Source organism: Triticum aestivum, chromosome 5A (assembly GCF_018294505.1).
Source record: "Triticum aestivum cultivar Chinese Spring chromosome 5A, IWGSC CS RefSeq v2.1, whole genome shotgun sequence".
NCBI classification, from domain to species: domain Eukaryota; kingdom Viridiplantae; phylum Streptophyta; class Magnoliopsida; order Poales; family Poaceae; genus Triticum; species Triticum aestivum.
In genome coordinates, this window is record NC_057806.1 from 656,702,598 (window position 1) to 656,774,686 (window position 72,089).

General features: G+C 45.8%; 1 protein-coding gene and 1 long non-coding RNA gene across 3 annotated transcripts; both read right to left on the reverse strand.

Moving 5' to 3' along the window:
* Positions 1-3,550: 3,550 nt before the first annotated feature.
* LOC123108243 (uncharacterized) lies at positions 3,551-5,684 on the reverse strand. 2 transcript variants are annotated; one of them, XR_006451862.1, is made up of 4 exons: positions 5,364-5,684; positions 5,101-5,249; positions 4,761-4,888; positions 3,551-3,968 (listed from the first exon to the last, which is right to left on the reverse strand). It is a non-coding gene; the product is annotated as an uncharacterized lncRNA (long non-coding RNA). The 2 variants fall into 2 exon arrangements; XR_006451863.1 differs by having other exon boundaries at positions 4,393-4,888.
* Positions 5,685-26,636: 20,952 nt separating this feature from the next.
* Positions 26,637-30,583, reverse strand: LOC123108244 (protein TPR1-like). The gene is made up of 12 exons (XM_044530070.1): positions 30,403-30,583; positions 30,144-30,253; positions 29,939-30,008; positions 29,759-29,832; positions 29,564-29,659; positions 29,389-29,481; positions 29,016-29,143; positions 28,673-28,919; positions 28,428-28,595; positions 28,243-28,335; positions 27,982-28,125; positions 26,637-27,851 (listed from the first exon to the last, which is right to left on the reverse strand). Exons 1-12 carry the CDS (start codon positions 30,545-30,547, stop codon positions 26,637-26,639), a joined length of 2,583 nt encoding a protein of 860 aa, XP_044386005.1. The 5' UTR covers positions 30,548-30,583.
* Positions 30,584-72,089: the final 41,506 nt, after the last annotated feature.

Here is a 72,089-nt window from a genome sequence, read left to right on the forward strand (position 1 = left end):
CCTATCACACCCGATCATAACATGGTGTCTCAGCACGAAGAACTTTCGCAACGGTGCATACTCAGGGAGAACACTTTATACTTTGATAATTTAGTGAGGGATCATTTTATAATGCTACCGTCAATCAAAGCAAGATAAGATGCATAAAAGATAAACATCACATGCAATCAATATAAGTGATATGATATGGCCATCATCATCTTGTGCTTGTGATCTCCATCTCCGAAGCACCGTCATGATCACCATCGTCACCGGCGCGACACCTTGATCTCCATCATAGTATCATTGTCGTCTCGCCAATCTTATGCTTCTATGACTATCGCTACCGCTTAGTGATAAATTAAAGCATTACAGGGCGATTGCATTGCATACAATAAAGCGACAACCATATGGCTCCTGCCAGTTGCCAATAACTCGGTTACAAAACATGATCATCTCATACAATAAATTTTAGCATCATGTCTTGACCATATCACATCACAACATGCCCTGAAAAAACAAGTTAGACGTCCTCTACTTTGTTGTTGCAAATTTTACATGGCTGCTATGGGCTTAGCAAGAACCGTTCTTACCTACGCATCAAAACCACAACGATAGTTTGTCAAGTTGGTGATGTTTTAACCTTTGCAAGGACCAGGCGTAGCCACACTCGGTTCAACTAAAGTTGGAGAAACTGACACCCACCAGCCACCTGTGTGCAAAGCACGTCGGTAGAACCAGTCTCGCGTAAGTGTACGCGGAATGTGGGTCCGGGCCGCTTCATCCAACAATACCGTCGAACCAAAGTATGACATGTTGGTAAGCAGTATGACTTATATCGCCCACAACTCACTTGTGTTCTACTCGTGCATATGACATCTACGCATAAAACCAGGCTCGGATGCCACTGTTGGGGAACGTAGTAATTTCAAAAAAAATCCTACGCACACGCAAGATCATGGTGATGCATAGCAATGAGAGGGGAGAGTGTTGTCCACGTACCCTCGTAGACCGAAAGCGGAAGCGTTAGCACAACGCGGTTGATGTAGTCGTACGTCTTCACGATCCGACCGATCAAGTACCGAACGTACGGCACCTCCGAGTTCAGCACACGTTCAGCCCGATGACGTCCCTCGAATTCCGATCTAGCCGAGGTGTTGAGGGAGAGTTTCGTCAGCACGACGGTGTGGTGATGATGATGATGTTCTACCGACGCAGGGCTTCGCCTAAGCACCGCTACAGTGTTATCGAGGTGGACTATGATGGAGGGGGCACCACACACGGCTAAAAGATCAAACTGATCAATTGTTGTGTCTCTAGGGTGCCCCTGCCCCTGTATATAAAGGAGCAAGGGGGGTGCGGCCGGCCAGGATAGAGGGCGCGCCAGGAGGAGTCCTACTCCTACCTGGAGTAGGACTCCCCCCCTTTCCTAGTCGGATTAGGACTTGGGAGGGGTAAAGAGGAGGGAGAGAGGAAGGAATGGGGGCGCCACCCCCTTCTCCTTGTCCTATTCGGACTAGGGGGTAGGGGCGCGTGGCCCAGCCTTGGCCGCCTCTCCTCTTCTCTGTAAAGGCCCACTAAGGCCCATTAACCTCCCAGGGGGTTCTGGTAACCTCCCGGTACTCCGGTAAAATCCCGATTTCACCCGGAACACTTCCGATATCCAAACATAGGCTTCCAATATATCAATCTTCATGTCTCGACCATTTCGAGACTCTTCTTCATGTCCGTGATCACATCCGGGACTCCGAACAATCTTCGGTACATCAAAACATATAAACTCATAATATAACTATCATCGAGACGTTAAGCTTGCGGACCCTGCGGGTTCAAGAACTATGTAGACATGACCGAAACACATGTCCGGTCAATAACCAATAGCGGAACCTGGATGCTCATATTGGTTCCCACATATTCTACGAAGATCTTTATCGGTCAGACCGCATAACAACATACGTTGTTCCCTTTGTCATCGGTATGTTACTTGCCCGAGATTCGATCGTCGGTATCTCAATACCTAGTTTCAATCTCGTTACCGGCAAGTCTCTTTACTCGTTCCGTAATACATCATCCCGCAACTAACTCATTAGTTGCAATGCTTGCAAGGCTTAAGTGATGTGCATTACCGAGAGGGCCCAGAGATACCTCTCCGACAATCGGAGTGACAAATCCTAATCTCGAAATACGCCAACCCAACAAGTACCTTCGGGGACACTTGTAGAGCACCTTTATAATCACTCAGTTACGTTGTGACGTTTGGTAACACACAAAGTGTTCCTCCGGTAAACGGGAGTTGCATAATCTCATAGTCATAGGAACATGTATAAGTCATGAAGAAAGCAATAGCAACATACTAAACGATCGTGTGCTAAGCTAACGGAATGGGTCAAGTCAATCACATCATTCTCCTAATGATGTGATCTCATTAATCAAATGACAACTCTTTGTCTATGGTTAGGAAACTTAACCATCTCTGATCAATGAGCTAGTCAAGTAGAGGCATACTAGTGACATACTGTTTGTCTATATATTCACACATGTATTATGTTTCCGGTTAATACAATTCTAGCATGAATAATAAGCATTTATCATGATATAAGGAAATAAATAATAACTTTATTATTGCCTCTAGGGCATATTTCCTTCATCCTCTCCCTCTAGGCTGGTGCAAGGGGGAAATTCTTTCCCCCTTCGTGTGGCACCCCTCCTTCCCCCCTCCAACCTATATATACTACCTTTTTAACACACAAGTTTTGGAGCATCCTCTAGTTCTAGTTCTGTCCTAGTTGATCAATTAGAGCTTGACCTAGATCCTCTAATCCTCATAATTAGAAGCCCAATGTGGTTCTAATCTCCTCCGTCTAATTCTCCGACAGAGATTAGCTCTGGACGGCGAAGCGCTATCGGACTGTGAAGACCGTATGCTTGCAACTCGTAGAGATGCCGTGCTTTCAGTCTTTCGCTCGACGGACTGTTCGTAGGTGGTTCACTGGATCGTTCATCTACGGTTTGGGGGACTCCAAGTACGATCTACACCGATTCGTCTTCTTTCGCTGCAACTCGGAGTCGGTAACGATCGAATCCAAACCATTGATGCATCTTCATGTTATTCCTGGGTGATCGTAGGGTGCCTTTTTTTGTTTTCTACTATGCTTCCCAATAGTTACCGCTACCATATGGAAACAGGGCGGCGGCGGCACAGAAGTCAAGGACAAGGGGGAGTGCGGCGCGGCGCACGGAGGAAGATGGACATCAAAGACATCAATGCACGCAGTCTAGAACTTTCTTTTGACACATTAGTAGTCACGCACGTGCAACGCATGTATAACAATGTGATTTTTTTTAGTTTATCCTAAGAAGCAATTATTTAAATATAGAAGGAACAAAATTTAACAATGTAATAACATAATGAAGGCAACAAAATTGTGCATTGTATTGGTTTCTATTTTCAGGCTAGAAGATGGCAATTTTGTGTAGTGCTGCTATTTTGCATACATACTGGTGAGTTGTACAAGGAAAACTATTCTTTACGAAGTGATGCTAAGGAAAGAAAAGCTTCAAAGTTGGCTCAGAGAATCACAAACTTCTTTCTTTATGTAAACGGACAGTTAATCGATATGCAGAAAAAACATTGTCGGCATATAAAAAATAACTGAATACCAACCACCAATTCTTGTTCGAGGAAAAAATACAAATGAAAAATTACAAACTGTTGTACATTACTCGCACTCAAACGTAGGTAATTTATTCTTGGACATAAGGCTTCACTGAGGGAACTTGCAGAACCTCTCCGCACTGTATAATTTTACAGGTTTATTTACTAGATAAGAGGTCCATATTTTTGTGCAGGTTGAATTAAAAAGCACACTGATGGAATTTTATACCTCTCAGGCCCCCTCCCCCGGGGAAAAAAAGTTTAGAGCGTCTAAAGCATTCACCATCTCTGATAGTGCACCCATGATACAGCAAGAATTCTGAATCTCTGACGACTGAAATAATGAACATATTAGTAATATTCAATTCAATCCATACGTAAAAATAGCAGTAGATTGCAATACAAAATGGAGTTAAGAAATAATATAAACTAAACTAACATAGATGTGTCGTTCAAATATTCTCACTGAAGACACAACAAAAGAAAATACACCTGTCCGATTACAGTAAAGAGGCTAAAACAGAGAATATGGAGAAGTGGAGATAAATCAGAATAGCACTATTCATCTTGAATTTACCAGTTATCACTGTACTACATGATCATTCATGTAATGTCAGTCCAATGCATGAAATAGTAATTCAGGTTACCCACAAAACTATATGTATCCATCATATATTTGTCATGCTTATGATCAGAAATTTCTTACACACAAGGATACTTCAAGAGAAAAAGTATCATCTGTTAATTCATGGAAGTACCTCAACAGAATCTCTACTGATGAGCCACTTCCAGTTTTGCAAATGGTTATAACCAAAGTCCTTGAATTTACCAGTTCTCATTGTACTACATGATCATTCATGTAATGTCAGTCCAGGGCATGAAATAGTAATTCAGGTTACCCATAAAACTGTATGTATCCATCATATATTTGTCATGCTTATGATCAGAAATTTCTTACACACAAGGATACTTCAAGAGAAAAAAAATCATCTGTTAATTCATGGAAGTACCTCAACGAAATCTCTACTGATGAGCCACTTCCAGTTTTGCAAATGGTTATAACCAAAGTTTATATGAAACATTGAAATATCAGTAGGCGTGCTTAGTAAAGGTTATGCTGACATACCTGGTTTCCGTAGGGGTACACGAAATCAGCAGTCAGCTCGACGTAGTTGCCCTTCATGACACCAGCGGGCCTCCCTTAATCCATACATGGTGCTGCCTTTGGCACCCTCCTGCAGGTAATCTGTTACACTACACCAAACATGACAAGCAACGATAGGAATTATTCAGGAAACACCTCCAAACAACAAAATCTAATAAGATTTATCCTCAGATTTTCCATCAGAAAAGAGATTGACAGTGCACTAAGAGCTCTCCGATTCAATTATAAACGCCGATTTTCAATTTCAGTTGGCCTCAACTATTGCTAAATGAACGTACAGCTAGAGATCAGTCGCACTTACCAAAGAAGTCGATTCATTGTCCCCCTGGAACCTGGCCACCAGGAAGCACGATGCCGATCTTGAGCGGCTTCGTCGCGACGGGCTCGGCCGACGGCAGCACGGCCGTGGACAGCGGCCGTGCAGGCTGGAGAACAGCTTGGCTATCTCGTCTGCGAGATCGAATGACGACCATCAAATCCCAAATTCAAACCCACCCAGCCCACGATCCGTCAGGCAAGATCCGGGAAGGACGCAACCCAGGAAAGAGGGCGTTCATTACTCACCGGGGCTTCTAGCGGCGGTGCTGGCCGGCTCGTCGGCGAGCGTGAAGTGGGAGCGGAGGACGGAGGGGAGGGGCAGCGTGTGCGCGATGCGGCTCGTCTGCACCTCGCTGTAGATGGATGCAAGGCGCCTGGGCACCGGCGCGTTGTTAGCCCGGAACTACTGAGACCAGAGGGTCCTGACTATCTAACGGTAGTACTTGCACTCAACTCACTAGTAACACACGCACTCACTAGTGCAACACAAGACACATACACACACACCAAGAGGAGTACTGCTTCAGGCTGATTGCCTTGCTTTGATTGGAATGGAATGATCTTACAGCGACGGGCATCGGTCCTTTATATAGCCTACTGAACCGACTATAGTACGTACGTGCTGATGTCAATTACCTAAGTGACATCATGGCTGACCTACAATAGTAGAAAACCAAAATGGTCTTGCCAAACTTACTGCTACTCCCTTCGTAGTTAAGTAATACTACCCTGGTGCATGCATGTTGCCGACATGCAGCCTTCGGAGACAAGTTTGACACAACATTCTCCCTCTCAAACTTGTCGAAGGAGCTTGGTGTCGATGATCCCAACCTTGTCGCACAACTCCTGAAACCGGACACGACCAAGTGACTTGGTCAGGATGTCCGCTTCTGCTCACCAGTCCGGATGAACTCCACGATAACCGTGCCTTTCTCGACGCAGTCACGTATGAAGTGATAGCGGAGATCGATGTGTTTGCTGCGGCCGTGAAGCACTGGATTCTTGCAAAGGGAAATCGCCGACTTGTTGTCGACGAAGATGAGCGCAGGGGCGGTGTCCTGATTCAGCATCTCGCCGAGAAGGCGAGCAAGCCAAATGCCTTGACAGCCCGATGTAGCTGCCGCGATGTACTCCGCCTCGCACGAAGATACGGCGACAACCTTTTGCCTCACCGATTGCCAGCTGACGGGACTATTCCCGAGAAGGAATAGTATGCCCGAGGTGCTCTTCCGGGAGTCCACATCACCAGCGTGGTCGGAGTCGCTCTACCCGACCAAGCTTTCGCCGTCACCACGACGATACACGCATCCATGCATGAGCGTTCCCGCGATGTACCGGAGCAGGTGCTTGACGGCAATGAGGTGATCGCTTGCCGGAGCTTCCATGAACCTACTCAGGTATCCGACAACGAACGTGATGTCCGGTCGGGTGTGCACGAGGTACCTGAGACTCCCGATGATGCTACGATAGAGTGTGGCATCCACCGCCTTCTCGGGGCTCTCCTTGCTGAGCTTCAGCCGTGCATCTATTGGAGCGTGCACGGCATGGTAGTCCTTCATGCCTGCTCGCTCGAGCATCTTGGTGGCATAGGCCGTCTGCGTGATCGTGATGCGACCACCCTCCTGGTTCACCTCCAGCCCGAGGTAGTACCGAAGCAGCCCAAGGTCGCTCATGCTGAAGAGACGATGCATCTCTCCCTTGAAGCGTTGAACCTCGTCAGGCTCTGCCCCGGCAATGACCAGGTCGTCGACGTAGATGCCGATGATGAGCAGCATGTTCGTGGTGCCACGCGAGTACACACCGTGCTCAGAAGCGCTGCGTGAGAACCCACGGGATGTGAGGCTTGCATCGAGTTTGGCGTTCCACGCCCTTGGGGCTTGCCGGAGACCATACAGGGCCTTGTGTAGTCGATGCACGCCCTGCTCGTGGCCCTTGGCAACGAACCCGGGTGGCTGGGAGACGTACACCTCCTCTTTAAGGTCGCCATTGAGAAACGCCGACTTGACGTCCATGTGGTGTACCTCCCACCCGCAGTGAGCGGCCACGGCAAGGATGAGCCGCACGGACTCCAATCTTGCCACCAGAGCAAAGACTTCCTCGAAGTCCACTCCCTCACGCTGCACATAGCCCTTTGCGATGAGGCGCGCCTTGTGCTTGACAATGGCGCCGTGCTCGTCCTTCTTCACCTTGAACACCCACTTGAGCCTGATGGCTCGGTGCCCAGCAGGCAGTGTGGTGAGTGTCCAAGTGGCGTTGTCATTGATCGACGCCAGCTCGTCCAGCATCGCGTGGCGCCAGCAATCCTCTTGCTCGGCCTCCGCGAACGTGGTCGGCTCCTCGCCGGCCATCAGATGTAGGACCTCATCGTCATCAGCGTCCTCATCCTCGGGTTGTTGCGGTATTGCCGCAACCTGGCCGAGGAGATCCCCCATACGCCCGAACCTGTGGGGGGAGCCAACACTGTCGTCGGCGTCGAACAACTCCGATCTCGCCGTTGGCGGGGTTGCGAACTGCCTCCCGGGACCTACCTTGCTTGACGTCGGGGTGTCTGGGGACACCGTACCCGGGGACGGTGTTTTCGGGGTTGCAGTTCCTGGATCCACACCTCTCGGGCTTCCCAGCGTGGCAATTCCCGAGGTCTTGCTTCCCGAGGTTGTAGAGTACATCGAGTACTCCACGGTGAAGGAGCTGCTTGCCGGGGCCTCCCCCGACGCCTCCCAAGTCCATCGCGCATCTTCGTCGAAGATGACGTCACGCGAGACATGCACACGCTTTGAGATAGGGTCGTACATCTTGTACGCCTTAGAGCCCGTCTCGTAGCCCATGAACACCATTAGGGTGCTCCTGTCATCGAACTTCTTCAGCTGTGGGCGCGCTGTCTTGACATGCCCGACGCAGCCAAAGGTGCGGAGGAAGCGCACATCGGGCTTCCTCCCGTACCACGCCTCATAAATCGTCTTGCCATCGACGCTCCTTGTGAAGGAGCGGTTGAGGATGAAGACGGCTGTGAGCACGGCCTCCCCCCAATACGTGCTCGGCACCTGCATTGCCTTGAGCATGCAGCGTGCCATCCCGAGCACCGTCCGGTTCCTCCGCTCAACGATGCCGTTCTGCTGCGGCGAGTAAGGGGCTGTAAGGTGACGTTGCACCCCTTTCTCGTCGCAGTGCTTGTAGAACGTGGCCGATGTGAACTCGCCGCCACGGTCCGTGCGCAGCGCGCGTAGCTTGTGGCCACACTCGACCTCTGCTGCCGCTTGCTGCTTGACGATGGCTCGCTCCACCTCATCCTTGGAGGCGAGGAGCAGCACCCACATGAACCTGCTATAGTCGTCGACGAGCAGCAGGATGTAGCGACGCCCTCCTGGCGTTGCCGGGGTGATTGGGCCGCAGAGGTCCCCGTGAACCAGCTCCAGGGGTTTCTGCACCCGATAGCGTGCCTTCTCGGGAAATGGTAGACGCCGCTGCTTCCCCGCAAGACACGCATCACACAGCTCATTGGCGTGCTCGATGTGAGGTAGCCCGCGAACGAGATTGCCTCGCGCCATCTTCCGCAACCCGTCAAAGTGCTGGTGTCCTAGCCGGGCATGCCAACGCCATGCGTCGGAGACATGCATGACCCACGGCAAGGCACACAGGATGCACAGGTCGAAAGAAGAACTTGTAGAGGCGGTTCGGCGAGCGGGTTACCTCGATGAGAAGCCTCTTCTGCTGGTCGCACACGGTGAGAACACCGCGCCGGATGCCGATGTCGAACCAGCCCTCGTTGAGCTGTCTGACACTCACGACGCTGCTCTTGAGCGCCGGGATCAAGTAGACGTCCGTGAATGCCCTGTGATCACCCCCTTTGTCGGCGAAGATGACGGTCCCGCGCTCGTGGATCTCCACCACGGATCCGTCCGTGAACCGCACCTTCGCGGTGATTGAGCGTTCCAGCTCCGCGAACGCGTCGACCGAACCAGTCATGTGGTTCATGGTGCCGGTGTCGAGGAACCAACCCTCACTTTGCTTGCCGCCTGCAAGCATGCGTGTGGTCACGGCTCTCTCCTCGTTGAGGAAGACGTAGCCGCACACACATGCCGTGGTGAGCCATCTCCCGTCAACACGGTGGTCCCCGAACACTTTGTTGTCGGGGTGTGGCTGATCTGAGTCTCCGTGCGCTCCTGCACGGAGTCGATGGTCGCCAGCATCATGGTCGGAGCATGGTCCGCCATATGCGTTGTTGCCGCGCCAACTTGCGCGACCTCGTCGGGTCCCGAGTTCGGGGCCGCCGCCGCTGGGGTGTGGCTCCCCCAAACCCGAGCCTTCATCGCCTCCCAGTCGACAGGCCCCGAGAACATCGTTGTCGAGGTGTGGCCTGTCACTCGAGTAATGGTTCCCGTGGATGGGTTCCGTGCCTCCTACACGGAATGGGTGGTTGTCGGAGCCGTGGTCGCGAGAGACGTTGTGCTCTCTTGCACGGGCTCGACTCTTGCCAGCATCATTGCTGGCCCACCGTCCACGTCATCTTGGACGAGGTTTGTCGTTGCCGCGGCTGCCTCATCGGCTTTCCTCCTGCGGCAATCCCGGATCCAGTGACCCGACATGTTGCAGTAGCGGCACTTGCCACCGTTGCTAGCGCCTCGCCCTGCCTGGCTTGGCTTGCGACCGCGGTTGCCGCCGCCGCTCTGGGCACGGCCTCCGCCTCTGCCGTGACCTCTGCTTCCCGTGGGGGCGCCTCTCCCACTTCTGGAAGAGCCGTCGCGGCCGCGCTGCTGAAGCTGCGCGTCCCACTGCTCCCTGGTGAGCAGTAGTTCGCCGCCAGCACGGTTGTCGGCTTCGTCGCCGCGCTCCTCGATGACCTTCAGCCGCCCTACCAGCTCCTCGATCGTCATGGTGGAGAGATCCACCAAACTCTCGATGGACCAGGCCAGTTGCTTGTACTGCCTGGGGACGACGCGGAGGAACTTGAGAATCACCATCTTGTTGTCGATGTGATCTCCTAGTGTTGCGAGCTCGTTGACGAGACCTTGCAGCTGCAAGGCGAAGTCGTCGACTTGCTCACCGGCCTTGAATCGGATCTCCTCGTACTGGAGGCACAAGGTCTGGGCCTTCGACTCCCGTACGCGCTCCACGCCAATGCGCAGAGTCTTGATGGTGTCCCATGCTTCCTTGGCCGTCTCCTTGGCGCCAAGGGTGAGCACCATCTCCTCTGGGACGGAGCGCAAGATCGCCTCCATCGCTAGCCGGTCCTCCTCGTACTCGACATCGCCGGTTTCCACGGCTTCCCACATATGTTGCGCCTCCATGATGACTTTCATCAGGATGGACCAACTGGGATAGTTGGTCCGCGTGAGGACAGGGAAGGAGGTACTGGACATGCCCACATCTCGCACGGAGCACGGCGCACCCAGCTCACCTCCCGGCCTGCCTCGCAGCGCGAGCGTGTCTGCCGCACGGGTGTCCTCAGCCGAGCTCTGCTCAGCGGTCTTGGAACCGTCGTCGGCGACGCCTCCTTTCAACATATGCTTCGGCATAACCTGAGGCTCTGATGCCAATTGTTAGCCCAGAACTACTGAGACCAGAGGGTCCTGACTATCTAGTGGTAGTACTTGCACTCAACTCACTAGTAACACATGTACTAAGAAGACTAGGCCCGTAAGGGTTCGATTTTTCTGGTTTTTTTGGAATTTTTTTACCCCTGCTGATTGAGCGACACGTGTGCACGGTGGCTTTCATGAAATGGTTGATCGCCCTCTTGGTTTCTCACTTGGACTGTGCATGTTTCTTCTAGAGGTGCATGGGCTTATATTGTCTCATGTGGAAAGATGGTATGACTGCATGGGCTGATTTTGTCTCATGTGAGAAAAAAATATTAGCTGCATGGGATGCTGTATGGGCTGGTATACGTGTGCTGCTACATGGCTCATGCATGCATGCATGTGTCCACCTTTGCATGTTTGGAGTTCCACGTTTGCACATCGTTTGTGTTCTGGGTCCTTCTTTGCTTGCCTATAAGTAGCTCCTTGCTGCGTTCTTCTCTTATGTGTCAAACCACTCCTCACATATAGGCCCATCTCTCCTCCTGATGCTGCCCTCCAGCCTCCACCCAAGATCCCATAGTGCGCCTGGTTGCCGCTCCATCTGGCCGGCCGGGAGGTGCGTGCAAGCTACACCATGGCCTCCAAGGCGGATACATGGTGGTGGCCTTCCCATGGTCCAAGGTGGCACGCTTGCAGTTGGCGCTGGATATCTCGCTGCCCTGCCGCTCTCCATCCTAATCGACTCCCCTCGGTCTTCCCCAACTTCGGCCCCGGCAACAGGTCCCCTTCATCTCCCTTTCCTCTCCTCTGGTGTGCGTGGTTTCCTTGTACGAGTAGACGAGTTATTAGTACTAGAATTTCATCAGATCTAAAGTTGGGTGCATATGCTACAAATTCTTAATCTAAGAAGAATGTTCAGGCATTGTGTGCATGTTTGCGCTGAGGACACAAATTTGGGGGTCCAGCTCCTTGTGTGAATGTGCAAGGAATTCGGAACTTGCATCTTTAATATGACATGGTATATTTATTCTTAATCTCTCCATTACGTTTTGTGTTCCATTTTTCTCGATGGAAGTAATTGTGGTTTACTTTCACATGGTTTTTAAACAAATAAACCATGATGTGCTGAATAGCTGACATGCAGAGGAAATGGTACAGCTTGATGACTATTTTACTACTAAATTATTCTCAAGTATTTATTGTTCCTTTTGTGATAGTTTTCTCTCTCCTAAAAATAAAATGAATAATTTTTAATTCTTTGAACAAGTTTGCCTAAATTAGGGCGCTCAGTCATTGAGGCATTATCAATTTCTTTTAGAAGCTTCGCAAAATCCGCTCTTGTACTAAAGAAATCTAATGTAGATTTGTTAGCCTTATAGGGTACTATATGGTGAACACATGATATTAAATATACAGTAAATTGCACTGTGAAGTGAGTATGTATATACTATCCACACAGGATTGCCATTTTGGAGATGTTGCTGGGATCATCATGGATTGGGATGCATTCTGATAATAAGATATTAGGTATTGATATGTGATATGTATGTCACACTTGACTTCATCATCCTTTGTTTTTAGATGTATTCTTTAGGCATACATTAATGTGGTAGCTTGGTCATATTCTGTAGCTAATTTAGTCACCAAATACTCGGATTTTTTCCCGACTCCCATTATAAAGAACTTCCACTTGCCATCTCTATATGGATTTTCTTTTTGCTACCGATTTTGGCTAAAGGTTTTTCGGCTCTCATCTCTATATGGATATGCTTTTTTCAGGTTAGTAGTTTAGGAGTTCCTGCCAACACTAGTTTTTGGAAGTTATACTCCCTTCACCAGTTGGGCTTAACAAGGACATAATTAATTCGCTGTTGGTAATTAGAAGGGAAAAAAATCTGGTTGGAGAAAACTTCTCTTTTTCTTAATTGTTTGCTTCATAATTTTAGTAATCTTTTTTTCATTTTTTTTCAGGTTAGTAGTATGGGAGTACCTGTCAAGACTGACTTTTGGAAGTTATGCTAGCCTCATCAGTTGGGCTTTCTATACAAAACTAGACTCAATATAATTTATTTTGGTGCTTGCGATGAGTATTAGACAGAGGGGTGATGACCACATAGTTCACACAGTGTATCTGTTCATGTATGTCATTAATTATCTAATTAGACAAAACAACTCTCTCTGTATGGTGTTTGTGATGATGCTGTCAATTCACTAAACACTAAAATACCAGGTTGTGATTTTCAAATCTAGCAAATTAATTTTCTCTATTGCTTCTTTTCCAGGCAGAAGTTTTAGTCTATTCTGTTCCATGAGTCTTACTGTCAAAAAAAAATATGGTAGCATCAGAAGTTGTCCCCATCAGATAGAACACTGCCTAATAGATTCATTCTATTACTGTATAGCCATGGTGACAAAAATATTCAGATAACAAGAAACAATTCTGTCAAATATTCTCAGCGGAGATACTGTTGCGGTCTATAAGTAAAAAAATGTTAATTATTTAATTAAACAGAAAACTATGTTATTTATACCAACAGATGCTAAACAATCAGACTACCTGACACAAAAGTATATATATACATTAGTTAAATTTCATTCCAAAAATAGATGATGTAGTGGTAGATGTTAATCGTACAAGAACACGAGGATGACAAACATAAATTAATCACATATATTATCATCACAGGTCGATCTAACTGGTGGTAGTTATTCTTTGCACTGAAAACAAAGTGGAATCAAACGATTCAAACAACCAAAAAGAAGGAAACAAAGGATGCTTACGGATCTGAATGAGTTAGGGCGCTCCACTACTTGCAAGTAGATCCAGCGACTCAGTGGCAGAGCTACTCTCGGCGACGCCAGGAAGCCACCCTGGTTCTACCCGAAAGTCATCACTGAAATTACAACAAGAAATATGAAGTAATTAGTATTTTTTCCATGGACATATGACCGCCGGCCAGTTGCCTTTGTGCTCATGCCGGTGTTGTACCAATGAATTGACTCCATCACTGTAGCGACCTGGAAGAACATCAACTGTTTGTGGAGTTGGGAATTTCTTCTCCGAGGAGAGAAATGTTTAGTACGTCTCCAAATCACTCCACTGTCCTGCCGGACAAAGATGAGTTTAATATGGCCCGTCGACACAGAGAAGGCCTGCTATCACATACCGCTTATTGGGCTGTAACATTAGTCTCATTCCAACGCCACATATCCAACAAAGAAGCTTATACCAAAGAGAGAGCTACAAATTGGATGATTGATCCCTATGAAATTGATGTTACACATATTTTATTTCAAAAAGGGGATTACCCGGGCCTCTGCATCAAATGATGCACACATTCATATTATTAAACATAAATCAAGTTCCAAACACGGAGTTCCAGACTTATTTCATCAAGTAGTTTTCTTGTATTTGAACTCAATTCCTTCAATTTCTCTCAGCCGTGAGCTTATATCAGCGGTGAGCTCATCTACATTCTGCGTTGTGAACTCATTTAGTTTTATCTATGAACTCATTAGGTGAACTCATCACGGTTTTTTGGCAGATGTGAACTTATTTCATATTCATCTATGAATCATTGTTGAAGTGTCTTTATTGTTGGAAATATGCCCTACAGGCAATAATAAATTGATTATTATTATATTTCCTTGTTCATGATAATCGTTTATTATCCATGCTAGAATTGTATTGATAGGAAACTCAGATACATGTGTGGATACATAGACAACACCATGTCCCTAGTAAGCCTCTAGTTGACTAGCTCGTTGATCGATAGATGGTTACGGTTTCCTGACCATGGACATTGGATGTCGTTGATAACGGGATCACCTCATTAGGAGAATGATGTGATGGACAAGCCCCAATCCTAAGCCTAGCACAAGATCATGTAGTTCGTATGCTAAAGCTTTTCTAATGTCAAGTATCATTTCCTTAGACCATGAGATTGTGCAACTCCCGAATACCGTAGGAGTGCTTTGGGTGTGCCAAACGTCACAACGTAACTGGGTGGCTATAAAGGTACACTACAGGTATCTCCGAAAGTGTCTGTTGGTTTGGCACAAATCGAGACTGGGATTTGTCACTCCGTGTAAACGGAGAGGTATCTCTGGGCCCACTCGGTAGGACATCATCATAATGTGCACAATGTGATCAAGGAGTTGATCACGGGATGATGTGTTACGGAACGAGTAATGAGACTTGCCGGTAACAAGATTGAACAAGGTATCGGGATACCGACGATCGAATCTCGGTCAAGTATCGTACCGCTAGACAAAGGGAATTGTATACGGGATTGATTAAGTCTTTGACATCGTGGTTCATCCGATGAGATCATCGTGGAACATGTGGGAGCCAACATGGGTATCCAGATCCTGCTGTTGGTTATTGACCAAAGAGTTATCTCGGTCATGTCTGCATGGTTCCCGAACCCGTAGGGTCTACACACTTAAGGTTCGATGACGCTAGGGTTATAGGGAATAGATGTACATGGTTACCGAATGTTGTTCGGAGTCCCGGATGAGATCACGGACGTCACGAGGAGTTCCGGAATGGTCCGGAGGTAAAGATTTATATATGGGAAGTCCTGTTTTGGTCACCGGAAAAGTTTCGGGTTTTATCGGTAACATACCGGGACCACCAGGAGGGTCCCGGGGGTCCACCAAGTGGGGCCACCGGCCCCGGAGGGCTGCATGGTCCAAGTGTGGGAGGGGACCAGCCCCAGGTGGGCTGGTGCGCCCCCCCACAAGGGCCCAAGGCGCCTAGGGTTTGGGGAGGGGGCGCCCCACCTAGCTTGGGGGGCAAGTTTCCCCTCTCCCGCCTTGGCCGCCCCACCAGATGGGATCTGGGCTGGCCGCCGCCCCTAGGGTGGAACCCTAGGTGGGGGCGCAGCCCCCTCCCTCTCCCCAATATATAGTTGAGGTCTTTGGGGCTGCCAACACATGAGTTTTGACCTCTTCCTGGAGCAGCCCTACCTCTCTCCCTCCTCGTCTCTTGCGGTGCTTGGCGAAGCCCTGCTGGAGTACCACGCTCCTCCACCACCATCACGCCGTCGTGCTGCTGCTGGATGGATTCTTCCTCAACCTCTCCTTCTCTCCTTGATGGATCAAGGCATGGGAGACGTTACCGGGCTGTACATGTGTTGAACGCGGAGGTGTCGTCCGTTCGGCACTAGGATCTCCGATGATTTGGATCACGACGAGTACGACTCCTTCAACCCCGTTCTCTTGAACGCTTCCGCTTAGCAATCTACAAGGGTATGTAGATGCACTCTCCTTCCCCTCGTTGCTAGTCTCTCCATAGATAAATCTTGGTGACACGTAGGAAAATTTTGTATTTCTGCTACGTTCCCCAACAGTGGCATCATGAGCTAGGCTTATTGCGTAGATTCTATGCACGAGTAGAACACAAAGTAGTTGTGGGCATTGATTTTGTTCAATATGCTTACCGTTACTAGTACAATCTTGTTTCGGCGGTATTGTGGGATGAAGCAGCCCATACCGACCTTACACGTACTCTTATGTGAGACAGGTTCCACCGACTGACATGCACTAGTTGCATAAGGTGGCTAGCGGGTGCCAGTCTCTCCCACTTTAGTCGGATCGGATTCGATGAAAAGGGTCCTTATGAAGGGTAAATAGCAATTGGCATATCACATTGTGGTTTTTGCGTAGGTAAGAAACATTCTTGCTAGAAACCCATAGCAGCCACGTAAAACATGCAATCAACAATTAGAGGACGTCTAACTTGTTTTTGCAGGGTATGCTATGTGATGTGATATGGCCAAGAAGAATGTGATGAATGATATGTGATGTATGAGATTGATCATGTTCTTGTAATAGGAATCACGACTTGCATGTCGATGAGTATGACAACCGGCAGGAGCCATAGGAGTTGTCTTTATTTATTGTATGACATGCGTGTCATTGAACAACGCCATGTAATTACTTTACTTTATTGCTAACCGGTAGCCATAGTAGTAGAAGTAATAAGTTGGCGAGACAACTTCATGGAGACACAATGATGGAGATCATGATGATGGAGATCATGGTGTCATGCCGGTGACGATGATGATCATGGAGCCCAAGATGGAGATCAAAGGAGCTATATGATATTGGCCATATCATGTCACTGTTTTTTTGATTGCATGTGATGTTTATCATGTTTTTGCATCTTATTTGCTTAGAACGACGGTAGTAAATAAGATGATCCCTCATTAAAATTTCAAGAAAGTGTTCCCCCTAACTGTGCACCGTTGCGAAAGTTCGTCGTTTCGAAGCACCACGTGATGATCGGGTGTGATAGATTCTTACGTTCGAATACAACGGGTGTTGATGAGCCTAGCATGTACAGACATGGCCTCGGAACACATGTGAAACACTTAGGTTAACTTGACGAGCCTAGCATGTACAGACATGGCCTCGGAACACAAGAGACCGAAAGGTCGAGCATGAGTCGTATGGTAGATACGATCAACATGAAGATGTTCACCGATGATGACTAGTCCGTCTCACGTGATGATCGGACACGGCCTAGTTGACTCAGATCATATAATCACTTAGATGACTAGAGGGATGTCTATCTGAGTGGGAGTTCATAAGATGAACTTAATTATCCTGAACATAGTCAAAAGGTCTTCGCAAATTATGTCGTAGCTCGCGCTTCAGTTCTACTGTTTAGATATGTTCCTAGAGAAAATTGAGTTGAAAGTTAATAGTAGCAATTATGCGGACTAAGTCCGTAAACTGAGGATTGTCCTCATTGCTTCATAGAAGGCTTATGCCCTTAATGCACCACTCAGTGTGCTGAACCTCGAACGTCGTCTGTGGATGTTGCAAACATCTGACATACACATTTTGATAACTACGTGATAGTTCAGTTAAACGGTTTAGAGTTGAGGCACCGAAGACGTTTTAAAATGTCGCGAAACATATGAGATGTTTCGGGGGCTGAAATTAGGATCTCAGGCTCGTGCCCACGTCAAGAGGTATAAGACCTCCGACGATTTTTTTAGCCTGCAAACTAAGGGAGAAAAGCTCAATTGTTGAGCTTGTGCTCAGATTGTCTGAGTACAACAATCATTTGAATCAAGTGGGAGTTGATCTTCCAGATGAGATAGTGATGTTTCTCCGAAGTCATTACCACCAAGCTGCTAGAGCTTCGTGATGAACTATAATATATCAGGGACATATATGATGATCCTTGAGATATCCGTGATGTTTGACACCACAAAAGTAGAAATCAAGAAGGAGCATCAATTATTGATGGTTGGTGAAACCACTAGTTTCAAGAAGGGCAAGGGCAAGAAGGGATACTTTATGAAACGGCAAATCAGCTGCTGCTCTAGTGAAGAAACCCAAGGTTGAACCCAAACCCGAGACTAAGTGCTTCTGTAATAAGGAGAACAACCACTGAAGCAGAATTACCCTAGATACTTGGTAGATGAGAAGGCTGGCAAGGTCGATAGAAGTATATTGGATATACATTGTGTTAATGTGTACTTTACTAGTACGCCTAGTAGCACCATGGTATTAGATACCGGTTCGGTTGCTAAGTGTTAGTAAACTCGAAATAAAAGGCTGCGGAGTAAACGGAGACTAGCTAAAGGTGAGCTGGCGATATGTGTTGGAAGTTTTTCCCAAGCTTGATGTGATCAAGCATCGCATGCTCCCTCTACCATCGAGATTGGTGTTTGCGTTGAGCATAGACGTGATTGGATTATGTCTATCGCAATACGGTTATTCATTTAAGGAGAATAATGGTTACTCTGTTTATTTGAATAATACCTTCAATGGTCTTGCACCTAAAATGAATGGTTTATTGAATCTCGATCGTAGTGATACACATTTTCATGCCAAAGGTATAAGATAGTAATGATAGTACCACAGAAATGTGGCACTGCAATTTGAGTCATATCGGTGTAAAACGCATGAAGAAGCTCCATGTTGATGGATCTTTGGGCTCACTCGTTTTTGAAAAGTTTGAGACATGCGAACCATGTCTATTGGTGTATATGCATGAAGAAACTCCATGCAAATGGACCGTTTGGACTCACTTGATTTTGAATCACTTGAGACATGCAAATCATACCACATGGGCAAGATGACTGAAAGCCTCGTTTTCAGTAAAATGGAACTAGAAAGCAACTTGTTGGAAGTAATACATTTTGATGTGTGCAGTCCAATGAGTGCTGAGGCGTGTAGTGGATATCGTTATGTTCTTACTTCACAGATGATTTGAGTAGATGTTGGGTATATTTACTTGATGAATCACGAGTCTGAATTATTGAAAGGTTCAAGTAATTTCAGGGTGAAGGTGAGAGATCGTCATGACAAGAGGATGAAATATCTATGATATGATCATAGAGATGAATATCTGAATTACGAGTTTGGCACAGAATTAAGACATTGTGGAAATTGTTTCACAACTAATACAGCCTGGAACACCGTAGTGTGATGGTGTGTCCGAACATTATAACTGCACCCTATTGGATATGATGCATACCATGATGTCTCTTATCGAATTACCATGATAGTTTATGGGTTAGGCATTAGAGACAACCACATTCACTTTAAATAGGGCACCACATAATTCCGATGAGATGACACCGTATGAACTATGGTTTAGAGAAACCTAAGCTGCCATTTCTTAAAAGTTTGGGGCTGCGACGCTTATGTGAAAAAGTTTCAGGCTGATAAGCTCGAACCCAAAGCGGATAAATGCATCTTCATAGGACACCCAAAACAGTTGGGTATACCTCCTGTCTCAGATCCGAAAGCAATAAGGGATTGTTTCTAGAATCGGGTCCTTTCTCGAGGAAAAGTTTCTCTCGAAAGAATTGAGTGGGAGGATGGTGGAGACTTGATGAGGTTATTGAAACGTCTCTTCAAGTAGTGTGTGGCAGGGCACAGGGAGTTGTTCCTGTGGCACCTACACCAATTGAAGTAGAAGCTTATGATAGTGATCATGAAACTTCAGATCAAGTCACTACCAAACCTTGTGGGATGACAAGGATGCGTACTACTTCAGAGTGGTACATAATTCTGTCTTGGAAGTCATGTTGCTAGACAACAATGAACCTACGAGCTATGGAGAAGCGATGGTGGGCCTGGATTCCAAAATGGCTCGAGGCCATATAATCCGAGAGAGGATCCATATATGAAAACAAAGTGTAGACTTTGGAAGAACTACTTGATGGTCGTAAGGCTGTTAGGTACATATGGATTTTAAAAGGAAGACGGACAATGATGGTAAGTATCACCATTAAGAAAGCTCGACTTGTCGTTAAGATGTTTTTTCTGACAAGTTCAAGGAGTTGACTACGATGAGAATTTCTCACCCGTAGCGATGCTTAAGTCCGTCGGAATCATGTTAGCATTAACTGTATTTTTCGATTATGAAATCTTACAGATGGATGTCAAAACAAGTTTTCTTACCAAGTTTTCGTAAAAAAAGTTGTATGTGTTACAATAGAAGGTTTTGTCAATCCTGAAAGATGCTAACAAGTATGCAAAGCTCCAGCAATCCTTCTAAGGACTGGAGTAAGCATCTCGGAGTTGGAATGTATGCTTTGATGAGATGATCAAAGATTTTGGGTGTATGCAAAGTTTATGAGAAACTTGTATTTCCAAACAAGTGAGTGGGAGCACTATAGAATTTTTGATGAATATATGTTGTTGACATATTGTTGATCAGAAATGACGTAGAATTTCTGGAAAGCATGCAGAGTTATTTGAAAAGTGTTTTTCAATGGAAAACCTGGATTAAGCTACTTGAACGTTGAGCATCAAGATCTATGAGGATAGATCAAAACGCTTAATGGTACTTTCAAATGAGCACATACCTTGACATGATCTTGAAGGTGTTCAAGATGGATCAGTCAAAGAAGGAGTTCTTGCCTGAGTTGTAAGGTATGAAGTTAAGACTTAAAGCTCGACCACGGCAGAAGAAAGAGGAAGGACGAAGGTCGTCCCCTATGCTTTTGTCATAGGCTCTATACGGTGTGACATGCTGGGTACCGCACCTGATGTGTGCCTTGCCACATATCTGGCAAGAGGGTACAGAGGTAAGCTAGGAGTAGATCACTAGATAGCGGTCTAAATTATCCTTAAAGGAATAAGGATATGTTTCTTGGTTATGAAGGTGATAAAGAGTTCAACGTAAAGAGTTACGTCGATGCAAGCTTAACACCTATCCGGATAGCTCTGAGTAAAGATACCGGATATGTATAATGGAGCAACAATTTAGAATAGCTCCAAGTAGAACAATTATTTGAAATGGCTCCAAATGTAGCGTAGTAGTTGCATCCACAAGAAGACATAGAAATTTACGAAGTACATACGGATCTGAATGTTGCAGACCCGTTGACTCAAACCTCTCTCACAAGCATAACATGATCAAACCCAGAACTCTTTGGGTGTTAGTCACATGGGGATGTGACCTTGAGTGTTAATCACATAGCGATGTGAACTGGATTATTGACTCTAGTGCAAGTGGGAGACTGTTGGAAATATGCCCTAGAGGCAATAATAAATTGATTATTATTATATTTCCTTGTTCATGATAATCGTTTATTATCCATGCTAGAATTGTATTGATAGGAAACTCAGATACATGTGTGGATACATAGACAACACCATGTCCCTAGTAAGCCTCTAGTTGACTAGCTCGTTGATCGATAGATGGTTACGGTTTCCTGACCATGGACATTGGATGTCGTTGATAACGGGATCACATCATTAGGAGAATGATGTGATGGACAAGACCCAATCCTAAGCCTAGCACAAGATCATGTAGTTCGTATGCTAAAGCTTTTCTAATGTCAAGTATCATTTCCTTAGACCATGAGATTGTGCAACTCCCGAATACCGTAGGAGTGCTTTGGGTGTGCCAAACGTCACAACGTAACTGGGTGGCTATAAAGGTACACTACAGGTATCTCCGAAAGTGTCTGTTGGGTTGGCACGAATCGAGACTGGGATTTGTCACTCCGTGTAAACGGAAAGGTATCTCTGGGCCCACTCGGTAGGAGATCATCATAATGTGCACAATGTGATCAAGGAGTTGATCACGGGATGATGTGTTACGGAACGAGTAAAGAGACTTGCCGGTAACGAGATTGAACAAGGTATCGGGATACCGACGATCGAATCTCGGGCAAGTATCATACCGCTAGACAAAGGGAATTGTATACGGGATTGATTAAGTCCTTGACATCGTGGTTCATCCGATGAGATCATCGTGGAACATGTGGGAGCCAACATGGGTATCCAGATCCCGCTGTTGGTTATTGACCAAAGAGTTATCTCGGTCATGTCTGCATGGTTCCCGAACCCGTAGGGTCTACACACTTAAGGTTCGATGACGCTAGGGTTATAGGGAATAGATATACGTGGTTACCGAATGTTGTTCGGAGTCCCGGATGAGATCCAGGACGTCACGAGGAGTTCCGGAATGGTCCGGAGGTAAAGATTTATATATGGGAAGTCCTGTTTTGGTCACCGGAAAAGTTTCAGGTTTTATCGGTAACATACTGGGACCACCAGGAGGGTCCCGGGGGTCCATCAAGTGGGGCCACCGGCCCCGGAGGGCTGCATGGGCCAAGTGTGGGAGGGGACCAGCCCCAGGTGGGCTAGTGCGCCCCCCCACAAGGGCCCAAGGCGCCTAGGGTTTGGGGAGGGGGCGCCCCACCTAGCTTGGGGGGCAAGTTTCCCCTCTCCCCCCCCCCCTTGGCCGCCCACCAGATGGGATCTGGGCTGGCCGCCGCCCCTAGGGTGGAACCCTAGGTGGGGGCGCAGCCCCCTCCCTCTCCCCTATATATAGTTGAGGTCTTTGGGGCTGCCAACACATGAGTTTTGACCTTTTCCTGGCGCAGCCCTACCTCTCTCCCTCCTCGTCTCTTGCGGTGCTTGGCGAAGCCCTGCTGGAGTACCACGGTCCTCCACCACCACCACGCCGTCGTGCTGCTACTGGATGGAGTCTTCCTCAACCTCTCCTTCTCTCCTTGCTGGATCAAGGCATGGGAGACGTCACCGGGCTGTACGTGTGTTGAACGCGGAGGTGCCGTCCGTTCGGCACTAGGATCTCCAGTGATTTGGATCACGACGAGTACGACTCCTTCAACCCCGTTCTCTTGAACGCTTCCGCTTAGCGATCTACAAGGGTATGTAGATGCACTCTCCTTTCCCTCGTTGCTGGTCTCTTCATAGATAGATCTTGGTGACACGTAGGAAAATTTTGAATTTCTGCTACGTTCCCCAACATGTATATCTCTCCCATGCCAATGTACAAAAATTTGAGGTCTACATACTTTTTCCACTTCTACCTACAATTCCATTGTTGTCTTTGAATAAGCTACAGCAAGTGCAACAAAACAGATTGCAACAAGTAGCTTATGGACTGAAATTTGTGGTATTATTCATTTGTCGTATTGTCGCTCAGTTCATCCTGGTTGTGAAGCTAAACGTGACATGCTATTCTTGATGTAATTTCCAAATTGCAATCCATGATCAAGCAAAAGACTACAATAAATGTGACTTACATGTTGCTTGCATTCAACACCTTCAGGACCTTCACACGCATCCATCTCCTCCTCCGGCCGTTGCTGCCATTAAGCGACTTGCTCAGGACCTGCACAAGGCATCCACCTTCTCTTCAGCACCAGTCTCGCCACTAGAATGCTTCTCCAGCAGGGGAGGGCGATCTGCGCCGATGCGCGCAGGGGAGGGCAAGCACCCGCGGAGAGCTGCGCTGTCGCGCGCGGGCGTGGGGGAGAACCCGTGGCAAGCTGCGGTGGCTTGTGTAGGTATCCGCGAGGCGAGGACGAGCTGCGCCGGCGCCTACAGACATGGACGAGCACCGGCGAGGAACCACAGTGGCTCGCGCAGGCATCAGCAAGGCATGGGCCATCGGCGGGGGAGCTACGGTTGCTCGCACACGCGTGGGCAAGCTATGGCGCAGAGATGCGGTGGCTTCCGCAAGCAGCAGTGGGGTACGGCGACGAGCTAGCCCAAGAGCAATCCTTATCCAACCAGTCCACACACATCAGATAAGGTTAGATAGCATCAGGGGCACTTTGGTCCTTTCAAGTGCTAGAAAATGGAAAAGAAAAAAAAGAAATGGCATGATAATGAAAGTGCACTGAACTGGGTGGCATTTTTATGAAGTAAGTACTATTAAAAGCAGAAAATAACCTATTTTCTTCTAAAAAACAATATAAATCTTACTTTTTTGTGTCGGGTTGGCTCACGCCCAAACTGGGCCACAAGGCAGTCGACTCCTTCAGACTAACTAATATCAATTAGTTGATTCAGCATTTTTTTGCACTGCCTAGCCTCGATTTGTTTTTCATATGAAGTGACTCACATGCTAATTAATTCTTCCTCCCACCTCGCTTATGTTGGTTTTGATTAATTAAAACTTATTCTGCCAGTCAACACACACACACACACGAGGAGTACTGCTTGAGGCTGATTGCCTTGCTTTGATTGGAATGGAATGATCTTACAGCGACGGGCATCGGTCCTTTATATAGCCTACTGAACCGACTATAGTGCGTACGTGCTGATGTCAATTACGTAAGTAACATCATGGCTGACCTACAATAGTAGAAAACCAAAATGGTCTTGCCAACTTACTGCTACTCCCTTCGTAGCTAAGTAATACTACCCTGGTGCATGCATGTTGCCGACATGCAGCCTTCGAAGACAAGTTTGACACAACATGCGTTGGGTGCCTCCCCCCCCCCCCCCCCCCCTCCTTCCTAGAGCCGCCGCCGCCTCCATGCGATGCGATGCGCCAGTGTGGGGCTGCGGGCAACGGAGCGAGGCGAGGGGCCGGTCAGCGGCGACGCGAGTTTTGGACTGGCGGGAGAAAACGAAGGAGGGCTTTGGGCACGGTTGACCGTCTGAGGAGGTCAGCGATGGCTTGCAGGAGCGCGGGCGACGACCGGAGGTAGGGTCGACTTGGGGTGGGTCAAGGGGAAGTGTACAGAAGGAGAAGAAGGGAGGAGCGGTGGCGCCGTTTTTCTCGATCTGGGGAGAGAAAAAAGGATCGGGAGGCACGATTTAGTTGGAATCGGCCCGAAAATTAGGGAGCTGCGAACGGAATCGAGGGTGCGGTTGTTTCCCTCATACGGGCGTGGGAACGGCAGAGTTTTTGTTCGCCCTAAACATGTTCTCTTGTTTAATAGTAGTGTAGAAAAAGAATATAATTTAGGACAAGCCTTAGGTGTCTTCTAAAGTACTCCATCCGTCTCAAAATAAGTGAGTCAACTTTGTACTAACTTTGTTACACTAACTTTGTATTAAAGTTAGTACAAAGTTGACTCACTTATTTTGGGACGGAGGGAGTATCACAGTAGAGTCTGATAAGTAGCATATCTGGTTGCTAACATCATCAGGTTCATGTAGCCCCTGCACTGTACTAGCCAGATCACTTTGCTAGCTTTATGTGTGTGAGTGAGTGAAGAATGGTAATGCTAAGCACCGTGTGGGTGACAGTCCAAGAAGAATGGTACCGCCTGCCTCCATTTAAAAGTACAATTGCTAACTACTCCTTTCGTATCAAAATATAAGACGCTTTTATAGGATAGTTTAGCCAACAAAACGTCATATATTTTGGTACTGAGGTAGTAGTATAGCACAAAGATCATTTCAAACATAACCATATAAGGATAAATGGTTCTCAGATACAGGGCAGTAGCACCCCGATCACGTGATGATCCAGTTATCTCTACTATTAAAATCTACTGTTAAAGGCGAATGGGTGTGTCATTGTATATATCTAGATCCGAAAACACGCATAATCATATGCCTGCCAACGTCACATGTAAAATGCATAATCTTAAACCCGTATAAGCGATGGCATGCTCCAGAAAATTCTATTATACAACATCCTGAAAGCACAGTATAGAAAATCGATAGAGTATGCCTGGACCCATACACAAGAACACAAAGTCAGCATTGTTCCCCACCTGGCTCGTCTGCAACCGAGCAATCTGACATCCTCAACTCAGCAAATAACTCACTTGCTAAACGATCTGGACTCCAGATCACTAATTACATAACATTCTCACTAATCCACAATGAGATATGACAAAAACAGTTAGAACTGCTACTCAAGAAATGCATGCAGCTCCCTGTTCTTCTTGATGACGCCCTTGTCGCTGACCATCCAAAAGCTTCCTCATACCCTCCTTCAAGGAAACATAAGAATGATTCAGGATCAGAATATTTTATTATCATTGGTCACTCAAATGTTATGTGCGTAAATCAAAATAATCAACTTTGATCCATCAACATAGTTTCTTTTATCGAAAGCTCCAGCCAGTACAGCTTAAATGTCCTCATATTGGAGACTAGCATGTTTCCATTTCATAGTTGCATTCCATTATAAAAAAACTGATCATACAAGAAGAAATGTGTGCCTGAGGAAAACTTCCATGGTTCATGCACAAGCTCAGTCATGTAAAATGGACAATCCACTTGTGTTCAAGAAAAAATCTGATCCACTAAGTAACATTCTTTTAAAAACAAGTATTAACAAACTCAAGCATAAGTTTAAGAAAAAATGATATTGTGCAAAGTATATGAAAAGAAAATTGCATATACATAACTTCAGCAAAAACAATCTCATAAGCTTGAGGTTCACAGCTCAAAGGTAGGCAGTGAAAAATTACCCAAATTTAAGAAACAGTAAGCTAAAAATCCAGGTTTTGTAATAATATTTCAGGACAATAAAGTGGTCAACATGGTAACAAGGCTAGACACTTTCAGCTCTGATACACGTTTTATACTTTTGTAGGTATTAAACACCATGTAATATTAGTCCACTAAATTGGCTACACAAGTGATTGCAAGACATCTTAAGGAAAGTAGTATTATCTAGTCACTTAACAAGTACTCCCTCCGTAAACAAATATAAGAGCGTTTAGATCTTATTATACTAATTAACACAATCCCACGATTATACAAAACAGTGCAATGCATCGTGCATATAGCGAAACTATGTAACCTCAACAAAAGCAATATACAAATCATCTAAAGGCCAAAAGGCAAACCTTGCAAGGTTATCAGTGAGAGCAGGGAATATGGGCGGCCAAATCATTGTAAGAGGATGGATATCACCCAAATCCAGTTCTTCTTCTGTCATATCATACACTTCACGCAACTGCCTACACTTGACATCTAAGTGAAGTGCGCATTGGCCCATCTCCAAGAACACAAACTCAGCATAGGACCCCACATGGTTTATCCAGAGAGGAGCAATGGGCTCATCCTCAACCTCACAACCTGGAATCCTCAAATTAGCAACCATGTCACGCAAAGAAATGGTGTCCACCAGCAACCAGTTGTCCCCCTTGTGGAGCCAGATGTCAAGCTGAAGATTCTTAGCATGGATGAGATACACATCAGAAGCATCATGAGCCGGTGCCAACATGGTATCTCTATCGCCATACTCCACCCCATGTGGGAGCTGAACCGTGGAGATGCTTGAGGTAGTCAAATCAAAGAAATCAATGCTGTTCTGTGTGCTCGCTATGTAGATTTTATTGTTGGCGAGCACAGCTTTTGGTTCCCATTCCGGATCAAGAAGTTGGTCTTTGTCGAAGGTAAGACATGTGCGCCACACACCATCACCATGTCGCAACATATTTACGTGCACCGAATATTTTGTTCTCTGCATGTTAGCCACAAGCAACACATGAAAGTAGGACACACTGTCGGCTTCTTCCACCAAGAGCATACTATAGTAATAATCGTCCTGGATTTGGATGTGTGGTAATGGTGGGACGACAGCCAGGCCTCTCTCAGGACATAATGGACTGTGCACCCGACTTGTGAAATTGTTGTCGTTGACCAGGTTGTACAAGCTGATGAGGACTCTGCCTTTCCGGGAGCAGCGGAAGTTGGCCGGGGCGCCGTGGTAGAAGCCCCAACTGTAGCTCTGCACAGTGCGGATGACGGTCGAAAGCTCTGGGGGCTGAGGTAGCATCGGGATGAAGCGAATAGAAGCCATGTTATAATCCTTCCTGTTCTCGATGTAGAAGCCGAGGAGGCGGGGTGGGTGGCGCTCGTGGAAAAGGCGGAGGAAGGCAGGTTCGGAGGCATGCTGGTACCAGCGCTTGCAGACGAGGGCGGCATGGACGAGGGTGGTTGGGAAGCCGACGCGGATGATGATCTCCCTGAGGAGGTTGTCGTCGTCGAGCACCTTGGATACCTTTTCAGCACATGCAGACATGAGACATCACATAAGAATCATTCTTGGAGACCAACAAATGGTGATAACCTTCTCCAAACACCCATGATGAGAAGTACTAACAAACAATCAAGAATAAGATGGCACGAACCTTGCTGGCGTGGTCAGTTTCTAGCATTGTATCAACACAAAATTGCTGAACCTCCTTCAGCTCCCAAGGTTTCGCTTTATCAGACTTTTCTTCTGAAATTCTTCGCTTTTTATCTACGCTTCCAAATGCTCGATCACTGCAATTCTATCATTATCATGATTAAGTTAGATGATGCTTAGATTGTTGTTGATAAGGTAAGCATGGAGGCATTAAAACATATGAAACTTGTCAAAGTATTTTTTTTCTTCTGGATCAGCATACCACTTGAGATGGCTTTGCAGGATATTTTGTGTCTAAGTCATCAGTTTGGCCAATGTTAGGAGAGATGCTCGCGACAATAGCAGGATCTGAGACCTATTAATTTAAATTATTCAGTGTTAGAAACTTTCTCAAAACTATACCCGCAACCTGTCCTGACAATAGAAGGCCGAAAAATATGTGCTTACCTTCATCTCAGAAGCTTCATATGGCGATCTGAATACTTCGGAAGGCACATTACCAAAAGCCGGTAAAGATCTGAGCCCATCAGTATTTGCAAGTATCTTAAAACCACTATCTACTGTATTAACAGCAAGCAGATTGCCTTCTTTATTGAACCTTAATCGTGGAAAGCTCTGTTAAAATTTACAGGAGGTTAGATTACCAAACGGAGAAAAAAGGTTGAAAAATAAAATAGGGAACAAAAACTCACTGGCAAGCCTCCACCAGCTTCAATGCAGGTAAGCATGTTGGTGTTATCGACATCCCAAAACATAATTTGGTTATCTTCGCCAGCAGCTAAAATGTGATTCCGAGCTGTATCAAACTGCACGACACCCTGCGCTACACCAGATGGTTTTTTACGGAATCCAGAATATGACCTCTCGACAGATCCTTCAATTTGGTTCCACTCAACTAAATGTGTGTCCCCCTCTTTGCTTGTTCCGCAAGAGAACAACCTTCAAATCGACAACAAGTAAATATTACATCAATGATAACTCATCAATGATAACTCGAAACACTTCTAGCGAGCAAAATAACACATCTATGTTTACCTAGTGCCATCGGCACTATTGAGAATTGCACCACACCATTTTCCTGGAACATCAAAGTCCAGCTTAGTTCCCAGATACTCATAAAGCCATGTCTTCATTTTCCCATCAAGGGAAATTGAGAAAATAAACTGCAGGGTACACAATAAAATTATGTATCAGTACACCAGATAAAGGCTGATGTGCTTGAAAAAACTATGCATTCATAAATCTCTCTCAGAGTACAAAATACAAGCATCGTCCTCATGATGGCTCGTACTGCCTCACTTCGATTATACTTGAGTAAACTTTTGAAGCATGGACTAACGAGCAACCATCTATATCCGTTGCATTCTGAGATGTTAATGCGTAAATATTGTGTTCAGACAGCACACACCTTAACCTCGTCTATGTGATGAGGGCAAATAGAATACACAGGTGCCTCATGCCCTTCAAACGAATATATTTTCTGCCCATGCATGTCCCAGACCTACAAAATGGGAAGGAAGTTACGGCAGACCAGGCTGGGCGAAAAGGAAATAGATGATAACCATTTAAGTCATGTCAGATACCTTTATCAGCTTGTCATCTCCGCAAGTGACAACATAAAGTTGCTTACGTGACCGAGAGAAAACTATGTCATTAACTCTTCCAGAATGAGCCTCAATCTGACATAAAGAATGAATGGGTTAGTAACAACAGTCATTTAATATAATGACATGTAACATCTATATAATTGAAGTTCAAAGGCAATTAGAAGAACAAACCTCTACAAATTGATATGTTTCATTTGGATGCCGGTATGCATGCAGATGGATCAAATGCTTTGTAAATGCAACACCTAAAAGAAAAGAAAAGGTATGCTTAAACAACAATGGAGCACCATACGAACAACATATGAATGCAATATAGAGTTACTGGGTGAAGACTGAAATATTAACACTAACCAATCAAGTCTCCATCAGGGCTCCATGTAACTCGATTAACGGCCATGGAAGAGTCTTTAGCCATGACACCCTTCTCTCATACAAGATAAAACAAGAGGCACATATATAATATCAGAACATGTAGGTTTGCAAACAAAGTACATGACTACAAGTAAAAGAAAAGAGGAGCAGATTACATATAGAAGTTTAACTTGTGCTCAGTTACCTGAAATTGTGTTGAACATGCTTGCATGTCCCAAATTTCGAAGGGCTTTGTGAGCAGCCTCTCACGCATACTGATCTCCCAGAGTGTAAATTCACCATTAGCAGATCCAACTATTTGAGCAGTAAACATGACAAGAAAATCAATTAGCTGTTGAAATCCGAACATTCACGCCCAAATCACATGAAATACCTTTTATACTTGCAAAGTTGCAACTGCATTTGTTTTTTCTGATATAGTAAATTAGCAACCTTGACCATACCTAGTAGTAGCGTATGACGAGAAGGATGAAAGTCCATGCTAGTTACATTAGATCCCTGTGATAGCGTGCAAGCTACTTTCATAGGAAGGTCATCCAGTGATCGTGAAGGTTGAGGAATATGTCCAGTGGGACTCAGTTTCTCCATCAGATGATCCGATTCTGTAATTTTATGGTCTATTATTGTTGGGCATTTTCATCAGGGAAACCGATTGATAAATAATGCAATATAACTATATAAGTATAGAACTGAGGTCACAAATCACATCGACATATATTAGGCTCCCTTTGGTTCATAGGATAGAAAAAATGCAGGAATAGGAAAACACAGGAATAAAATAGAAATCCGGTGGAGAACAAAGGAGTGAAAAACATATGAATTTTTCCAAGTTGGTCATTAGGTTTGTAGTAAAGGTAAAAAATTAACGAGTCTAACTAAAGTGAATAAATTGGCCTAACAAATTTGTGTATCGATAAACAAACTTGCCTAACAACATAATACGAACATGTCTTATTTACTCAATAAATGGACCCATCTATTTCATGTTAACCATAAATGGAAGTGGATTGAACCAAAAGAACCAACTCACGGACCCTTTGACGAAAAAAGGAAAAGAAAAAATAAACAACTCATTTAGGCACCCACACAAACAGTCAAACTATAGCACAAGCTGGTTGTCCAAATGAGCCTCCTGTAATCGCGGTGTAGAGAAGACTTTGTATTTGTAACCATCTGTTGGTGTTTGGAACGGCTTCTAGCAACTGAGATATTGTAATTGGTACATGGTGTATATAAAGTCTCAGGAACGCCCATAACATCAACAAAGCATAGGCATAACGCTCTTGAATATATCCACACAACGATACATCAACGAAGAGATAGCCAAAATTCATTTTGGCACTGCAGTCTAAAGCAAATTTTGTAACCACGGCTCTTGCATATGACTCAACCTGGGATTGGGGCGGGTTCGCGTGGGTCCAAATGGTTGTTTTTTTGTGTGGTTCTCAAACGGCAATGGTTCAAACGGGTTCAGCTAGAAAGTCATCTGGACTGGAGAGGGTTCAGTAGATTACTGACTATGTTGCGTAGATACTTTCGGAAGCACACGTATCCAGCCAGATACTGCCCCGATATGCGGATACTGCCCTGATACGTGTCCTGTAAGTATCCTTTTGTGGGCATACTGGTGCAATACATTTTGGATACTGATATGCGTGTGAGTGTGATGTGAGAATTATGAATGTGATTACCTTGTTTGTTAAGCAATTTTATTGATACATCATCCATCGAAGGAAAATGAATGAATCATTGAATGAGGAACTACAATATTTTTTGAAGACTCCATTGATTACATTGTAAGCATGATGTATCTAACCATTTCATTTGTTATTAGTATTTACTGCTGTACTAATTTACTACGTTTTGATGTAATGTTTCCATTTGGAAGGTCAGATGATCTAAAGGAAACCTGGAATATTTGCTGGAAGACTTCATCAATTCAACAAAAAGGTAACGCTTCCTATCAAAACCCCTTATTGTTTTAATTTTTAATAATTAAGATCTATATACAAACTTATCCCTGTATCCTAGTTTTTAAAGAAAAATTGATGTATCAGGTGTATCCCTTTATCGCATATCCGATACGTATCCAAGTATCCAGGCAACATAGATTAACTATCTGGTGTGCTGCGGCCTGATCCCAAACTGCACATCTGGAGATACTAAAGCTCCATTTGAGGTCATCTTGCATCAGCCTGCCGATACTATGCTAAAATGAGAAGTAGTGTGATGTTGCTACCATGCTGAAATGCAATTCTTTCACTTTGTATGGTGCTGCTATCTTGTATGGGTAACTAGTGATTCTATTGTACCTAGGAAGATAATGAAATTTCTGCTGGTATTAAATTCTGATGCACCAGATCCATCATGTGCTATTAGTTTCATGAGTTTCTAACCATGTTTTTTTCTCTAACCATCTTAAGAGACTTCCTTCCTTGCTGGCACATGTGGAATGCTGATATGTGTAGGAATAAAAGATAATTCTGTTTTCCATGTCAAGAAATAATTGTTCTTCTATGCCGAACATTTATTTTCGGCAGGTTTGTCGATTGTCAACAGATCTATGCTTACCATCATGTAGTACTATTGATTGTGGGCATGGCTAATTTGAAGATACCTTTCGCCGTCGCCGTCACTCTCTACTGCAGTGCCTTAAATCAGATTTTTATTATCGCCATATTTTTTATTATTAATACATGGAGATGCTCCAGAACACTTTCATTATATTTTTCCTTTTGTTGTGAAAATATTGTGCTGCATCTGGAAATACCATGTGAGGAAAATTTAGTATATTGCACCTTATTTTAGATTCTTCTTTTATGTGCCGTACTGCACTCAGTGAAGGGTTCATGTAGAATTATATGGAAGGGAAATGTCCACTGTATGGACAGCCATACTCATGACTCAGTTATGGAAATTATCATACGAGTTAGTTAGCTGACCAGTGTCACTCTGAGCTCTACCGTTTGGCGGGAGTCGTGCACAGCTTTGTTGGGCATCCAAGGTTTCTAAATGGAGAATAGATTGAGTTGAAATCACAAATGTGAAATGGATTGGGCGGATTGGAGTCTAGACGCTTATCAGTGGATTGAGTTGGTATGGTATGGGAGTGAGATGATTTGTACATGGGTGTGGTTTGGCTTCGGTGCAGTGCAGGCTTGTCCCCATTCCCAGGTTGACATACAATGAAATTTAGATGAGATTTTTTTCTAAAGGAAGCACAAGCATGCCTATCATATGTACATAGGAGAAAGGGTGAAGAGACCCATACACAGCTGACTTGATGTATAAATTGATGATTCCATTGCAGCTATGGAAGCTTCTGGCAAAGAGAGTGTATTTTTAGGTTCCGGGTGCCTAGACACCCTGTTATCATGACCACCCAAGCAGTACCCAGCTCCTTGAAATATGTGCGGGTCTTTGCACCACTGTTTGGATTTGCAGACTAGGTGAATAGTAAGCGCGGTAGACTGAAATTATTTGAAACGCATCTGGGCCTAGATCGCTACTGTTTATGATAGGCAGAATCCATAGCCTCTGTCACCGGCCAATACCATCGAAAGAGATGATAGACATGTCGGCCCGTTTTTCAAACCAACGACAAGACCACACCCCCAAACCTGCGTTCGTCTTCAACCCCTCGCATAGAAACACACCGCCCGGTGCCAATGGAATCCACTCAGATCGGCAGAGATGGCATCGTGGCTGGGACGCGTTGATTCCAAGTTCCAACCATGGCCATAACTCTCCGATCGAAGTAATAGAGGGACGTGCGGCTGTTCATGGTCTAGAAATTCTAGGATCAATCGTCCCTGATCTGGAAACTGAACCAAGACCCTGGTTAATTAGTATAATATGATGAGTCAGAGAGAGTAAAAAATAATTTGGTGAAGGAATCGTCTGAAAACGAGCAACAAAAACTGTTGCGAGACGTGCACTCTCTGCATGTCCTGACACCACCGCCCCCCTCGGCCATTAAAACGGCACCTCTGAGTTGTCATTTCATAAGAAGCTGATGGATCAACACAGCACATATGCTTGCATGCGTACTTCTGCAACCATAGCTCTCCTGTCAGGACTACTCCTGCAAAGCCTATTTCCCACCCTACTCCATTCCTTCCGTCGTTGTTTGTCTCAATAAACAATCCTGACTAATCACGCGCGAATCAACCTGTGGTTGAGTTGGTTAGGTGGACAGTGGTATTCCCAACCACTAGGGTTCAAATCCTGATGCTCGCATTATTCCTGGATTTATTTCAGGATTTCCGGCGATGCGCTTTCAGTGGAAGGAGACGTTCCCCACTAGTAGAAAACAGGGCTTTGGTCCAGGCCGGGTCAGCCCATTAGTCTCGGTTCAGTCTAGAACCGGGACCAATATGGGCATTGGTCCCGGTTCGTGAGCCCAGGGGGCCGGCCGGGCCACGTGGGCCATTGGTCCCGGTTCATCTGGACCTTTTGGTCCCGGTTGGTGGGATGAACCGGGACCAATGGGCCTCTCTCCTGGCCCACCACCATTGGTCCTGGTTGGTGGCTTGAACCGGTACCAAAAGCTCCCCTTTAGTCCCGGCTCATGTCACCAACCGGGACTAATGAGGTGCCTATATATACAAGGGGGAGAGGGCTTTGTGGTGCTCTAGCTCACCTCCTATGCACATGAGGTGTTCAATGGAATGCCCGAGCCACACTACTTAAGCTTTCTCCTCTCGAAGCTCGACCTCCAAACTCCATTTTCCTCGAGATTTGTCTAGATTTAGCGGTCCGTCACTCCCCGTCCCCGTCTTCACCGCCGTCGATCACCCGCGCCGATCTCATCACCGACACCACCGTGGTGAGCCTCTTGTTCTTATCTTCTTTCTGAAAGGAAAAATATTCTTACTTGTATGTTTAGATAGATACTTGTATCATTTTCTTACATTTATTATTGCATCTTATATAGTGCGATGGTTTTGGTATCCGCCCCCGTCGGCCCTCGTCCTGTCTATGATTCGGATGTGGTATGTATATTATGTTTATAACTATTGGTTCATTTATTGTTTATGAAAATTATGCCGACCAATGTGACATAGATTTTATTTATCTAGGATGTATGTGAATCGGAAATGCCAACCGACCCTATTGTCGAGAGGTTAAATTTAGTTGAAGAAGAAAACAATTTGTTGAAGGAAAAATAAAAAAATTAAGGAGGAGAAGATGATATTGGAGTTGCATGTTGCGGATGTCGTCGATGATCACAAGATCAAGATGGATGCAATGCGCTTGAAGATTAGAAAGATTAGAAAATATGCCATTCATACCGAGGCTTGATATCATTATGTCGTTGGATCAATTGTTACCTTGCTTGCGATTATGATCGCATTTGTTTTCGCATTGAAATGTTTTACATAGTTTCAATGTATGGTTTAATTAATTGGATGCTCTGGAGAGCTATATGTTGTTAGATGAGAACTATGTATGCACTTTGGTTTTAATGTGATGATGAACTTCTATTAATTTGGACACTTAATTATATATAATGCACGCAGATGAACCGGCAATGGATGTACGGTGACAGACACACCCGCGAGTACATTAAGGGCGTGCATGAGTTTCTCGATGCGGATGAGGCAAACAAGCAGAATGGTTTTATATGTTGTCCATGCACTGAATGTGGGAATACGAGGTCTTACTCTAACCGGAAAATCCTTCACTCTCACCTGCTTTACAAGGGTTTCATGCCACACTATAATGTTTGGATGAGGCACGGAGAAATAAGGGTTATGATGGAAGACGGCAAAGAAGAAGACTACGATGACAACTATGTGCCCCCTGAATACGGTGATGCTGCAACGGGGGGGAGCTGGTGAAGATCAAGAGGAACCAGACGATGTGCCCAATGATACTGCAACGGGTGAAGCTGCTGAAGATCAAGAGGAACCAGACGATGTGCCCGATGATGATGATCTCCGCCGGGTCATTGTCGATGCAAGGACGCAATGCATTAGTCAAAAGGAGAAGCTGAAGTTCGATCACATGTTAGAGGATCACAAAAAGGGTTATACCCCAATTGCGAAGATGGCAATACAAAGCTCGGTACCGTACTGGAATTGCTGCAGTGGAAGGCAGAGAATGTTGTGGCAGACAAAGGATTTGAGAAGCTACTGAAAATATTGAAGAAGAAGCTTCCAAAGGATAACGAATTGCCCGACAGTACATACGCAACAAAGAAGGTCGTATGCCCTCTAGGATTGGAGGTGGAGAAGATACATGCATGCCCTAATGACTGCATCCTCTACCGCGGTGCATACAAGGATCTGAACGCATGCCCGGTATGCGGTGCATTGCGGTATAAGATCAGACGAGATGACCCTGGTGATGTTGACGGCGAGCCCCCCAGGAAGAGGGTTCCTGCGAAGGTGATGTGGTATGCTCCTATAATACCACGGTTGAAACGTCTGTTCAAAAACGAAGAGCATGCCAAGTTGATGCGATGGCACAGTGAGAACCGAAAGAAATATGGGAAGTTGAGAGCACCCGCTGACGGGTCGCAGTGGAGAAAAATCGAGAGAAAGTACTGGGATGAGTTTGCAAAGGAGCCAAAAAATGTATGGTTTGCTTTAAGCGCGGATGGCATTAATCCTTTCAGGGAGCAGAGCAGCAATCACAACACCTGGCCCGTGACTCTATGTATGTATAACCTTCCTCCTTGGATGTGCATGAAGCGGAAGTTCATTATGATGTCAGTTCTCATCCAAGGCCCTAAGCAACCCGGCAACGAAATTGATGTGTACCTAAGGCCATTAGTTGAAGAACTTTTACAGCTGTGGAATGAAAACGGTGTACATACGTGGGATGAGCACAGACAGGAGGAATTTAACCTTAAGGTGTTGCTGTTCGTGACCATCAATGATTGGCCCGCTCTCAGTAACCTTTCAGGACAGACAGACAAAGGATACCACGCATGCACACACTATTTAGATGACACTGAAAGTATATACCTGGACAAATGCAGGAAGAATGTGTACCTGGGCCATCGTCGATTTCTTCCGACCAACCATCAATGTCGAAAGAAAGGCAAGCATTTCAAAGGCGAGGCAGATCACCGGAAGAAGCACGCCATGCGCACTGGTGATCACGTGCTTGCTATGGTCAATGATTTACACTATGTAATCTTTGGAAAGGGTTCCGGTGGACTAGCTGTTCCGAATGACACTGAGGGACACGCACCGATGTGGAAGAAGAAATCTATATTTTAGGACCTACCCTACTGGAAAGACCTAGAGGTCCGCTCCTCAATCGACGTGATGCACGTGACGAAGAACCTTTGCGTGAACCTGCTAGGCTTCTTGGGCGTGTATGGGAAGACAAAAGATACACCTAAGGCACGGGAGGACCTGCAACGTTTGCACGAAAAAGACGGCATGCCTCCGAAGCAGTATAAAGGTCCTGCCAGCTACGCTCTTACGAAAGAAGAGAAAGAAATCTTCTTTGAATGCCTGCTCAGTATGAAGGTCACGACTGGCTTCTCGTCGAATATAAAGGGAATAATAAATATGCCAGAGAAAAAGTTTCAGAACCTAAAGTCTCATGACTGCCACGTGATTATGACGCAACTGCTTCCGGTTGCATTGAGGGGGCTTCTACCGGAAAACGTCCAATTAGCCATTGTGAAGCTATGTGCATTCCTCAATGCAATCTCTCAGAAGGTGATCGATCCAGAAATCGTACCAAGGCTAAGGAGTGATGTGGCGCAATGTCTTGTCAGTTTCGAGCTGGTGTTCCCACCATTTTTCTTCAATATCATGACGCACGTCCTAGTTCATCTAGTCGACGAGATTGTCATCCTGGGGCCCGTATTTCTACACAATATGTTTCCCTTTGAGAGGTTCATAGGAGTCCTAAAGAAATATGTCCGTAATCTCACTAGGCCAGAAGGAAGCATCTCCATGGGCTATCAAACAGAGGATGTTATCGGGTTTTGTGTTGACTTCACCCCTGGCCTTAATAAGATAGGTCTCCCTAAATCGCGGTATGAGGGGAAACTGACTGGAAAAGACACTCTTGGAAGAGACTCAATAATATGCAGGAACGGATATTCTTGGTCTCAAGCACACTACACAGTTCTACAGAACTCTACCTTGGTGACCCCGTATGTCGATGAACACAAGAACAGTCTGCGCTCCAAACACCCGGAATAGTGTGACGACTGGATTACATGTGAACACATCAGGACTTTCAGCAGTTGGTTGGAAACACGTCTCAGAGGTGACAACACTGTTTGTGATGAGTTGTACTTGTTGTCCAGGGGACCATCTTTGACTGTATTGACTTACAAAAGATACGAGATAAATGGGAATACATTTTACACGATCGCCCAAGATCAAAAGAGCACCAACCAAAACAGTGCTGTCCGCTTTGATGCAGCAACCGAGAGCGGAAAGGATACATACTATGGTTACATAGTGGACATATGGGAACTTGACTACGGACCTGATTTTAAGGCCCCTTTGTTTAAGTGCAAATGGGTCAATCTGTTAGGCGGCAGTTGGTCCCGGTTGGTGGCACCAACCGGGACTAAAGGGGGGCATTAGTCCCGGGTCGTAGCACCAACAAGGACCAATGCTCTTGCTATATATACAGCACTTTGCAGTTTTCGCCAAAATTCATCTGTTTCTTCTCGCCTCGACGCCTTCTGCTCCTCGTCGCCATCACCGCCGAGCCCTGCCCCAACGCCGTCAGGCTGGTCCATCTCGCCGTCGCCGCCGCTGAGCCACTGCCCCGACACCGTCGCCGCGCCCGCCGCCCCTGCCGGCCCCGACACCATCGCCGTCGCCGCGCGCGCCGCCCCTGCCCCGACCCCGTCGTCGTCGCCGCGTGCGCCACCCGTTCCCCGACCCCGTAGTCGTCGCCGCGCGCGCCGCCCCTTCCCCGAGCCCATCGCCGTCGCCGCGTGCGCCGCCCCTTCCCCAACCCCGTCGCCGTCGCCCCGACCACACGTCGCCACCTTCGGTCCGGCCGCCAGCGCCCTTTCCTCTTATTTTTTTCATTATTATAAAAATGTGCATATATGTATATGTTCTCTGTGTATATATGTTCATATATGCAAAAGTTAGATTTTAGAAAAACTTTATATATGCAAAAGTTTATATATGCAAAAATTTATACATATATGCAAGTATATATGTATTTTATATATGCAAAAATTTATATATCTAGCTAGGAAGAAGGAAGAAAGGAAGAAGAAGAAAAACTTATATATGAGAAATGTATGTATGTATATATGAGAAATGTATGTATGTATAGATGTATGTATGTGGATACATGAGGGGGGTCGATATACCCCCTCTCCGATAGCATTTTTGTGCATTTTAGGTTAGTGTATATATATGTTGATGTATATATGCAAAAGATAGATTTTTAGAAAAAATACTATTTTTTTCTGTTGATGATATGATGATGTTTTTTTTTCATATATGTATTAATTTTTTTCAGTTGTTAGTAGATATCGATTTTAGGTTAGTGCATTTTATCACTGATTTTAGGTTAGTTGATCGATTTAGTGCATTTTATGTTTGTTGCATTTTAGGTTAGTGCATTTTATGCTAGTGGAGAGGAAAAAGTAAAATAAGGAAAAGGAAAATAAGTAGAGAAAGAAGGAGAAGAAGAAGGAGAAGACGAGGAGAGGAAGAAGAGGAAGAAGAAGAAAAAAAGAGGAGAAGAAGAAGGAATAGAGGAGCTTCTTCTCCTTTTTTTTCTCCTCTTTTTTTTTCTTCTTCTTCTTAATTTTTATCGGGAACGAGGGTGCCGAGGATCGCCGAGGGGTCGAGGGTCGGGAACTAGGGTCGAGGGTCGTTAAGGGGTCAAGGGTCGAGGGTTTCAGGGTCGAGGGTTCGAGGGTTCTATAGGGTCGAGGGTCGAGGGTTCCAGGGTCGTCTAGGGGTCGAGGGTTCCAGGGTCGTCGAGGGTTCGAGGGGTCGAGGATCGCCGAGGGGTCGAGAGAGGTTTCCTAGTGTCAAAGTATTGAAGAAATCCATGGCTTCATCATTAGCTGGAAGTAACCAGGGCATGACGAAGTCCTCCAAAATTATTTTGGAATGGTGTCCCGGATAGGATAATTTGCCTTTTTGTATGAATTTCAGCAAATGCCTTCCAAATAACGATATTTGGAAGGTTCTTGATGAACTTTGTATCAAAAAGCGAATTATCCTATCTAGGACTCCGTTCCAAAATAACTTTGGAGAGCTTCGTACCATCATGCACATGTTAGTTTCGCCTAATGATGAAGACATGGTTTTGTTGAATCCTTTGACACTACGCAACCTCCTGACCCCTCGGCGATCCTCTCAAACATGAGAGGAAGAAGAGGATCGCCGAGGGGTCGAGGGTTCCAGGGTCGTCGAGGGTTCGAGGGGTTGAGGATCGCCGAGGGGTCGAGAGAGGTTTCCTAGTGTCAAAGTATTGAAGAAATACATGGCTTCATCATTAGCCAGAAGTAACCAGGGCATGACGAAGTCCTCCAAAATTATTTTGGAATGGTGTCCCGGATAGGATAAATTGCCTTCTTGTATGAATTTCAGCAAAGGCCTCCCAAATAACGATATTTGGAAGGTTCTTGCTGAACTTTGTACCAGAAAGCGAATTATCCTATCTAGGACTCCGTTCCAAAATAACTTTGGAGAGCTTCGTACCATCATGCACATGTTACTTTCGCCTAATGATGAAGACATGGTTTTGTTGAATCCTTTGACACTAGGCAACCTCCCGACCCCTCGGCGATGCTCTTGAACATGAGAGGAAGAAGAGGATAAAAAAAGAAGAGGAAGAAGAAAAAAAAGAGAAGAAAGAATAGAGGAGTTCTTCTCCTCTATTCTTTCTTCTCCTCTTTTTTTCTTCTTCTTTTTATATCGGGAACGAGGGTCGTCGAGGGACATAGATGTAGTGTCGTCGTTGTCGATATATACCCCCTCCCGATAGCTTACTATGATTAGGTAGCTAGTTCTACGTTTGGCACTAATATATCCATCTGTCATATTTGAATAATAATTGCCATGTTGTAAATATTTGTAGAAACTATGGACACCACCCTAGACGAAGCAAAAGAAGCGTTGTTGAGGGACATAATCGCAGAAGGAAGAGATGTCGTCTCGTTGTTTCTCAACGAAACCGATGGTCTGGAAGGAGAGGGTGAACAAGCTGGCTATGGTGACCTAATGCCGGTGCAAGAAGAAGAATATGAGGACGGCTCCGGTGACCCAATGCCGGTGCAAGAAGGAGACCGTGATGACGGCTCCGGTGACCGAACCGAGTCCGGCCAGGTATATATATTAGTTAAGCCTGTGCTGACTAGCTGATTGATGCATTCATTGTTTTGGTATGTACACATATTAATTAAGTCTTTGTTCTTTTTTCTAGCCCTCCGGATCGAGCACAACTTCGGTAAAGAGACGAGGCCCGAAGAAAAAGTTGAGCTCGGATGAAAAGTTTGAGATCATAGCAATCGCGCCCAACGGCCAACCGATTGAACCCCTCCGGACAAAGAGTGCATTTGTTGCTCAGTGCGGGGTTCTGGTTAGGGACAAGATCCCGATAAACATCCAGCAATGGTTTAAGCCGGCTACAGAAGACCCTGAGGTGTCTTATGTCAATGATATTCAAAAAAATGATCTTTGGACTGAGCTGAAGTCAAATTTCACCCTACCACCAGAGGATAATCCAGAGAACCCAGTTAAAGAGAAATTAATCAAGTCTTTTGCTCTTAAGAGGATGGCAGAACTATTCAGGAGGTGGAAGAAAGAGCTGAATAAGTTTGTCGAAAATAATGAGACACCAGAATTCAAGGGCAGATATGAGAAGATCAGAGATCACTGGCCTGCATTTGTGGCCCACAAGACATCGGAAAAGAGTAAGAAGATGTCGATGACAAACAAGCAAAATGCTGCGAAGAAGATGCTTCACCATCGCACGGGGTCAGGTGGCTACCTCGTAGGCCGGCCTAAGTGGGCCAAGACTGAGAATGATCTGGTTGATAAAGGGATCGAACCAGAGACAATTAGATGGCCAGACCGTTGCAGGACTTGGTTCTTCGGGGCTGGCGGAACCTTGGACCCTGTAACAGGGAAGTGCATTTGGATGAACGATCAAATGGACATAGCAGTCAGGAAGCTTAAGCGGTATATCGAAGTAGCGCAGCAAGGGAAGTTCTTTCCAGACAGAGAGAACAACGAGCTCACAATGGCCCTCGGGAATCCTGAGCACCCTGGACGGACACGAGGCACGCCAGGCTCCATTCCGTGGAAGGTTGGGTTTCCGGACGCAGGCGGTTACAAATCCCATGAGAGGAGGAAAAAAGTGCAGCAGACCCAAATGCAGGCGCTGCAAGCAAGGGTAGACGCAATAGAGGAACGAGAAGAAAATCGCAGCAAATGTACTGCCGAAGCCTTCCCCGAAGCTACCCCGCCATCTCAGCGCAGAAGCAGCGTGGCTTCCACCGAGCTGCTTCAGCCGGAGCATGCCTTGATGGCTCCTGCCAGCTATCCCGTGGATGCTATCATGGAGACTCAAAATTGCCACCTTATGACGCAATGGATGAATTTGAAGGTCAAGGCGGCTGTTGGCTCTGTTTATCCTACTGAACCCGGCGCAACTTTTCACTGCCGGCCGATTCCAGAAGGATATGCTAGGGTGATGGTGGATGAAATAACGGAGGGATTTGAGGACCTCCAGCTTGACCACCCTACCGGTGAAGGGGAGACTCGGCTGGGGTCTGCTCTGAAGACTCCATGCCTATGGCGGAAGGAGCTCATCAACCTTCCGAACTGGATGCTCCGCCTCCTCCTCCTTCTCCGGCGAGTCAGGGCACTCCGCCTCCTCCACCGCCTCCTCCTCCGGCGAGTGATGATCAGGGCCCTCGGCCGGCTCCTTCTCTGGCGCATGGCGGCACTCCGCCTCCTTCTCCGTCTGCGCCGACGCGCTCGAGCAGCCAGCCTCCTCCTTCTCCGCCTTGTCAGCAAGGGCGGAAGAGACCTGCCGCTGCTCCAGCTGCTCCGGCGTGTCATAGTCCTTCTCCTCCGCCTCGTAAGCAAGTAAAGAAGACAACCGCTCCGTCTGCTCGGTGGCGTCTAGCAGTACAACCAGAGGCGGGAGGACATACAGATTCGGTCCTTCTCTGAAGACTTCAGAGAAGTTACCATATGAGAGGACCCCGGAGGAGAACGCCGAGATCGCGCGAACTGAAGTGGATGACTGGTTTCAAGGGTTGAGAGCAAAGAGACATACACCTCCGGAGGAGAAGGTATATCCGGTGAAAGTGAAGCGCACTCTGGCTGCCCTGGCAAAACCACCCAAGTCTCCGCCGAAAGGCAACTATGAGAGCATTATTGCAAAGACATGGGCCGAAGCGGAGCGGTCGGGAAGTACAGTCAGTGATCAAAGGCTGAAAAAACGACGAGCAGCTGGGAAACAAATTGCCCAGCTCGGCGAACAAGCGAAGCAATCGTGCCCCCCCCCCTCAAGGTGCCTAGCGACATCGTCGATCCAAGGATGGTGCCCGGTTATGGCAATGTTGACGATTACCTGCCCGACGATGTACATTATGATACCATGGAGGTGCAAATACACAGATACGAGTACGGGAAGCCTCTCGTCAAAGATGAAAAATATTTAACAACGATGATGCGAAGATTACATGATTGGTACTTGAAAATCTGCAGAGAGTCTAGGGGGAGGAGTACTTTGTATGCGAGAGTTAAACCGGAGCATGACCTCATTGGAATTGAACTGTTGCCTATTCCATTTGAGGAGTTCTATCAGTTTTTTAATCAATTGGCCCTCGATAAAACAACGATCACCTGCTACTGTCTGTAAGTACTACTACTTTTGTCATTAAGTCTCTCTATATAGCTCATCTCTTTCATTGCATGTATTTATAATTATCCTCACTATATTATGCAGAATGAAGATCGTCGAATTGAAGAAAAGACAAATCGGTGATATTGGGTTCATTAACACATATCTCATAGATGCAACTGAGGTTCAACATCGTCCCGGAGATACCGAGGCCAACTTGCTACGATCATTAAAAAAATAAAAACAAAGATATAATACTCTTTCCTTACAACTTCAAGTGAGTGTTACCGTCTTATGCATATTCGGTTTCCCTTATATATTAGTCCAGGTTATAGTAATGTAATTGATGAGTTATGCATGCATGTGCAGTTTCCACTATATTCTCCTAGAGATTAGGCTTGAGCAGGGAGTAGTAACCGTCTTGGACTCTAAACGAAAAGATCCCCAGGAGTATGCGGACATGACTGAAATCCTCAAGAAGTAAGTTCAATCGATCATTATCCACCATATCAGCAACTTTGTTCATTTCCTGATATCAAGTAATTGTTTTCTTTGTCCGGCAGGGTTTGGAGAAAATTCACCAAAACAGTTCCGGTACTGCCGAAGGAGCTGGAATTTAGACACCCGAAAGTAAGTACTATAGTAGCATGTTCCGCGCATCTCCTAGTGATTCAAGCGCTAGTTTCATCAATACCATTTAGCATTCTTGCTTATCAGTTTGATTGACCTCTATTTCTTGTAAAGTGGTTGTGGCAGGAAAAAGGGAATGATTTCTGTGGATACTACGTCTGCGAGTCCATCCATCACATGACCTATGAGCGGGGCGGGTACTCTAACGAACAATATGAAGTACGTAAATAACAACATTCACTATTTTATTTATTACCATCATTTGTATTGAGTTTCATTCATTCATATATATATATATATATATATATATATATATATATATATATATATATATATGTATTGACCCCCTTCTTCAAATTAGATGTTTCGGAAGCGGGATGAACTCCTAGCACCAGCTCGCATGCGAGCAATTCAAGAGGAATTGGCGGCATTCTTTCTTGACCAAGTGATCGCTGAAGACGGAGAATACTATGTGGACCATGAGTCCGTATGATTATATTTGTAAGAGATAATTATTGTATATATGTAGCCGGTAGTGTCGGATAGATATACGAGAACTTGTTGTTCGACCAATCTCTCGGAGAAGGAGAGGTGGTCGATATCACTTCTCTCTGTATGCATATATGTTCATGACGATCTTCTGTTTCCTTCGTTTGCTTACTAGCTAACTAGCGTGTCTAGTCCTCTCTATACGTATGTATAGTACGTAGCGTCGACCAAGCACGGACGTAAGAGAGGACACTTCTCTCTATTAATTATAGCTAGCTAACACAATATATGAAACACCTAAATTAACCCCCCAAAACCCCCACCCCCCCCCCCCTTTAAAAAAAACAAAAACCCCAGCCACAGAAATGCTGACGCGTGGATGCCTATTGGTCCCGGTTGGTGCCACCAACCGGGACCAAAGGGTCTCCTGCCTGGGCTCTGCGCACTGCCCACGTGGAGGCCCATCAGTCCCGGTTCTGGATTGAACCGGGACTAAAGGTACAGGGCATTAGTACCGACACTTTAGTCTCGGTTCAGGAACCGGGACTAAAGGCCCTTACGAACCGGGACTATAGGCCCTTTTTCTACCAGTGCCCGTCGACGACGAGGCGCCTACGGTGACTTCGTAAATCCCAAGATGATATGCCGGCTCAGTCTCTCGAAGGTGCTCATAGGCGTAGGGTGTGCTTGTGTACGTTCATAGGGATGAGTGTATGCGCGTGTATATGAGCGCTTGTGTTTGTACTGATGCTCAAAAAAAATCCTGACTAATCACGCTGAGCCGACAAAACGTCTGGAACTGTACAGTGCCTCGCACGAATCCTTATACAGCTAGACGACCAAGATTATAGGGTGCCGGGATACCCGGGTGCTGTCGCACCTTTCCGTTCTGGCAAAACCAAGGGAGCGAGGAAGGGTGGAGCAACTCGCGGGCAGCCTTCATGCAAGGTGTGCTCTGAACTTCGTCGTGTGGGAAGGTGGGACAACGACCGCTAGGGAGCCGCTCGTCTTGCTGCCCACGTATCTCCAGAGGTGGTAGTCGTCCAGCGCGATGCGTCACGGCTTTGGGTCATGCTTGACCTTGTATATATTAAACCTATCGTAGGTTTTTATTCATGTTTGCTCACTTTACTACCTTTTCAGACTTTGCCGGATTTGTAAGGGCCTGAGTTTAAGACCGGACATGTGCCTCCGTTCTAAAAAAACCCATCCACCTTATACAGGGTGGCATGAAGTAAAATATTCCCTTGGACCCCCGCCCCCGCCCCTGCCCCCGTGTCGCTCCTCTGGGGCGACTGGGGTGGCCCCAACCCTAGCGCCGCCGGCCCCCTTTCCTCTCCCTCCAGTTCTCGCCGCCACCAGAGATAGCCGCCGGCAAGCCCGCGCGGCATCGAGGAAGGTGGCGGCGGGGCTGGCTGCTCCTCGCGCGGAGAGCTTGGTGTGCCGGGGTGGCGGCCCCGGTAAAGGTGGGCGGCGCCTTCCCTGACGGAGGGTGGCTGCAAGTGTGTGGCCGGTCTTCCTCGACTTGCGTGGGCGGCGAGGACCCGGTGGTGGGATCTCATGGCGGCCGTGATTCAGTTGGCCGACCGCCAGATCTGGATCGACCTGCGCCAGCTTCATCTCCTTCACCTTATCCCGCTCGATCTGGGCTTCGGTGTGGCCTTGCTCGCCGGATCCGGGTGGTGGGCGGTGATTGGATGGTGGGGCTCTTGGGATCGAGGGAAACCCTTGGCCAGCGACGGCGGCCACAACGACGACGACGCCGCGGCGCCGATCCACTCCTTGGAGTCTTCGTTGAGATCCCGGCAGGGATGGTGGCGGCCCGTGCACGACAGATGGAGGTCTTCGATCATATCTGGGTGAAAACCTGCTGTTGGCTATTGCCAAGGCCCGTGATGGCAACGCTGTCTGCGTCATTCCCTTCCTGAAGGCATCATCGTGGAGAAGTTCAAGGCCACTCTCTGTTACCTCCGGGGGAAACCCTAGATCAGTAGATCGGATGACGGCGGCTCTCTAGTGTCGTTTCCCCCTTGGGGGCGTCATTCTTGGAGGTGCGCATGGGCTCGAGAGACCGAAGGACGGCGTCTTTGGTGGAGCGGTGCTTCATCTTCCACATTGATGGTGGCGGTTCTCAGCGGCGTGGAGTGGTGGAGTCTCGGCGTCTAATACAAGGAGATGGACTCACGTAGGAGGAGGAAGTTGTCCGGCGTCATGGTGACGTTGATGGCAGAGAGGCGTAGCAAGGTTGGTGCATCAGTTATGCTCTGAGGATGGACCGAGGGAAGATGGAAGTGACGACCCTTGCAGCGTGTGGTGCTCACTGGGAGTGTGCCAGACCGGTGTGGGATCCAATCCTGGTAGTGGCTTGGATGGGATACCCGTCTTTAGATGTTAGGCTTTGGTGCGATGCCTGTTTGGTATTAGGCCCGGACGATTCGACACTCCTTCATCATGGGGATAGGAGTAGCAACGGTGTTGCCAAGATGGTAGCTTCAGATTTATTGATGTATCACCTTATATGGTCTTTGTGAATAATTAATAATATGGCTGCATGCATCGTTCAGATGCAGAAACCGGGGGTACATCCCACGTTTCTGAAAAAAAGGGTGGCATGAAGCCGAAAAGAGAACGACTATTCCCGGTAAGCCCACCTGAACAAGGAGGGAAATTTTGGTTCCTGGGTACATATGTATCCTATATGAGAAAAAAAATAGCAATTCAACAAAAAGTCAAAAATTCTGAAAATATTTTTGAAATAAACTTGACATTTCATTGTACTAGTGAGAAAAGTTTCACAAAAGGAAAATTCCTCTTTGACTTTTTTTTAAAAAGATAAATTTTCGGTCAAAATAGCATGAATAGTGACCTATAATAACAAATAAATTTTGTCTTTTTTGTTGTGAAGTCAGTGTAGGTTATTTTTTTGTCAAAATTTATATACTAGTGCGCAAGTAAGTGAAGTTTAATCTAAAAATACTTTTGAAGTACTTTAACTTTTTGTTTAATTATTTAAAAAAATACCGCATATATGGTGTATATACAAGCGGGAGCCAAAGGGTATTTTCCACCTGAACAACCTATATATGGAAGAACAGCTAGAATGGGCCCTAAACAACCTGTTAGCTAGTTGCCACACCCTCCCCTCGTGCTCCTGGTGGACTCTCCTCAAGACAGGAGCAATGGACGAAGATGCATTGTCGAAGACGATATTTCTATGCTTCCATACTTCCTAACAGAGATGGTGTGAAGATCCTTCCTCTCTCCTGGAACGATGAAGCGGACCAAGGAAGCAGGCCATCCGTCCCCAGCGGAGCCCAATCCTCGCGGCCCCAAGCGGTCAAAACCTGATGCCGAATTGCGCGCGTGAAAACGAAAGCCACCGGCAGATGATCGATGGTCTCCGGGGCCTGAGAAGTGAGAACAGAGTGGAACCTGCGCCGCAGCGGCGCTCGACTGTCCAACACAATCTTCGCTGCCAAATCTCGTGATCTCTTTGGAAGAATCGGCTCGCGTACGCAGAGCGGAGATCAGAAATTACGAGGCGGGAAACTGAGAAGGGAATCGTGAAAAGAAAAGAAAAGAAAAAGGCGATTGGTTGCTGGAGGAGAGACCTTGGTCGGCACCAGCGCCTGGGCGGGAGTGAGGAGGGCCGGTGACCCGGTGTAGAGTAGAGAGATCGGAGGTGGGGTCGAGAGATGGCCAGCAAAGAGAAGAAATCAGTAGGTAGGAGATGGGGAGATGGAGAGGAAGGGTGGACTCACCTCGAATCATTCGTGGCCGCCAGGTCGGGGACGGGGCGGATCGAAGTCGCTGGCGGCGCCTCTCCTCGTTTCTGTCGCTCGCTCGGCTCCGACCGCCGCCGTTGTTTGCAGTGGAGATAGACTGCGGGATGACTTTTTTTGAGCGAAAAACTGCGGGAGCTTATATAATGTATACTCTCTCCGTTCGGAATTACTTGTTGATGTATCTAAAACTAAAATACATCTAGATACATTCATTTCTGTGATAAGTAATTTTAAACGAAGGAGTATTTTATAGAGAGAGAAGTGAGCGGGTGCAGCGGCCTACTAACCCAGCCCAGCCCACACACCTATCGGCTTTTGCCGAGTCCCGAATTCAAAGCCCATTTATGCAAAAGAAAACTTAATACGTCTGACTTTTATTTGTCTCAAAAAAAAAAACGTCTGACTTTTATTCTCAAAGAGGAAACGATACATACATTCCAAAAAGAAGGAAAAAGGAAATACTTTCTCCATCCCAAAATTCTTTTCTTAGATTTATCTAGATAGGAATGTATCTAATATTAAAACGTGACTTGATATATCCATATTTAGACAAATTTAAGACAGGAATTTTAAGACGGTGTTAAAGCCAAATTGATGGAATACAGTCGCTTAGTTGACAAGGACAGCAAAGTAGTCAACGAATTTATTCACCCGCTCGTTTAGCTTGAAGAACACAACAATTTGGGTGATGCAGCCGATGTATTATCATTTAGCCAATTGTGAAAACCCTAGCCACCTCCTGCCATCTTCCCATCTTGCCGCCGTCAGGCATAGCCCTTACGGTGCCGGCAGGGAAGAGGTCCGGTTTGGGGGAAGCTTGTTGGGGGAGTCTTCAAGGTCTTGAAGAGCTACTACGGTTGGAGAAGGACATGAGAGCCTCCACGTCATAGTAGGAGTAAGGGTGTAGGTCCACTAGCCTGGTGACGACGTCGACGGTGTCAAACGGGTCGATGGACCTGGAATGCCACTGGAGGTACATTCAGGGCGACTTGGTGAGGTTATGCATAAGCACATTGGCTACATGGTGACGCCCATGCACTCGTTGGTCACCTCCTGGCCATCACGGTGGCCGAGCAAAAAGTTGTGGCATTCCGGCGAGCTCGCAACACTCAGGTATGTCAGCACCTCCACATAGTAGGCGTCGCTCGAGTGGCATGGCCTGCCTTCACGTCATAGTAGAAGTTTTTTTTTTGAGCAATACGTCATATTAGAAGTAGGGATGCAGGTCTTCACTAGTAAAAAAGGCCCATTCGCCTTGGTTTCAGAGGCCCATTTGTCCCGATTCTAGAACCAAGACTAAAGAGTCGGGACTAAAGCCCAACATCTTTAGTCACGGTTCGCTTATGAACCGGGACATATGGTGCTCCACGTGGCCGCTGCGGCGAGCCCAGGCAGAAGGGCCTTTGGTCCCGGTTGGTAACACCAACCGGGATCAAAAAACATCCACGTGTCAGCAGCTCAGGAGCTGAGGTTTTTTTTTGAAAGGAGGGAGGGGGGGAGGTTGGAGGGTTAATTTAGGGGTTTCATATATTATGGTAGGTAGCTAATAGAGAGAAGTGACCTGTCTTATCTCCGTGCTTGGTCGACGCTACGTACTATACGTATAGAGAGAACTCGACACACTAGATAGTAAGCAAATGAAGGAAACCATTAAGTACACAAGATCGTCATGAACATATACAGAGAGAAGTGATCGACCTCTCCTTCTCCGAGAGATTGGTCGAACAACAAGTTTTCGTATATCTATCCGACGCTACTAGCTACATATATACAATATAAGATCTCTTACAATCCCTAACATCTGAAGTCAAGTTTCACATGGTATTCTCCGGCTGGATTGATGACGTGGTCAAGAAAGAATCCCGCCAATTCCTCTTGAATTGCTCATATGTGATCTTGTGGTAGGAGTTCGTCCCGCATTTGCCAGATCTAAATTGAAGAAGAGGGTCAATACAAGTGTATGAATGAAACTCAACACAAATGATGGTAATAAAATAAAATTGTAAATATTTTTGCTTACGCACTTCATATTGTTTTTCAGTGTAGCCCCGCTTATTAGAGGTCGTCCCGTTGTAGATGAACTCGCAAACATAGTATCCATAGAAGTCATTTCCGGCTTCCTGCCACAAGCACTTTACGAGAAATAGAGGTCAATCAAACTGATAAGGAAGCATGCTAAATGGTATTGATGAAACTAGCTAGAATCAATGGAGATGCGCGGAAGTAGATAGTACTACTTACTTTCGGGTTTTTAAATCGCAGCTCGGTCGGCAGTCCTGGAGAAATTGCGGTGAACTCTTTCCAAACTCTGCCAGACAAAGAAAATAATTACTTGATATCAGAAAATGAACAAAGTTGCTGATATGGTGCGATAATGATTGATTGAACTTACTTCTAGAGCATTCGAGTCATGTTCGCATAGTCCTCGGGATCTTTTCGCTCAAGCTTAATCTCTAGGAGAATAAAGTGAAAGTTGCGCACGCATGCATAACTCATCAGTTACATTACTATAACCTCGAGTAATAAGGGAAACCAAATATGCACAAGATAGTAACACTCACTTAAAGTTGTAAGGAAAGAATATTTTATTTTTGCTTTGATTGTTGAGCAACGATTGTAGCAAGTTGTCCTCGGTTTCTGAGACATTGTATTTAACCGTCCATTCATGTATGACATTTGGGTTAATGAACCCAATACCATAGATTTGTGCTTGTTTGCATTCGACTATCTTCAATCTGCATAATATACTGAGGATAATTATATATACATGCAATGAAAGAGTTCAGCTATATATAGAGACTTAATTACAGAAGTAGTACTTGCAAACAGTAGCAAGCCATGAGTGATTTGTCGAGGGCCTTTTGATTGTAGAACTCGAAAAAGTCGTCAAAATCTACAGTAATCAGATCTTGTCCAACGAAGTCGTGCTCCTCTTTAATTCTCATCGTCAAAGCATCCTTCCCAGACTTGCTGCAGGTTTCCATGTACCATTCATGGAATCTTTGCATCGTCGTTGTTAGAGGAGGACTTCCATCTTTGACGAGAGGCTTCTCGTATTGGTATCTGAATTGGTCCACCTCCATTGTATCAAACACTACATCATCTAAAGGAAATATGCCCTAGAGGCAATAATAAAGTTATTATTTATTTCCTTATATCATGATAAATGTTTATTATTCATGCTAGAATTGTATTTTCCTGAAACATAATACATGTGTGAATACATAGACAAACAGAGTGTCACTAGTATGCCTCTACTTGACTAGCTCGTTAATCAAAGATGGTTATGTTTCCTAACCATAAACAAAGAGTTGTTATTTCATTAATGGGATCACATCATTAGGTGAATGATCTGATTGACATGACCCATTCCATTAGCTTAGCACCCGATCGTTTAGTATGTTGCTATTGCTTTCTTCATGACTTTTACATGTTCCTATGACCATGAGATTATGCAACTCCCGTTTGCCGGAGGAACACTTTGTGTGCTACCAAACGTCACAACGTAAATGGGTGATTATAAAGGTGCTCTACAGGTGTCTCCAAAGGTACATGTTGGGTTGGCGTATTTCGAGATTAGGATTTGTCACTCCGATTGTCGGAGTAGTACATCAAGATCGTCACCACGCCGTCGTGCTGACGGAACTCTTCCCCGACACTTTGCTGGATCGGAGTCCGGGGATCGTCATCGAGCTGAACGTGTGCTAGAACTCGGAGGTGCCGTAGTTTCGGTGCTTGATCGGTCGGGCCGTGAAGACGTACGACTACATCAACCAAGTTAACGCTTCCGTTGTCGATCTACAAGGGAACGTAGATCACACTCTCCCCCTCTCGTTGCTATGCACCACCATGATCTTGCGTGTGCGTAGGAATTTTTTTGAAATTACTACGAAACCCAACAGTGGCATCCGAGCCTAGGTTATATATGTTGATGTTATTTGCACGAGTAGAACACAAGTGAGTTGTGGGCGATATAAGTCATACTGCTTACCAGCATGTCATACTTTGGTTCGGCGGTATTGTTGGACGAAGCGGCCCGGACCGACATTACGCGTATGCTTACGCGAGACCGGTTCTCCCGACGTGCTTTGCACATAGGTGGCTTGCGGGTGACAGTTTCTCCAACTTTAGTTGAACCGAGTGTGGCTACGCCCGGTCCTTGCGAAGGTTAAAACATCACCAACTTGACAAACTATCATTGTGGTTTTGATGTGTAGGTAAGATTGGTTCTTGCTTAAGCCTGTAGCAGCCACGTAAAACTTGCAACAACAAAGTAGAGGACGTCTAACTTGTTTTTGCAGGGCATGTTGTGATGTGATATGGTCAAGACATGATGGTAAATTTTATTGTATGAGATGATCATGTTTTGTAACCGAGTTATCGGCAACTGGCAGGAGCCATATGGTTGTCGCTTTATTGTATGCAATGCAATCGCGCTGTAATGCTTTACTTTATCACTAAGCGGTAGCGATAGTCGTGGAAGCATAAGATTGGCGAGACGACAACGATGCTACGATGGAGATCAAGGTGTCGCGCCAGTGACGATGGTGATCACGACGGTGCTTCAAAGATGGAGATCACAAGCACAAGATGATGATGGCCATATCATATCACTTATATTGATTGCATGTGATGTTTATCTTTTATGCATCTTATCTTGCTTTGATTGACGGTAGCATTATAAGATGATCTCTCACTAATTATCAAGAAGTGTTCTCCCTGAGTATGCACCGTTGCGAAAGTTCTTTGTGCTGAGACACCACGTGATGATCGGGTGTGATAGGCTCTACGTTCAAATACAACGGGTGCAAAACAGTTGCACACGCGGAATACTCAGGTTATACTTGACGAGCCAAGCATATACAGATATGGCCTCGGAACATGAAGACCGAAAGGTCGAGCATGAATCATATAGTAGATATGATCAACATAGTGATGTTCACCAATGAAACTACTCCATCTCACGTGATGATCGGACATGGTTTAGTTGATTTGGATCACGTAATCACTTAGAGGATTAGAGGGATGTCTATCTAAGTGGGAGTTCTTTAAGTAAATTAATTGAACCTAAATTTATCATGAAACTTAGTACCTGATAGTATCTTACTTGTTTTTGCTTGATTGTAGATAGATGGCTCGTGCTGTTGTTCCGTTGAATTTTAATGCGTTCCTTGAGAAAGCAAAGTTGAAAGATGATGGTAGCAATTACACGGACTGGGTCCGTAACTTGAGGATTATCCTCATTGCTGCACAGAAGAATTACGTCCTGGAAGCACCGCTGGGTGCCAGGCCTGCTGCTGGAGCAACACCAGATGTTATGAATGTCTGGCAGAGCAAAGCTAATGACTACTCGATAGTTCAGTGTGCCATGCTTTACGGCTTAGAATCGGGACTTCAACGATGTTTTGAACGTCATGGAGCATATGAGATGTTCCAGGAGTTGAAGTTAATATTTCAAGCAAATGCCCGGATTGAGAGATATGAAATCTCCAATAAGTTCTATAGCTGCAAGATGGAGGAGAACAGTTCTGTCAGTGAGCATATACTCAAAAAGTCTGGGTATAATAATCACTTGATTCAATTGGGAGTTAATCTTCCAGATGATTGCGTCATTGACAGAATTCTCCAATCACTGCCATCAAGCTACAAGAGCTTCGTGATGAACTATAATATGCAAGGGATGAATAAGACTATTCCCGAGCTCTTCGCAATGCTGAAAGCTGTGGAGGTAGAAATCAAGAAGGAGCATCAAGTGTTGATGGTCAACAAGACCACTAGTTTCAAGAAAAAGGGAAAAGGGAAGAAGAAGGGGAACTTCAAAAAGAACATCAAGCAAGTTGCTACTCAAGAGAAGAAACCCAAACCTGGACCTAAGCCTGAAAATGAGTGCTTCTACTGCAAGCAGACTGGTCACTGGAAGCGGAACTGCCCCAAGTATTTGGCGGATAAGAAGGATGGCAAGGTGAACAAAGGTATATGTGATATACATGTTATTGATGTGTACCTTACTAATGCTCGCAGTAGCACCTGGGTATTTGATACTGGTTCTGTTGCTAATATTTGCAACTCGAAACAGTGACTACGGATTAAGCGAAGATTGGCTAAGGACGAGGTGACGATGTGCGTGGGAAACGGTTCCAAAGTCGATGTGATCGCAGTCGGCACGCTACCTCTACATCTACCTTCGGTATTAATATTAGACCTAAATAATTGTTATTTGGTGCCAGCGTTAAGCATGAACATTATATCTGGATCTTGGTTGATGCGAGACGGTTATTCATTTAAATCTGAGAATAATGGTTGTTCTATTTATATGAGTAATATCTTTTATGGTCATGCACCCTTAAAGAGTGGTCTATTTTTATTGAATCTCGATAGTAGTGACACACATATTCATAGTGTTGAAGCCAAAAGATGCAGAGTTGATAATGATAGTGCAACTTATTTGTGGCACTGCCGTTTAGGTCATATCGGTGTAAAGCGCATGAAGAAACTCCATACTGATGGACTTTTGGAACCACTTGATTATGAATCACTTGGTACTTGCGAACCGTGCCTCATGGGCAAAATGACTAAAACACCGTTCTCTGGTACTATGGAGAGAGCAACAGATTTGTTGGAAATCATACATACAGATGTATGTGGTCCGATGAATATTGAGGCTCATGGCGGATATCGTTATTTTCTCACCTTCACAGATGACTTAAGCAGATATGGGTATATCTACTTAATGAAACACAAGTCTGAAACATTTGAAAAGTTCAAAGAATTTCAGAGTGAAGTAGAAAATCATCGTAACAAGAAAATAAAATTTCTACGATCTGATCGTGGAGGAGAATATTTGAGTTACGAGTTTGGTGTACATATGAAAAATTGTGGAATAGTTTCGCAACTCATGCCACCCGGAACACCACAGCGTAATGGTGTGTCCGAACGTTGTAATCGTACTTTACTAGATATGGTGCGATCTATGATGTCTCTTACTGATTTACCGCTATCGTTTTGGGGATACGCTCTAGAGACGGTCGCATTCACGTTAAATAGGGCACCATCAAAATCCGTTGAGACGACGCCTTATGAACTATGGTTTGGCAAGAAACCAAAGTTGTCGTTTCTGAAAGTTTGGGGATGCGATGCTTATGTGAAGAAGCTTCAACCTGATAGCTTGAACCCAAATCGGAGAAATGTGTCTTCATAGGATATCCAAAGGAAACTATTGGATACACCTTCTATCACAGATCCGAAGGCAAGACTTTTGTTGCTAAATTCGGAAACTTTCTGGAGAAGGAGTTTCTCTCGAAAGAAGTGAGTGGGAGGAAAGTAGAACTTGACGAGGTAACTGTACCTGCTCCCTTATTGGAAAGTAGTGCATCACAGAAAACTGTTTCAGTGACACCTACACCAGTCAGTGAGGAAGCAAATGATGATGATCATGAAACTTCAGAACAAGATACTACTGAACCTCGTAGATCAACCAGAGTGAGATCCGCGCCAGAGTGGTACGGTAATCCTGTTCTGGAAGTCATGCTACTAGATCATGATGAACCTACGAACTATGAAGAAGCGATGGTGAGCCCAGATTCCGCAAAATGGCTTGAAGCCATGAAATCTGAGATGGGATCCATGTATGAGAACAAAGTATGGACTTGGTTGACTTGCCCGATGATCGACAAGCAATTGAGAATAAATGGGTCTTCAAGAAGAAGACTGACGCTGACGGTAATATTACTGTCTACAAAGCTCGACTTGTCGCAAAAGGTTTTCGGCAAGTTCAAGGGATTGACTACGATGAGACCTTCTCACCCGTAGCGATGCTTAAGTCTTTCCGAATCATGTTAGCAATTGCCGCATTTTATGATTATGAAATTTGGTAGATGGATGTCAAAACTGCATTCCTGAATGGATTTCTGGAACAAGAGTTGTATATGATGCAACCAGAAGGTTTTGTCGATCCAAAGGGAGCTAACAAAGTGTGCAAGCTCCAGCGATCCATTTATGGACTGGTGCAAGCCTCTCGGAGTTGGAATAAACGCTTTGATAGTGTGATCAAAGCATTTGGTTTTATACAGACTTTTGGAGAAGCCTGTATTTACAAGAAAGTGAGTGGGAGCTCTGTAGTATTTCTGATATTATATGTGGATGACATATTACTAATTGGAAATGATATAGAATTTCTGGATAGCATAAAGGGATACTTGAATAAGAGTTTTTCAATGAAAGACCTCGATGAAGCTGCTTACATATTAGGCATTAAGATCTATAGAGATAGATCAAGACGCTTAATTGGACTTTCACAACGCACATACCTTGACAAAGTTTTGAAGAAGTTCAAAATGGATCAAGCAAAGAAAGGGTTCTTGCCTGTGTTACAAGGTGTGAAGTTGAGTAAGACTCAATGCCCGACCACTGCAGAAGATAGAGAGAAAATGAAAGATGTTCCCTATGCTTCAGCCATAGGCTCTATCATGTATGCAATGCTGTGTACCAGACCTGATGTGTGCCTTGCTATAAGTCTAGCAGGGAGGTACCAAAGTGATCCAGGAGTGGATCACTGGACAGCGGTCAAGTACATCCTGAAATACCTGAAAAGTATTAAGGATATGTTTCTCATATATGGAGGTGACAAAGAGCTCATCATAAAAGGTTACGTTGATGCAAGCTTTGACACTGATCCGAACGATTCTAAATCGCAAACCGGATACGTGTTTACATTAAACGGTGGGGCTGTCAGTTGGTGCAGTTCTAAACAAAGCGTTGTAGCAGGATCTACATGTGAAGCAGAGTACATAGCTGCTTCGGAAGCAGCAAATGAAGGAGTCTGGATGAAGGAGTTCATATACGATCTAGGTGTCATACCTAGTGCATCGGGTCCAATGAAAATCTTTTGTGACAATACTCGTGCAATTGCCTTGGCAAAGGAATCCAGATTTCACAAGAGAACCAAGCACATCAAAAGACGCTTTAATTCCATCAGGGATCTAGTCCAGGTGGGAGACATAGAGATTTGCAAGATACATACGGATCTGAATGTTGCAGACCCGTTGACTAAGCCTCTTCCACGAGCAAAACATGATCAACACCAAGGCTCCATGGGTGTTAGAATCATTACTGTGTAATCTAGATTATTGACTCTAGTGCAAGTGGGAGACTGAAGGAAATATGCCCTAGAGGCAATAATAAAGTTATTATTTATTTCCTTATATCATGATAAATGTTTATTATTCATGCTAGAATTGTATTAACCGGAAACATAATACATGTGTGAATACATAGACAAACAGAGTGTCACTAGTATGCCTCTACTTGACTAGCTCGTTAATCAAAGATGGTTATGTTTCCTAACCATAAACAAAGAGTTGTTATTTGATTAACGGGATCACATCATTAGGTGAATGATCTGATTGACATGACCCATTCCATTAGCTTAGCACCCGATCGTTTAGTATGTTGCTATTGCTTTCTTCATGACTTATACATGTTCCTATGACTATGAGATTATGCAACTCCCGTTTGCCGGAGGAACACTTTGTGTGCTACCAAACGTCACAACGTAAATGGGTGATTATAAAGGTGCTCTACAGGTGTCTCCAAAGGTACATGTTGGGTTGGCGTATTTCGAGATTAGGATTTGTCACTCCGATTGTCGGAGAGGTATCTCTGGGCCCTCTCGGTAATACACATCACATAAGCCTTGCAAGCATTGCAACTAATGAGTTAGTTGTGAGATGATGTATTACGGAACGAGTAAAGAGACTTGCCGGTAACGAGATTGAACTAGGTATGGGATACCGACGATCGAATCTCGGGCAAGTAACATACCGATGACAAAGGGAACAACGTATGTTGTTATGCGGTCTGACCGATAAAAGATCTTCGTAGAATATGTAGGAGCCAATATGAGCATCCAGGTTCCGCTATTGGTTATTGACCGGAGACGTGTCTCGGTCATGTCTACATTGTTCTCGAACCCGTAGGGTCCGCACGCTTAAGGTTTCGATGACAGTTATATTATGAGTTTATGAGTTTTGATGTACTGAAGTTAGTTCGGAGTCCCGGATGTGATCACGGACATGACGAGGAGTCTCGAAATGGTCGAGACATAAAGATTGATATATTGGACGGCTATATTCGGACACCAGAAGTGTTCCGGGGAAGTTTCGGATAAAACCGGAGCACCGGGGGGTTACCGGAACCCCCCGGGGGGTTAATGGGCCTCATGGGCCTAAAGTGGAGAAGAGGAGGGGCTGCCAGGGCAGGCCGCATGCCCCCTCTCCCCCTAGTCCGAATTGGACAAGGAGGAAGGGGCGGCGCCCCCCCTTTTCTTCTCTCCTTCCCCCTCTCCTACTTGGACAAGGAAAGGGAGGGGAGTCCTTCTTCCGATAGGAGTAGGACTCCTCCTGCGCGCCTCCTACTAGGGCCGGCAGCACCCCCCCTTGGATCCTTTATATACGAAGGCAAGGGGCACCCCTAGACACACAAGTTGATCCACGTGATCATATTCTTAGCCGTGTGCGGTGCCCCCTTCCACCATAGTCCTCGATAATATTGTAGCGGTGCTTAGGCGAAGCCCTGCGATAGTAGTACATCAAGATCGTCACCACGCCGTCGTGCTGACGGAACTCTTCCCCGACACTTTGCTGGATCGGAGTCCGGGGATCGTCATCGAGCTGAACGTGTGCTAGAACTCGGAGGTGCCGTAGTTTCGATGCTTGATCGGTCTGGCCATGAAGACGTACGACTACATCAACCAAGTTAATGCTTCCGTTGTCGATCTACAAGGGTACGTAGATCACACTCTCCCCCTCTTGTTGCTATGCATCACCATGATCTTGCGTGTGCGTAGGAATTTTTTTGAAATTACTACGAAACCCAACATCATCACCCAGGTAATCAGCAGGATTGGTACCGGGCACCATCCCCGGCAGATTTTCCGACGATATCGCTAGACACTTTGAGCGGGGGCACGATTGGTTCACCTATTCACCGAGCTGGGGAATTTTTTCCCACTTCTTCGTTCTGCTAACCTTTTATCACTTGAAGTAGTTCCCGACCGGCGCGCATCTTCCAATGTCTTTTTAAGAGCGCAAACATGGTTGTCATCCGGCGAAGGCGGTGGTGGTCGCTTCAGGGCATTGATAGTGTGCTTTGCTTTCACCGGATCTACCGTCTCTTTAGGAGGTGGAGGTTTCTTTGCAAAAAAGTCCGTCACTTTGGCTTGAATGATCTACGTGTTTTCCTCCTCGGTCCTCTCGTATGGTAACTTTTTAGGAGTCTTGAGAGATGGACTGTATCTGTATTGCCTCCCGCCTCTGGTTGTACTACTAGCCACCAGAGCGGCTGCGTCTCTCTTCCATCATTGCTTATGAGGCGGAGTGCTCCAACGCGCCGGAGAAGCCGGAGCGGTGGCGTGTGTCTTCCGCCGTTGCTAACAAGGCGGACTGCTCGAACGCGCCGGAGGAGGCGGAGTGGCCTCATGCGCCGGAGTAGCCGGAGAAGGAGGCGAAGTGCCCTAATCAATGTCTCTAGTTCCCAACCCCGAAGAACCAAGTCCTTGAACGGTCTAGCCAGTTCAATGTCTCTAGTTCGACCCCTTTAGCAATCAGGCCATTCTCAGCTTTGTCCCATAACGGTCGGGCATTGAGGTAGCCACCTGACTCCATGCGATGGTGAAACTTCTTCTTTGCAGCATTTATCTTGTTTGTCTCTGACGTCTTCTTACTCTTATCCGATGTCTTGTAGGCTACAAATGCGGGCCAGTGATCTCTTATCTTCTCAAATCGGCTGGTGAAGTCTCGAGTCTTCTCTTTGTCAACATACATTGATTTCAACTCATTCTTCCACCTCCTGAATAGATCTGCCATCTTCTTAAGAGCACACACCTTGACCAATGGCTCTATAACTGGCTTATTTGGATCCTCCTCTGGCGGTAGGGTGAAATTTGCCTTCGGCGAGGTCCAAAGATCATTTTTCTATCTAACGTTGACATAAGGAACTTGAGGGTCTTCGTTCTTAGGCTTATTCCATAGCCGGATGCTGATCGGGATCATGTCCCTAACAATAGCCCCGCACTAAGTAGAAAATGCTTCCTTGGTCCGTCTAGGTTCAATCGGTTGGCCATCATCCGAGATTGCTGTGATCGTGAACCTTTCATCCCGGCGTAACCTTTTCTTCGGGCCTCGTCTTGTTACCGAAGTTTGGCTTGATCCGGAGGGCTATAAAAGAAGAAAGAAGAGTTAATATATGTACATACTAAAACAATTAATGCATCAATTAGCTAGTCAGCATAGGATTAATTAATATATGTATATATACCGAACCGTACTTTGCAATAGCTCCCTCCTCCGTTCGGTCACCGGAGCTGTCATCACGGTCTCCTTCTTCCACCGGCATTCGGTCATTGGAGCCATCATGATCATGTCCTTCCTCCTCCATTGTTCGATCACTGGAGCCTTCACCCTCTCCTTCCAGACCATCAGTGTCGTTGAGATATGACAAGACATCACCTCCGTCGAGGATTATGCCCCCCAACAACTGTTCTGTTTCCAAGTCTCTTTGCTCCATAGTTTCTGCAAATATTATAACGTGGAAATTAATATACAAACATGAGAGATGGATATATTAGTGGCAAGCATAGACCTAGCTAGCTAATCACAACAAGGAATATTAATTAGTGGCCTCGACGCTTCTACGGTTTGGGGTGGCCTCGACAACGCTTCTGGGGGTTGGGGTGGCCTCCGCAATGCTTCTAGGGTTTGGCCCAGACCGCCTCTCTCATGAATGTCCGACATCCAGACCGCCTGTCTCATGAATGTCAAACAAGGGATTTAACAAAATGGCGCCATTCTGGATGTGCAGAAAATGGTCCCTATTTTTCCTGATCTCATCTACCCTTCTATATGTCACGTTGTCTAGTGTCAAAGGATTCAAGAAAACCATGGCTTCATCATTAGCCGGAAGTAACAAGCGCATGATGGTATGAAGCTCTCCAAAGTTATTTTGGAACAGAGTCCTGATAGGATAATTCGCTTTTTGGTATGTAGTTCAGCAAGAGCCTTTCGAATATTGCTATTTGGAAGGCCTTTGCTGAACTTCGTACCAAAAAGTGAATTATCCTATCAGGACTCCTTTCCAAAATAACTTTGGAGAGCATCATACGATCATGTGCCTGTTACTTCTGGATAATTATGAAACCATGTATTTCTTCAATACTTTGACACAAGAGAACATGCACATATAGAAGCGTAGATGAGATCAGGAAAAATATGGATCAACTTAATTATGCACATCCCCCATTTCTTCTCCCCTATTTCTTCTTCTTCTCCTCTTTTTTTCTTCTTCTTCCTCTTCTTATTTTTTTTCTCCTCTTCTTCCTCTCCTCTTCTTCGCCTTCTTCTTCTCCTTCTTCCTCTTCTTATTTTCCTTTTTCCTCTCCTTCTTTTTCTTCTTCTTCCTTCTTCCTTTCTTCCTCTTTTCTTCTTTTTCCTTATTTTCCTTTTTCCTCTCCACTAACCTAAAATGTACTAACCTAAAATGCACTAAATTAACTAACCTAAAATGCACTGACCTAAAATCAATATCTACTAACAACCTAAATAAAAAAATTAATACATATATGAACAAAAAATTCATCATTCATCTCATTATGTACATCCATGCATACATATGAACAAAAACATCATATATATGATCATCTATGAACAAAAAAAAAAGCATAATATGAACAAAAGGCATATATGAACAAAACTGGGGAGGAAAGGGGGTCGGCCGCCAGACCGAACGGGGAGGGGCGGCGCGCACCGTCGGGGTAGGACAGAGGCGTGGGGCGGCGCGTCGACGGTGAGCTCGGGGCAGGGCAGGGGTACGGGGCGACGTGGACACGGCGAGCTCGGGGCAGGGCGCGCAGGGGCGCGGCGACGACGCGGACACGGCGAGCTCGAGGCAGGTCAGGGGTGAGGGCATCGACGGTGAGCACTGGCAGGGGCGTGGCGGCGGCGCATCGACGGCGAGCTCGGGGTAGGGCGAGGGGCGCGGGCAGCCTGGCGGCGTCGATTAGCTCGGCGTCGTCAGAGGCAACTGATAGATGAAAACTAAAATTTCCTAAGTCTTTGCTATATATACATGAAGCATTGGTCCCGGTTCGTGGCACCAACCGGGACCAATGCCCCCCTTTAGTCCCGGTTGGTGGCACCAACTGGGACCAAAGGTCAGTTTTCGGCAGCCCAAAGGGCGGGAAACAGGGACCTTTGGTCCTAGTTGGTGGCACCAACCGGGACCAATGCCCCTTTAGTCCCGGTTGGTGCCACGAACCGGTACCAATGCACCCCTTTCATCCCGGTTGGTGCTACCAATCGGGATCAAAGGCCTTGTGCTGGCATGGTGCGGTGGAATGTTTAGTCCCACCTCGCTAGTTGAGAGAGCTCGAGAGTGGTTTATAAGCGCAGTTGAGAGGGTTTCATTTGTGTGTTCAAAATGGAATCCCTTTGTAACAGATTAGGCCCAAAAGGGATTTCATTTTGGGCCTAACTACAGGCTCGTCCGAAAACTCATCTGTTACAATCGGATTTCATTTTTTGTTGAACTTATTTGAACTCCAGACTTTTTGTGTGTTCAAAATGCACCATTCAAAGCCACATCATCAATTTTCAACCCTTTCTAACTTGATTTATTATTTTTCATGCATTTACTGATTTTTTGAGCTATATGACCTTGAAATTGAAAAGCACTACAAATGAACTCTGAAAAGGTTGAAAGTTGGCATGGTATCATCATTTCACCCACATAGCATGTGTTAAAAAGCTGAGATGGTTACAACAAAAAATGGATGCACTTCGTGTACAAAACGGACAATCTCTTTCGAAGTATCAGGGTTTCATATGGAAACTCATCTGTTACAAAAGGCATTTCATTTCTTCACATGTAAGTACATAGATATTCTAGATCAAAGGCGTCATCATAATAGTTATGGAGAGAAAGTCTTCATTTTTTTCTTCGCTTGTGTCCTTTGCTTATTGCGTCGTAACCATGGATAATTTTCATCGTTTAACGGGGTGCTTGGGTCAGCCTTGACTTTGAAAGGAGGAATTTCATGAAACTTTTCATAATCTTCAGACATGTCTGTCTTGCCCTCCAATCCCACGATGTCTCTTTTTCCTGAAAGAACTATGTGGAGCTTTGGCTCATCGTATGATGTATTCACTTCCTTATATTTTCTTTTTATCGGTTTGGTAGACATGTCCTTCACATAGAAAACCTACACCACATCATTGGCTAGGACGAATGGTTCGTTTGTGTACACTACTGCAGGATGCTGCTACCGCGCCACTATGATCAAAGACCCTTCGATGAAACTGTGTGCGATGCAATAATCGCAAACGGTGGTGTAAAAGAACCATAAAAAAGGTGCAAAACGTTTGCGATGGTGGAGCCATCAAACACGGTTCAGATTTTAGTTGCGTGTGTGATGCAGGGTATACGGTTCATTTCAATGAACTATTTGCGATGAGGCGGAACAAAAGAAACGGGCAGCCAGATGAAGGCGTGTGCGATATACAGCATACGGTTCACTCGGATGAACTGTTTGTGATGAGGAGGAACAATAGAAACGGGCAGCTAGATAAAGGTGTGTGCGATTGAGGGCATACGCTTCAGAAGGATTAACTGTTTGTGATTAGGCAACGGAACAGAAACGGGTCAGCCACATCAAAGTGTCTGCGATCCATGGCATACACTTCACACGGATGAATTGTTTGCGATTAGCCACAACAAACTGAAATAGTTAGATAGATCAACGTGTGCGCGCTAGACGGGCACACACATTCTAATTAAAAGAAGCGTACACGATGGTAATAACGAGCGTGTACGGTTGTTGGAATAAGATGTGTGCTGACATTGCCTATTGCAGTGCATCCTATGGTGCAAATGCCACGTATGTGGGTGAGAAGGCGTACGTGCCCATGATATGCCTTCCAAAAATAGTGCCGCACTTATAACCGTCAGTAAATTTTGAGTACGCGTCCTGTCATATTCCAAATTGCAAACCTGTTCACACCGATCAAAACCTAAACAGTTTCCCACTTAGGAGCATATTAGTACTCGGTTATAAATACTACTACTCCAAAGGTGACTGCACATTCCTTCTCAACTCCTCGTCCACAAAAACAAACAAGTCATTCATCATCGTTCCCTTGCGTCAGCCATGGCCAGCGTAAGTTTTGAGTCAAGAGATTGCCACCGGGGAGATGCGAGCATGGAAGCGGAAGCACGAGAGATGTCCCACCTCGCCGTGAACACAGCTGGCATGTCCCGCCGCACGGCCGTAGCAGCACAGAGGTCCCGCTGCGCCGCCAAAGCAGCACGTGGGCCCCGCCGCGCCGTCGATGCGGCAGACTAGTCTGGCCGCGCTGCGGAAGAAGAAGAGATGTCCCGCCGCGCCGCGAATGCAGCAGAGACGTCCTCCCACGTCGCGGCAGCATGGGAAAATGTCTCGCGGGCAGGCAAGGACTCTTACAGGTGCATGCATGCAATCGTCCATAGCCAGATGGATCAGATCTCCAGCTAGGCGAGGTTGTAGGACGACATGAAAGCCTCTTTTGCCGGTGTCATCCGGCAACTAAATAAGAGCAATGCGAAGCTTTGGGCCGAGCGCGACCTGCTAGGGGCGAAGATTGTCAGAAGTGCGGAGCAGCAGGAGGAGACCACTGCCTTGTTGAAGAGGACCGGCGTCATCGTCGAGAAACTTATGGACGAGAATGCCATGCTGCGCATCGAGCGCAGAAGGCTGGTGGAGGAATCCGTGGATGCTCTCAAGCAGCATCTTGAGGAAAAGAAATAGCTCATCGCCGCTCGCTGCGGAGACTAGTTACCGTGGCCTGCATGTGACAGAGATCAGCGAACCAGATCATTGTCTTCCTTCTTCTTTTGCCCTTGTGTATTTCGGGCGTTGCCGCATGTGACTTTTTTAATTATGTTCCTTTTTTTGCAGGGATTTTAATTATGTTCCTAAATATGTAAGACAATTATTATGCACTATCATCGTTCTTATATTCATCATGCTTGCTATAAGTCGCAGTCGATACTATATAAGTCCGTCGGATCTTACATCAAGAACCATGCAAAACTTTATTTTTCAGATTTTCATTTTTATGTCTTAAATCTCAGTCCAGTGAGACATATAGGCACGCTGTAGAACAGGGGCTCAAACGTCATTAATGGAGACGTTGGGAGGGAGGTGCGCGGCGGGTAGAGGTCAAAGGGCTCTCCTCCCGATGAGCACGCGCAGGGGTCTGATCACACACCTCCCGTACTCAAATAGCTATCCCGCACGGCACCTCCTAACCAATAAAAAAGGGATGCATGGCAGCACGTAATTGGTAGGTAGAACGCCCATGGTTTCAATAATACTTGTGTTTCTGATTTGTAACGTGACAGCACTTGCTCCAAAATGACTTTATTGATCGTTAATGTGTGCGCCTTCACAAATCGGACAGAAAAAATACCACAGCATGTTGGTGCCATGTCATGACACCATGCCAAGTTTCATGATTTTCAGGCGTCTTTTGGATTTATAGGAATTAAAAACCAAGTTTATCAATCTTTCTGGCCGAGCCACGATGCCCAGATGTTTGCATTTCACTCCTATTTCTTGCATGGGACCTAGAAATTCACCCAAGGACACACATGCGATTTTACAACCAACTTTGGTGCACTGGAGCATGTGCTTGTAGTTCAAATTTGAATTATGCACATTAAATGCACAGAAACTCAATTAATGTATGAAAAAGGCCAAAACGAACCCAGAATAATTCCAAAATTTAGCACGATACTTCTATTTGGTCAAATCTTCCTGTGTGAAAAAAATTAAGGTGGGAGAAGCCAGTATACATATGTCATTTCGCACACGGAGGTGACACGTTCCCTCTCGGAACCACGAGCCTTCCTGAGGGAAGCTCCGGTTTGAAAGAAGTTTACACCAAAGCTTGTCCCAATTCGGCCAAAAAAATTACCGCAACATGTTGGTGCCATGTCATGACACCAAGCCAAGTTTCGTGATTTTCAGGTGTGCTTTGGATTTACAGGAATTAAAAAACCAAGTTTCTCAATCTTTCCGGCTGAGCCACGACGCCCAGGTGTTTGAATTTCATTCACATTTCTGGCATGGGACCTAGAAATTCATCCAATGACACACATGTGATTTTTCAGCCAACTTTGGTGCACTGGAGCATGTGCTTGTAGTTCAAATTTGAATTATGCACATTAAATGCACAAAAACTAAATTAATGTATAAAAAAGGCCAAACGAACCCAGAATAATTCCAAAATATAGCACAATACTTCTATTTGGTCTAATCTGCCTTTGTAAAAAAATTAAGGCGGGAGAAGGCAGTGTACGTATGTCGTTTCACACATGGAGATGACACGTTCCATCTCAGAACCACGAGCCTTCTTGAGGGAAGCTCCGGTTTGCAAGAAGCTTACACCAAAGCTTGTCCCAATTCGGTAAAAAATTTACCGCAGCATGTTGGTGCCATGTCATGACACCATGCCAAGTTTCATGATTTTTAGGCGTGTTTTGGATTTACCGGAATTAAAAAACCAAGTTTCTCAATCTTTCGGGCCAAGCCACGACGCCCACATGTTTGAATTTCATTCTCATTTCTTGCATGGGACCTATAAATTCACCCAAAGACACACATGTGTTTTTTTAACAAATTTTGGTGTCTTCGAGCATGCGCTTTGATACGTCTCCAACGTATCTATAATTTTTGATTGTTTCATGCTATTATATATTCTGTTTTGGATATTTAATGGGCTTTATTATACACTTTTATATTATTTTTGGGACTAACCTATTTACCCAAGCAGTGGCGTAGCTGTAGTGTGGCCAGGGTGGTCCATGGACCACCCTAGAATTTGGGCCGTTAGTTTAGTATACTTCTCTGGAAAAAAACATATACAGGCCCAACTCAGGTCTCAGGCTCTCAGCCCATGTACATGGCTTGTTTCTTTTGTCTCCTGATACGCCTGTATCTGTATGTACGCTGATCGTTCCTAATTCCCGACTCCCTGTCGTCTCTTCTTCCTATAGTCATCAGAAGTCTGAACCCTAGCGCCATCGCCCAACACAAGGCCGGCACTCCGGTAGGGCACCCGCCGACGGCGACGGACAGGTGGCTGGCGAAGGACGCACGTCCCGGCGGTCTACGAAGGAACCGCGCCACTACTGAATTAATGTATTTTTTTGTAGTACTGCTGCAAAAATGAAGAGGACATGAGACATTGCATCACTTTTTTGAGATATGCATCCAAGAAGAGGGTGGCTGCTCCTTTTTCACCTCCTTCTCCGGCACTGGTAGCGCCCGCAGGGGAACATCAAACCTTGAGTTAGTGCAAGAGAGAGTAAATGAAGAAATTGTGGATTCACCACCGCCGCCGCCATCGCCACCACTGCCGCTGCCGCCACCACCACCACCACCACCACCGTGTGTTTATGATATTAGTCGCCTTCCACATGATCCGGGGGATAGATGTTGGGTAACGTTGCAGAAAATAAAAAAATTCCTACTCGTTTCACCAAGATCATCTAGGAGTTCATCTAGCAACGAGCGAATAGATGCATCTACATACCTTGTAGATCGCGAGCGGAAGCGTTCAAAGAACGGGGATGATGTAGTCGAACACGACGTGATTCGAATCACCGGAGATCCTAGCACCGAACGGACGGCACCTCCGCGTTCAACACACGTACGGAACAGCCACGTCTCCTCCTTCTTGATCCAGCAAGGGAGGGAGGAGAGGTTGAGGGAGATGGCACCAGCAGCAGCACGACGGCGTGGTGTTGATGGAGCTGCAGTACTCCGGTAGAGCTTCGCTAAGCAATAAGGAGGTGAAGGAGGTGTTGGGGAGGGAGAAGGAGGCAACCAAAGGCCAAGGACTCAAGGTATGAAGTCCCTCCTCTCCCCCACTATATATAGGGGTGCCAAGGGGGTGTGGCCGGCCCTAGGAGATCCAATCTCCTAGGGGGTGCGGCGGCCAAGGGGGGGTTTCCCTCCCCCCCAAGGCACCTAGGAGGTGCCTTACCCTCCTAGGACTCTTTCCCCCTTAAACCCTAGGCGCATGGGCCTATGTGGGGCTGGTGCCCTTGGCCCAAGCAGGCCAAGGCGCACCCCCTACAGCCCATGTGTCCCCCGGGGATGGGTGGCCCCACCCGGTGGGCCCCCGGGACCCCTCCGGTGGTCCCGGTACAATACCGATAACCCCGAAACTTGTCCCGATGCCCGAAACAGGACTTCCCATATATAAATCTTTACCTCCGGACCATTCCGGAACTCCTCGTGACGTCCGGGATCTCATCCGGGACTCCGAACAACATTCGGGTTACTGCATATACATATCCCTACAACCCTAGCGTAACTGAACCTTAAGTGTGTAGACCCTACGGGTTCGGGAGACATGTAGACATGACCGAGATCGCTCTCCGGTCAATAACCAACAGCGGGATCTGGATACCCATGTTGGCTCCCACACGCTCCACGATGATCTCATCGGATGAACCACGATGTCGAGGATTTAATCAACCCCGTATGCAATTCCCTTTGTCAATCGATATGTTACTTGCCCGAGATTCGATCGTCGGTATCCCAATACCTCGTTCAATCTTGTTACCGGCAAGTCACTTTACTCGTACCGTAATGCATGATCCCGTGACCAAACACTTGGTCACTTTGAGCTCATTATGATGATGCATTACTGAGTGGGCCCAGTGATATCTCTCCGTCATACGGAGTGACAAATCCCAGTCTCGATCCATATAAAACAATAGATACTTTCGGAGATACCTGTAGTGCACCTTTATAGTCACCCAGTTACGTTGTGACGTTTGATACACCCAAAGCACTCCTACGGTATCCAGGAGTTATACGATCTCATGGTCGAAGGAAGAGATACTTTGACATTGCAAAAACTCTAGCAAACGAACTATACGATCTTGTGCTATGTTTAGGATTGGGTCTTGTCCATCACATCATTATCCTAATGATGTGATCCCGTTATCAATGACATCCAATGTCCATAGCCAGGAAACCATGACTATCTATTGATCAACGAGCTAGTCAACTAGAGGCTTACTAGGGACATGTTGGTGTCCGTTATTCACACATGTATTACGATTTCCGGATAACACAATTATAGCATGAATAAAGACAATTATCATGAACAAAGAAATATAATAATAATGCTTTTATTATTGCCTCTAGGGCATATTTCCAACAGTCTCCCACTTGCACTAGAGTCAATAATCTAGTTACATTGTGATGAATCGAACACCCATGGAATTCTGGTGTTGATCATGTTTTGCTCTTGGGAGAGGTTTAGTCAACGGATCTGCTACATTCAGGTCCGTATGTACTTTACAAATCTCTATGTCTCCATCTTGAACATTTTCACGGATGGAGTTGAAGCGACGCTTGATGTGCCTTGTCTTCTTGTGAAACCTGGGCTCCTTGGCAAGTGCAATAGCTCCAGTGTTGTCACAGAAGAGCTTGATCGGCCCCGACGCATTGGGTATGACTCCTAGGTCGGTGATGAACTCCTTCACCCATATTGCTTCATGTGCTGCCTCCGAGGCTGCCATGTACTCCGCTTCACATGTAGATCCCGCCACGACGCTCTGCTTGCAACTGCACCAGCTTACTGCCCCACCATTCAAAATATACACGTATCCGGTTTGTGACTTAGAGTCATCCAGATCTGTGTCGAAGCTAGCGTCGACGTAACCTTTTACGACGAGCTCTTCGTCACCTCCATAAACGAGAAACATTTCCTTAGTCCTTTTCAGGTACTTCAGGATATTCTTGACCGCTGTCCAGTGTTCCTTGCCGGGATTACTTTGGTACCTTCCTACCAAACTTACGGCAAGGTTTACATCAGGTCTGGTACACAGCATGGCATACATAATAGAACCTATGGCTGAGGCATAGGGGATGACGCTCATCTCTTCTATATCTTCTGCCGTGGTCGGACAATGAGCTGAGCTCAATTTCACACCTTGCAAAACAGGCAAGAACCCTTTCTTGGACTGATCCATTTTGAACTTCTTCAAAATCTTATCAAGATATGTGCTTTGTGAAAGACCTATGAGGCGTCTTGATCTATCCCTATAGATCTTGATGCCTAATATATAAGCAGCTTCTCCAAGGTCCTTCATTGAAAAACTCTTATTCAAGTAGGCCTTAATGCTGTCCAAAAGTTCTATATCATTTCCCATCAAAAGTATGTCATCTACATATAGTATGAGAAATGCTATAGAGCTCCCACTCACTTTCTTGTAAACACAGGCTTCTCCATAAGTCTGTGTGAACCCAAACGCTTTGATCATCTCATCAAAACGAATGTTCCAACTCCGAGATGCTTGCACAAGCCCATAAATCGAGCGTTGGAGCTTGCACACCTTGTCAGCATTTTTAGGATCGACAAAACCTTCCGGCTGCATCATATACAATTCTTCCTTAAGGAAACCATTAAGGAATGCCGTTTTGACGTCCATTTGCCAAATTTCATAATCATAAAATGCGGCAATTGCTAACATGATTCGGACGGACTTCAGCTTCGCTACCGGTGAGAAAGTCTCATCGTAGTCAACCCCTTGAACTTGTCGATAACCCTTAGCGACAAGCCGAGCTTTATAGATGGTCACATTACCATCCGCGTCTGTCTTCTTCTTAAAGATCCATTTATTTTCTATGGCTCGCCGTTCTACGGGCAAGTCAGTCAAAGTCCATACTTTGTTTTCATACATGGATCCTATCTCGGATTTCATGGCTTCTAGCCATTTGTCGGAATCCGGACCCGCCATCGCTTCTTCATAGTTCGAAGGTTCACCGTTGTCTAACAACATGATTTCCAAGACAGGGTTGCCGTACCACTCTGGTGCGGAACGTGTCCTCGTGGACCTTCGAATTTCAGTAGGAGCTTGATCAGAAGTATCTTGATCATTATCATTAACTTCCTCTCTAGTCGGTGCAGGTACCTCAGGAACATTTTCTTGAGTTGCGCCATTTTCCGGTTCAAGAGGTAATACTTCATCAAGCTCTACTTTCCTCCCACTTACTTCTTTCGAGAGAAACTCTTTCTCCAGAAAGGACCCATTCTTGGCAACAAAGATCTTGCCTTCGGATCTGAGGTAGAAGATATACCCAACAGTTTCTTTAGGGTATCCTATGAAGACGCATTTTTCCGATTTGGGTTCGAGCTTTTCAGGTTGAAGTTTCCTGACATAAGCATCGCATCCCCAAACTTTTAGAAATGACAGCTTAGGTTTCTTCCCAAACCATAATTCATACGGTGTCGTCTCAACGGATTTCGACGGGGCCCTATTTAAAGTGAATGCGGCAGTCTCTAAAGCATAGCCCC

Coding starts and splice junctions, on each gene's coding strand:
- LOC123108244 (XM_044530070.1), bottom strand. CDS start 30,547: ATGGAGAAACTGAGTCCCACTGGACATATTCCTCAACCTTCACGATCA. Junction 29,482..29,563: donor GAGATGACAAGCTGATAAAG/GTATCTGACATG, acceptor CCCATTTTGTAG/GTCTGGGACATGCATGGGCA. Junction 29,144..29,388: donor ATCACATAGACGAGGTTAAG/GTGTGTGCTGTC, acceptor TGTACCCTGCAG/TTTATTTTCTCAATTTCCCT.